Genomic DNA, 64127 nt, shown 5'->3' on the forward strand with positions numbered 1-64127 from the left:
ATCAACTAAAGCTTCCAAGGCATTTTATTTTTAATCAACTAAAGCTTCGGTTTTTATTGATAAAAGTTCTTTTTGAGAAAAATATGCTATTTTACATAAGGACATTTCAATCAAGAGCGTTGCCATTAATTTCTACTTCGGTTTGTACGTAGATTGAATACTTAAATTTTAAAATCTATACTCTATATAATAAAAGAAACCATTTTTTGGACACTTGTCATCATATCAGACCATCTCTTATAGATAATTATTATTTTAGTTTAATCTCTTATAGATATTTATTATTTTAGTTTAATATTATTTAGTTTTATATCTTATATTATAGATGTAATTATAATAATTTAATTTCATATAATAATTTATAATAAATATTAACATGTAAAACATGTGACGTCAACTTTAATCACTTTTTGAGAATCTTCATATACAATATAATTGTATCGTTTAACTACGTTATTTTTAGTAATTACAAAATATAAAAACCAATCAACGTAGTATGGTTTTTTTTTTTTTTTTTTTTTTTTGAAAGACTAATATCATTCCATCAAACACTAGCAAGATTCTAGCTAAACAACATACATGAAACGAAATTACAAGAATTCAAAATTGTTCCAAAGATCCTCCTTTAAATCTAAGCCTTTGGCTCTGTGTTTGATCCAGAGAAAGCCTAACACCTTCACCTCTTCTACAACACTCCGAGCGTTGGTTTTTTACCTCTAATATTATTTATCATTTATATATTTACGGAGTTTTAAATAAAGAGTTAAATTTATTGAGACTTCGTTAACAAATTTTGCAACAACAGAATAATCAATTTTTATCACGAAAACCAAACTTTGTATTAATATATTAAATATTTTTATTTTCACTATACAAAATTACATTTTCTCGACCCATGCATGGGGTTTTTTAAGATATAAGTTTTTATTATTTGATATATAAAATTAGATTTATTTAATTCGTACAATACACGGGGTTTTTTAAGGATGTATATTTTTTTATTATTTAGTACAGAAAATTACACTTATTCAAACCGTGTAATGCGCATATTTATAAAGATGCAATTTTTTATTATTTGGTAAACAATATTACATTTATTCAACCCGTGTAATACACGTGATTTTAAAGATATAACTTTTTTATTTGGTATATAGAACTACATTTATTCAACCCGTACAATATGGTTCTTATAGATATAACTTTTTATAATTTGATCTATACTATATAATAAAAGAAACCTGTTTTAGGACATTTGTCATTCTCTCATTTAATTGATTAAAATTATTAATAATACTAAAAATAATAATATTTAATCTAAATTAATGCAAATTCTTATTATTAATAATATTTAATCAAATCTAAAATATAAAAGCGTATCAAATGCACAAAAATAAAATAAAGATATTTTATATTTTTATCGCTTGTATAAAAGCATACATCGAGTCAGTTTTCAAAAAAAGATATTTTGCATTTTTTATTTTGTATTAATTCGTTTTTAAAATATTTGTACACAGAACATATTTTCCAAGGCATTTTATTTTTAATCAACTAAAGCTTCGGTTTTTATTGATAAAAGTTCTTCTTTTTGAGAAAAATATGCTATTTTACATAAGGACATTTCAATCAAGAGCGTTGCCATTAATTTCTACTTCGGTTTGTACGTAGATTGAATACTTAAATTTTAAAATCTATACTCTATATAATAAAAGAAACCATTTTTTAGACACTTGTAATCATATCAGGCCATCTCTTATAGATAATTATTATTTTAGTTTAATCTCTTATAGATATTTATTATTTTAGTTTAATATTATTTAGTTTTATATCTTATATTATAGATGTAATTGTAATAATTTAATTTCATATAATAATTTATAATAAATATTAACATGTAAAACATGTGACGTCAACTTTAATCACTTTTTGAGAATCTTCATATACAATATAATTGTATCGTTTAACTACGTTATTTTTAGTAATTCCAAAATATAAAAACCAATCAACGTAGTATGGTTTTTTTTTTCAAAGACTAATATCATTCCACCAAACACTAGCAAGATGCTAGCAGAACAACATACATGAAACGAAATTACAAGAATTCAAAATTGTTCCAAAGATCCTCCTTTAAATCTAAGCCTTTGGCTCTGTGTTTGATCCAGAGAAAGCCTAACACCTTCACCTCTTCTACAACACTCCGAGCGTTGGTTTTTTACCTCTAATATTATTTATCATTTATACATTTACGGAGTTTTAAATAAAGAGTTAAATTTATTGAGACTTCGTTAACAAATTTTGCAACAACAGAATAATCAATTTTTATCACGAAAACCAAACTTTGTATTAATATATTAAATATTTTTATTTTCACTATACAAAATTACATTTACTCGACCCATGTAATACATGGGGTTTTTAAGATATAAGTTTTTATTATTTGATATATAAAATTAGATTTATTTAATTCGTACAATACACGGGGTTTTTTAAGGATGTATATTTTTTTATTATTTAGTACAGAAAATTACACTTATTCAAACCGTGTAATGCGCGTATTTATAAAGATGTAATTTTTTATTATTTGGTAAACAATATTACATTTATTCAACCCGTGTAATACACGTGCTTTTAAAGATATAACTTTTTTATTTGGTATATAGAACTACATTTATTCAACCCGTACAATATGGTTCTTATAGATATAACTTTTTATAATTTGATATATAAAATTATATTTATTCAACCCGTGCAATAAATGAGGTTGTTAAAGATATATTATTTTATTATTTAGTATATAAAATTTATTTATTCAACCCGTGTAATACACGGGGTTATAACCTAGTTATTTAATATATAAAAATACATTTATTAAACCCGTGTAATACACGGGGTTCTAACCTAGTATAAAATAATACATAAAACTATTGTATATGTTTTGCAATTTATTTTTAACTTCGGTGTTGCAACTACGATATATCTTTTATGATAAACATGTAATCCAGCTGTCTTTTTTATTATTTTTTAACATTCCACCATCCATTTATTATTATACAATAATTGTAATTTGATTCACAAAAAATATATTTAATTGTTGATGATGCCATTCCTTAATATTGAAATTTAGAAAATGAAAATTCTTCCATTTTTGCAGTTATCAACGACTAACACGACATTCATTCATACGATACATGCCAAACGTTGTTCCAGAAGATCAAAACTCACAGGCGGCAAGTTAGACTTAATTGTCAAACATAGTGCGAGTCAATTATATCGAAAATTACCATTTTAGACATACTAGCCTGCATCCAAAAGCGGAGGACGAGCCGTCTTAGTCGTCCGTCTCAACCGACTCGTAAACAATTTCGGGTGTCCTATGTAACCTTTAATAGAAAATTTTCAAGGTACACTATTAGGCTAGAGGGTGTGGTCATGGGCGAAGGATAGTGGGGGCGGGAGGGGGCGGCCGACCCCCCGAACTTTTCGCTCAGTAGTGGAGAGTATGTAGTTTTCGTATAGAAATTTTTGGGTATATACGTTTTCGACCCCCCGTTTTATAGAAATTTTTTGGTATATACGTTTTCGACCCCTCGGTTGGAAATCTCAAGCTTCGCCACTGGGTGTGGTGTTCATCCTCCCTTGGAGGATGATCCGTCACGTAGGCGGCACATCATAGTCTGCCAAAGATGGTCCATCCAACAAAACTAAAAGGCATGGGAGGATGGTCCTAGATGATCCTACCCCACCACTTTACATTTTTTATTTTTTAATCTTCTACTTTTTTTTACATTTAACAAATAAATTAACTAAATATTTTCATTAATATTAAAAACACATTACATAAACTTAAAAAAGAAAACATAAACTTAAAAAATAAAAAAAGATAGACTTAAAAAAACATAAAGTTAATAAAAAAAACATAAACTTAAAAAAAACATAGACTTAAATAATTTGATGCTTCTTCATAATGTCGGTTTGTAGTTTTTTCAACATCGAACATTTCGGCTCGGGATAATCATCGACATCCATCGTTATTATTTCCCATTACTTGAGCCGAACCTTTTCATCAGACAATCAGATTTTTTCATTGGACAATCGGACCTTTTCGCGTAACTTTTCTTCCGCCACATGAGTGTTTTCTTCGATGGCCCGCTCTTTCGCCTTCACCTTTTGGGCCGAGACGTCCGTGTACGTTTTAAATTGTTCCATAAACTCGTCCATCTTCGGGTCCACCTTTTCCTTTTCTTTCCCCTTCGCCCGCTCCTTCTTTGATTTGTCCCGGCCCTGGTGGACGCTCAGCTTCATGTACGGCGTATTGTTCTTCGTCGAACTCGGCGTCATCGTTTAAGTTTATGTGACACCTCGCGTCCGATCCACCGGCGCTAAAACTACCCGATTCCGGTGTCCTTTGCCGCTTCGCCATCTCCACCTCGTTGGGAATCAGCGCCCATTTTTTTGTGCGTTCGCAAAACTTCCCACGCGCGAACGTGTGCGAAGTTGGTATTACCATTGTTCGCTTTGTACACCTCCAATTCCTTTTTAAACACATCTTCGTCGCTCATGCCGCTACGACGCCCACTTGAATATATTTTATTTTATTCATCGCAAAACTTATTGACGAACCTGTTCATTTTTCGCCACTTTGATGACACCGAGTCGATATCTCGATACGGGCCTTGGTCCATTAGCTCAAGGAACTTCGCCAAAACCAACTTCCAAAACCCGTCACCCGTTTGATTATTACCTATAAAATATGTTACAAAAAATAAAAAAAAACTAATTCTAAAAAATATAAACTTAAAAAAATTAGTTTTACCAACCTTTTGTCGGGTGTGTAGACGTGCCTATGTAAGCCTTAGCTAAGGCTTCTTCTTCGATTGGCGTCCACGGTTTCGCCTTTGGTTTGGACGGTTGCTCACCCACCACTTGCTTGCCTTTTTTCGTTTGCCTTTTTCTTTTTGCGGTTGGGTTTCGTGAACAACTTCCACATCGTCATCGGGTTCGGATTGTTGAACGGGTTGCGCCGGGATCAGTTGGGGTTGAACGGGTGGCGTCGGGTTCGGTTGGAGATTAAAAGCACCCCGCATCATCATTTGTTGAAGGGCTTGATTTTGAGAGAATTGAGAGAATTGGTTCGGTGAGTGTTGGAATGCGACAAAGGCGTTTGACGAATATTGAGAGAATTGGTTCGGTTCGATCGTTAGATAATATCCCGGAACCGAGAAAACATTCGGTTGGGTCGGGTTGTTGGGATTGTTCGGGTTGTTGGGGACGTTCGGGTTGTTGAAGATGTTTTATAAAAAATAAAGGGAGAGAGATGAGAAAAAAGGATTAAAATGGTGAATGGAGGTGAAAAAAGGTTGGAAATTTATATATTTGGGGTTTATGACCGTTGGTTTTGAATTTTAAAATGGTAAATTAATTTTTTTTATTTAACGGTCAGAATTGAGAGGGAGGGGCACACTTTTTGGAACGTCGCAAACGTCCAGAGCCGGACGGAGGGGACGGGGACGAGGGGCGGGATGGTGTTTGGGCGTCGCCGGTCCTCGACGGGGATGGGGACGGACCCCATACCCACCAGCCTTATATTTTTACAATTGACATCATTGGATTTTTAATATATATATATATATATATATATAGGTACGGGATCAGGATTTTTAATATATATATATATAGGTACGGGATCAGGAGAAAACGTCCTAAAGTTTGAGAACGGTGAGAACGGATCCTGACCGAACACGTGTCAAGCGATATAGTGAAGGGCGGAAGGGCTTTTTTATCCTTTTATATTCTTTTTTTCTATTCATCTCATAACACCGCTTCATTTTTTGGCGTTTAGTTAGATTCAACAAATACATGGCGTTTTTTATTGTTTTTTTAGATCACATGCATAGTAAATATTTTGGAGTTTATGGCATCCCCAATTTCAATAAAATCATTTAGTAATTATAACTTCTTTTCCTCCATGACGTTTCCCAAATTCATTAGGCGTTTTTGTAGATTTCAACAATTCGTATATGTTATCAAGGTAAATTTCTTAGCGTTTATGACGTTTTTAAATTCATTAATAATTTAAAAGAGTGCAGCTAAGATGAAATCAAACAAAAACTAATAGTCTTCTGTAAATGGTATTACATCAGAGATGTAACCATCGCTTTGTTTATCACTCCCCTCAGACTCATCATCATCATCATTATCTTGTTCATTGGCATATAACGTCATAATCTCGTCTCTTCTTTGTTGCATCCTATACTTGAATGTATTCACTGTCACACCCCAACCGATGGCGGAAATATCGGGGCGTGGCACTGAGCGAAACAAATTGTTCAAGAGAATCCATAACAACTATTAAGTGACAATATATTTAACGTTAATGTCCCATACCACTAACATATAAAGCATAAACAGTCATTACAGATAATAGTCTCAAAAACAAATAAATTGTTCCGACAACTCAGATTTCTTATTTGGTGAGTTTCTAGACTTCCTACTTGGTTCGTCACAGCAAACATAGCATCCTATCAACCTGTCACATACGTTTAAATAAAGTCAATGCACAAAGTGTAAAGGTGAGTACACAGGTTTGCATAGAGCATATAGTATAGCGAAAGCGTTTACGCATAACCAGCATGTAACACGTAGAAATGTGAATCAAGTAAGCTATCGACAATAACGTATGCAACCGACATGACTACGAGTTGTAGAACGCGCAACACATTATCACCACTGTGACCATGTGAAGTAAGGCCCTTAACAACCCCTGTCCATGACAAGTGCTGAGTCCAAACTATAGTACTATCGTTGCTAAGGTGTCGGGCAAACAATCACTGTGTAAACATAACATAAAAGCATTCATCGAGTCACGTATAACATGCGAAAGCGGTTAACATTAAAAGTGTTTGCGTTGTGTGCTTGATGTGATTTGATATAGAACGTATGTAACACCCAAAGTGCGTTAAAAGAAAAATGGGTTCGAGTGTACTCATAGTAGTCCGTCGTTGCTAAACACCTACTATATTGGATTGAAGGGAGCGCTGAGTTAGCCTGAGTATAGAACAGTAGCATAAGCGTTGAACAGAGTGTAAACAGTGCGTCGGAGGAGATAAGTGTCGAATGATGAGTCGAACGGATGGTCATCCAGACGGATGACCATTCGAACGGATAGCCATTCGAATGAGTGTGGGTGTTTGTAAGTGTTTGGAAACTTTTGAAGTTTTCGTTATAGCATTTAATCAATTCATCCGGTCGGATGGTCATCCAATCGGATGGCCATCCGATCGGATGGCCACTCGAGTAGGCAACCTGTTGCTTTAGATTCTTTTGTAAAATTTTCTAGGTTAATTAGTTTGGAGTTTAACGGAAACGGAGTGATGATGTGTTAAACACGGAAATCCACACCAAGTCCGACTCATTCGATCGGATGGGAATAACCCCATTCGATCAGAATAACCGTTCTTGATGGAACTTCATGTTTAACCCGTGAATCGGTCATCTCTCCGGTGGAAATCCATTTTCAGACCGGTTCTCACTAAAAAGTGAGTGGAGAGCCTGAATGAGTCTAGATTACATCGGTTTTGTGTAGAATATTGAAGAAAAGTTTGAAAATAGTTGGAAAAACGTTGAATCTTGTTGAGATTTGTGTTGTATAGTGTGGAAATCTTTTAGATCTGAACCATTCTTGATGAGATGACGTCACACAACCGGTTGCATAAGCAACTGAAGTGATGTCACCTTCAAGGGGTCCAAATCAGGTGATTTCATGGAGAAAATCAGTGATTTTGATGGAGAAGATGATGGGGAAGTCTGTAGTGATGATGGAAGTAAAAGATTTTGGGAGAAATACTTACGGAATAGCCTTGAATCGAGAGACAAATGCTTGAGAATGACTTGGGAGCGAGTTGGGTCGGATAGAGCTGTCACATCAGTGAACCGTGGAATGTACGGGTATTTATAGGGTGAGAGAGGAGATAAGGCGGTAGAGGAATGGGTCGGATGGGCGTCCGGTCGGATGGCCATCCAATCGGATGGTCATCCGACCAGTCGATTTGTGCGAGTTGGTTTTCCAACTTTTGTTCCGTGTGTTAAGCGTTGCGTTGCGTTTGAGCGAGTTGCGAGTAAGCGTTGCAATGAGATAACCACATAACATTAAACAAGTATTCACACATTAAACACACATAACACATAATTGCATAAAAGTAAATCTACGTTTCGAGTTGCGTTGCGATAGCGTTGTGGTAGCGTTTAATATAAACATGCGATGTAATATGCGATAAATTGCGTTTAAATAGTACGCATTGTAAACTGCGTTAAATGCGATAACTGCGTTTTTGAATAAGCGTTGTGAATGCGTTATAAAACATAGTTTAAAATAGTCAACCCATGGCGATAATCAAAATCTCGGGAGTACAAGTCAATTAAGCAATAAATGACAGATCTAAGTAAGAACCCGGAAAGTCGGGTTGTTACATTCACAACGCTGGATCTAGCATCATTCGAAGGTGCTAAATCACAGAGTTGTTCAAGAAGATGTAGTCTATCTATGTTCAAGATTTCTTCCATTGTCAATGAATAATCCCCCTGTGCTGATAGCTCACGTTCACTGTTCTTGATAGTTCATCCAAAATCCAACTGGTAACTTTTGGTGGATCAGTATCGTCAACATCATCATGATCATCATCATCTTCTGGAAATTTTCTCTTTAATCTTCTTATTACCGTTTGATTCCTCTCACAATCGTAGGCTACTGGAACCCCAAGGGCTAGAATATTCCTCTGAACGGATTCATCTATAATAAGTATGGCCTTGATTGTTTTGACTTTCACCCTTCTCCTGTTAGAGAACTTTAGGACGAAACGTCCCTCTGACCTCTCAAACCTCCATGCAATAACCTGCGCCAATTTTTTTTGAAATGTATGGCGTTTTATACAATGTGTGGCGTTTTTAGTGAATGTGTGGAGTGTGAAGCTTTTGTTTAGCTGTTGTACTTATATAATGAGCTTTTTTGCGCCAGTTATATATATGTTTTTGGCGGTAAAAAACATCAGTAATTTTTTTATGTGTATTTTTTTGTACCAATTGTTGTGCCATGTAGGATGCAGGCCTATAATGTTACAGGTAATTATGGTATTTTGGAAAGATAAATGAATTCAATTACGATGGCGTGGCTTTTAATATAATAAATGTTAGTAATAAAGTTTTCCGTCGTTTCAGTTACTGTTTGTAGTTACTGTTTCGTTCAGCTTCATTTGTTAAGGCTGCAACACTGCTCATCTTTTTAGGGTTTGGCGTTTTGTTTTTAATCGCGTTTAGATAAAGATGGCACGTTGTTTTATACATTGTTTTAATGGTGTTTAGTCAATTTTTGGTGTTTTTAATAATATATTGTTTTGGAATTTTTTTGGCGTTTTATATAGTAACAACGTGCTTTGCCACCATCCGTTTTCACAGTTTTCATACTATTAGGCGTTTGGTGTTTGTAGTTTTTAGCGTTTTACAAACATTTTTTTAAACAGATAGAATGTATTTTATTAGTAGAGAATTAGATAACAAACAACAAAAAATGATCCCCTAAAAAGATAGAAAATGAAAAAAAAATGCTAATCTAATTTCTCATCCAAATCTTCACTGTCATCAGCCTCTTCTTCTTGAATTTTATGTGCCTTGAGCCTTTGAATACCTTAGATAGATGCCAATTTTCCTACATAACGCCCGTCTTTCGACGAAGCTGATTAGTGACATCCTGTATTTTGGTGTGATCTATTGTTGTTTGGTGACATGTCATTGAAGATCAACTCCTGTTTGGATGCTATTATGATCATAGAGTCCAAAATAGCATTTACAATGGTATCTATCCCTTCATACCATCAATATATCCATTAAGAACAAAGCTCACATAATGACATATCACTGTCATCAGTCCCTTTTTCTTGAATATTTGTCCATCTCATTCAGCAAAAGCTTATAGAGATACCCACCTCAGAAAAGAATCCATTCAGTGAAACTTCATGCAGAACAATACTGAATATAGAAGAAACGAGGTTTGCCATTTGTGGTCTTTTTAACTATTTTTTTGGCGTTTTAAAGTGTGTGGTTTCTATGAAACATGGCGTTGTTTTTGGGTGTGATCAATTGATTGTGCAGAGACGTCTATCTTATAGGATGTTTTTGGCACGTAGTTTAGGCAGGATTTTATAAGGGAAGTGGGGGTGGTTCCATGATGGAACACCTTCACGAGTGATGCCATGCAACAATCCACCGCCACCAACCTTTTCCACGCGTGATAGCATGCACAAATTCAAATTCCGTGATTTTTTCACGCCGTGATGGTTTTATGTTGTGAGGGTAGTTGTTGGTTGGGGGAAAATTGTTGGGTGTGGTGGTGAGTGATGACCATTGCCACTAAAAAAGATTGTGAGTGATGGAAAAATAGTTGATGACATGGCGGAACTTGATTGGGTGTTGTGAGTGATGAGTGAGTGATGAGTAATGACCACCCCCACCCCCTAATAACAAAAGCTAGTAATAAAGTAATCGTCCTTTCAGTTACTGTGTGTATTTACTGTTTTGTTCAGCTTTATCAATTTAGGGTAATAGACGCCCCATCTTCCAAGTTTGGCGTTTTTATATTTAATGGCGTTTTGTAGACCAAGATGACAAAATACACTAACAGATAAAAAATTACACCGGAAAATATTTTTTATTATTTTTGGCGTTTTGTATGCAATTATCTTTTGTGATATTTTTTGGTGTTTTGAAATTAAGGGGAAAAATATAGTATTTTGTTATCTGAAAAAAAAATTACACAAAAGAAAACAAAAAAATTAAAACTCCTCGTCAGAAGGTACTTTGTCTGAGAAGTATCCATCACTTACTTCGTCTTCTTCTTCGGAGTCTTCTTCTAGTCTTTCATTCAGGTCATCAATTTCACTTTCATTGGCTTCTTGTTCTTGAAGATTTTGAAGCATCCATTTGAACATGTCCTGCATCAATGTCATTTTTATGTCCATGTCTGTGTTTAAACATGTGGCATTGTGTAACCCCTCCATGAACCCAACCCCCTACTTGGTCATGATGTCTTCAAGCATGTAGCATTCCTGCTCTCCGTTGTCACATATAACAGTCACCATGTCTGTTTCTTCATCAAAACGCCATGATGTTATGACTGGGTCCATTTTTCCATCTGCTTTGCTTGGTCCAAATTTTCTTGTTAATCTTCTCATAAGTTTTTGCGTTTCATCACATTCGTTATCCAGAGGGATGCCAAGCGATAGGATACCCCTCTGTAGCTCTTCTTTCATCTTCAAAATTGCTTTGATTGTCTTAACATACACCCTTCTTCTGTTGTCAAAACGTATGAAGAATCTTCTGATTCTCAGGGTTTATCTGCATGAAACGATGGTTGCGATTTTTGGCGTTTGGTTAAATTTGGCGTTTTGGTAAAAGATGTTTTTTAGAATGATAGATTGAAGTGATTATGGAAGCGATGTTTAACGTCGATTATATAATGATGTTTTTGGCGTGTAATTTAGTAGGGAATTTCTTCTAATAAATGTTAATAATTGAATTTCAATTACTATTTGTTTCTTCTACCTGTAAACTCCAATGTATTTTATCAGTAATCTTTGGCGTTTTGTATTAATGGCGTTTTATTTGTTTTGAATGGCGTGTTCTCATTTTAGTTGGCGTTTTGAATTTGAGCAGTAAAAAGACCTTTTTACCCTTAATGAAGCACGTCCACTTAATAAAATTGATGTTATTTACGAAAACGTCACCGTGCCAATCTAGTCTATAGATTATTTTGATCGGACGATCCATAAGCGTTCTCACTGTTTTCACACTTTTCACCGTTTTTCCTAAATCCTGACCCTATATATATATATATATATATATATATATATTGACCCCGTTGGCATAAGAAAACCATGTATGTATTACCATACTATAAGTTAGTAACACTTAATGCTTCATAGTGTTGTAATTCATGCATAGGGAATTTTTCAAAAAATAAATTTGATATTTCACTTCAAACCCAAAGGTTTTCATCTTTTTTATTTCAACCCCTTTGATTTTTTTTTTACTTTTGACCCAAAGTTTTTATTTTTTTGCAATTTAACCCCAACACTTTTTTTTATTTTCAACTTTGGTCACCATACTTTTTGTCTTTCGCAAGTTTTTCGTTTTACGTTTTCTTTTGAATTTTGTGAGTTAACATGCCACAATGTACGTGTGGGGTTCAACGTTTTTTTCATCTATTTTCCCGTTTAACAGGCTCGTCGCAACGCGTCAATTTTTCTTGTTATTTTAATAAAGAAAAAAGTTATCTAATCGTATAATATAAAAAAAGTTATAGATTAAAATTAAACCCAATTACTTAGGTTTAGTAGGGACTTTAAATCATTAAACGCTCATATTAAATTTTATTTATTTCAAATGACTTCGTAATTTTATTATAGCTTATTTTCAATGAATTGTACTACTGTTGTGATATTAACTTTTATCATACGATTTGACATAACCCGACTTGTAAATTTTAATAATAGGTTATTGTAAACCCAGGTATCAGAAAAAAATGGCACTACAGAAAAAGTTTATAGCTCCGCCACTATGCGTAGCCATCTCACTTGTTCAACCATCTAAGGGGCTGTTTGGTAGCCTCTGAATGGTCATTAAGAGACTACCTCTTAATGGAACCATTAAGAATTTTACCAATGAGAAGGTAGAAGAATGTGACATGTGATGATTTACCATTCAAAGGTTACCTCTTAACCATTCAGACTTGAGGTTACCTCTTATTCATTCAAAAGTTTTAAACCATTAAAAGATGGTATTTGAATGGTCATTAAGAGGCTACCAACCCGTAAATCTTCTCACAAAAAGTGCAAGTTAAATCCTAGTTATCTCAGTTGTTTTGTTAAAAGTGTAGGATAAATCTTATTTGTTTCAGAGCTGATGTACTTTGTAAACAAAAACTAAATTTTCATGTTTATATTGAAAAGCTTTGGGTCTTGTCTAATGTCTATTTTAGTAATTTTGGCAGTAATATATCGCACCTGTTGAAAAAAATTATATATTGCACACACCCTACCCTACCCTACACCTACCCCTCTTCATTTATAAACAACCAAATCGTCCACTTATTTCAAGTGTTCTGAACTCAGACCAACATGGAGGTTGCTATACCCATGAATCCTACTGATCATTTCGACTTCAATTCGCACGCAACATACGCTAACAACGCACCCTCCACTCCAAGATTCATGCAGGGAGACTACTTCAGTGCACCCAACAGCCCCACAAGAATCCCTGACTTTGATCAACTTCTTTTATCGGAACCACAGACCTATTCTCAAGCCACCGTCCCCTTCGCCTGGGAGGAAAAACCCGGTGTCCCTAAATCAACCGGTAACTTATTCGATGCAGATTTCGCCTTTGATGTTAGTGGTCGGGACTCTTCTGTCACAGCTGAAGATATGTTCCACCATGGTGTGATCAAACCGGTGGAACTTGATCAACAAGCAGTGGTTGTGGACGACAAGATACAAGAGAGAGAAAGAGGTAGAGAGAGAAGCAGTTCTGGTTTATCTTCATCAAGAAGTAGAAGAACAAGATCACTTCCTCCGTTTAGAGGCGTGGAACAACCAACAACAACGACGACGACGACAACGACGACAACAACTATGTCTTCAGCTATTACAACTCTTTCGGTTTTCGGGTCGAAAAAGTGGAGCTTTAAGGATCTTTTCTTGTTTAGAAGTGCTTCAGATGGTAGAGCTATGGATAAAGACCCTTTGAAGAAATACTCATCTATTTTTTGGAAACATGAAGATTTTAGAAACTCTACGTTACGAGATAGGTCCGGGTCAGGGTCCGGGTCGTCGAGGAGAAGAGGGCCGCGGGTGTCGGCTCACGAGTTGCATTACACGGTGAACCGGGCGGTTTCGAATGATATGAAGAAGCAGACTTTCTTGCCGTACAAGCAAGGGATTCTTGGTAGATTGGCGTTTAATCCAACTGTTCATGCACTTTCAAACGGATTTGGGAATTCTCATAGTAATTGAGAAATGGTTTGTATTGGGTTTCTTGCCATACAAGCAACGTATTGGCGTTTGATCAAATAGTTTCAGGAAATCTCATAATAATTGAGAAAGGGATTTTATATATAGGGTTTCTTGTTATACAAGGAGTATTAATTAGTAAATTTGTTTGTTGTTTTGGTTATTGTAAAGAGAACCGTTTGTTAATTCACAGATGTGTTAAACATCTTGTAATCATAAAACGAATGTTCATATGAAATTCTACTCAAAATTTATTAATTATTGATATTGTTATTTTGTTGTTACAAGTATTATGACTACCTTTTGCTTCTACTAATTACTATTATTATATCCAAATATCAATGAATAAGTTGAGATGGATTATCAAAGAAAATAAGTATCTAGAATTGTTGATGTCACCAAACGTGCTAAAATAAAAGAATAAAAATAAAACATGTTGCATCATCATACTCGTCAGGTTCGAAAAGAGAACAAGAAAGAATACTCGTTCGTGATAAGGATGAGATATTTATAATCAATACTATATAATAAAAGAAACCACTTTGAGGACACTTGTCATCATATTAGGCCATTCTTATAGATAATTATAATTTTAGTTTAATCTCTTCTAATTAATTATAGATAATCCTCATACCAAATATTATTTAGTTTAATTATTACTTTTATATTTATCTATTTAATTCAAATTCAAACTTAGTTATCTAACTTGATATTAGAGTAAATTACGATTTTGGCCCCTGTAGTTATATCACTTTTACCCTTTTAGCCCAAAAAGGAATTTTTTTAACATCTGATCCCTCAACGTCTTTTTTTCTAACCCCTTATGGACCCCAACGTCTTTTTTTCTAACCCTTTCGAGAATTTTTTTAACATCTGATCTCTCAACGTCTTTTTTTCTAACCAATTTTGGACCCCAACGTCTTTTTTTCTAACCATTTCGGCAGGGGCCAAAAGGGTTAGAAAAAAAAGACGTTATGGGCTCAGATGTTAAAAGATTCGTATTTTGCTAAAAAGGTAAAGTTACATCACCACAGGGGCCAAAATCGTAATTTACTCTTGATATTAACTATATATTTGAACGTTTCGTTTAGTTTGGTATCAAATAGATTTTACGAAACTTAAAATAAAATTAACTAATATTATTTATCATTTGTACATTTACAAGTTTTAAATAAATGGTTAAATTTATCGAGACTTCGTTACATTTACAAGTTTTAAATAAAGGGTTACATTTATTGAGACTTCGTTAACAAATTTTACTACAATATAATAATCTATTTATATCAATATAGATATATATTTATACTATACTATATAATAAAACATTAATGTGTGACACCTATTATTCATTGTAAGCATTTAGTTTATGATTTTCTCGCCTCACTTCCAAATTTATCTTATATTAATTAAATAAATAAATGAATAATGAGCTAATATTAAATTTCATCCTACTTTAAATTTTGAATACCATTCTTCTATTTTTCTAATAAAATATTATTCTAAAATTAAAATTGTTAATTTAAGATATTTTTAAATAAAACAAATTATTTATTATGAAAACCAAACTTTGTATTAATATATGAAATATTTTTATTTTCGTTACTAAAAAAATAATATATCAATTTTATTACATAATTTATAAATCAATTTGTCAGAATTGATACCAACATTTTATCATTCAAATAGATGTTGATTTGCTTCTTGAATAACATATCTTCTTTTCAAGAACCATCTTCACAATCACCATATCCATCGCGTATCGAGTGTTATCCATTAGTATATTGAAAGATATGACTTTTTATTATTGGTATATAAAATTAGATTTATTAAACCCGTGTAATACACATGGTTTTTTTATAAATATACCTTTTTATTATTTACTATACAAAATTACATTTATTCAATCCGTGTAATAGAGGAGGTTTTTTAAAATATAACTTTTTATTATTTGATATATAAAATTAGATTTATTCAATTCGTACAATACACGGGGTTTTATTAAGGATATATATTTTTAATTATTTAGTATAGGAAATTACATTTATTCCAACCGTGTAATACACATATTTTTAAAGATGTAACTTTTTTATTATTTGGCATATAAAATTACAGTTATTCAACCCATATAATAAATGAGGTTTCTTAAAGATGTATTATTTTAATTTATTTGGTATATAAAATTATATTTATTCAACCCGTATAATATGGTTCTTATAGATATAACTTTTTATTATTTAATATATAAAATTATATTTATTCAACCCGTGCAAAAAAAAAAAAGAAGTTTTTAAAGATATATTGTTTTATTATTTAGAATATAAAATTCATTTATTCGACCCGTGTAATACACGGGGTTATAACCTACTTAGTATATATAATACTTGGTCTATGACAAACCGTAGTATAATATAGATTAACTGATTAACAATTTAAGAAGAAACTAGATTAACTGATTAACAATATAAGAAGAAGCTAAGAGATGACATGTATCATGTGTCTTTTTTAAAGGTATAAGACTATAAGCAGATAATTAATTTGGATTAAAGATATATATTGTTTTATCAAATATAACCTTTTTAGATTGTTTTTTCAAAAGAGATGACATGTATCATGTGTCTTTTCTAAAGGTATAAGACTATAAGCAGTTAATTAATTTGTATCAAAGATATATATTGTTTTATCAAATATAACCTTTTTAGATTGTTTTTTTCCAAAAATTTAACATTTAAATATATATTGTTTTTATTTTATAATCGCATTTAACTTATTAGCTATTTATAAAAAATTAGAAATGTTTTAGCGCACAGATAAACCTGACCCGTTATCTAACTCATCAATGTTCTTATATCTCTTCTAATAAGAATAAGAAATATCAAATAAATATAAATAAAGCCGCCCCTAACTTGGCTTACGCCTCGTGGTGGTGATTTTGGTTTGAATAATCTTTAAATCGCTAAAAATCTTTGGGTCGTCACGATTGATTATTTGTCAAAATTAATTTGGATGTGGACCAAATATACATATTAAAGAAAACAAGGAAAAAGACATTAGGTGATGCTTGATGAACACAAATGTGGGGGGCCTTGCACTTGCACATAAGACAACCAATTGAATAAATAAAAATCATAGAAGTTTAGCAAGTGGCTTATATGAAAGGGCGTGGTTTAGTCAAATTAAATGTGCCATTGATTAGAGGTTCCTAGGGCTACTGTTAACGTAGCCAGTTGTAAACACGACTCATGCACTTAGCTAGGAAGCAACATTATAATAACCGGACAGGATGTTTCAACCAACGGGATACATGACTTGTTCGGTAGAGTTTTTTTTAAACCTTCTTCATTTGAACCGACTCTTTTAACGGGAAAACAGGACTGGGTGAATACACCGGATTAAAAAAAAAAAATATTTATTTGTTCTTTCAAATTAAACTCGTTAAATGATTCATTTACTATCTCAAAATTTATATTTTTTTTAGATTTAAAACTCAATATTTAATTAACATTGCAACGGATCTATGTAGAACATTAAGCATTATAATAACACCCAAAATTAAGCATTATAATAACACCCAAAACAAAACAAAACAAAACATCTCATTCTTTTTTCAACTTAAAAGTTTTTAAAATAAAAGTAAATTACATGGATGCAATATCTTTTAATTTTCTAAAACTCAACAAAATAAAGTATGAACAAATGTTGTTTATGTATGTAACCTATACAAAGTGCATGCCATATGTAAGTTTAAAGGTGAGCATTGGTAATCAACGGGAACTGACCCGAAACCAAAACCTTTTAATGATAAATGCTAGAATTGAAGCCGGAACCTCTTGTGTAATATTGGTTTGAGTCCTAAGGTAGTTTTATTTGTGCATGGACTCATTCGGTTTCTTAGAACCGTTTATACCTTGGCACTAGTAAGATAGCAAAGATAGTTCGTTTTTCCAGTAGGGTTCTTGTTTATCCTATGTACAACTAAACAAGGACCTAAATGGATTCAAAATAAAGCTCATGCCAAACAAATTACGTTTCTCGTACTCGCCTCGTAAAATAAAAGGTTTGTTATGTTGAATCAAAGCATCCTACGACTTTTCTTTCCTTTCCTCTTCATGATCATTACAATCATATCAAAAGAAGAAAACCCATTTTCCGTGTTGCTACTTTCGTGAATCTGTTACAACTCAAACAAGAGAACTCATCTCAACTACTAGCACTACTAGAAAAAAGGGATTTTGCTACCACATTTTCAGTCGCAACGGTGGCAAAAGCCCTTTTGCTACTGTTTTGCCATCAAAATTTCGGTAGAAAAAACACACTTAGCAATTGCTCTATTACCACCTATTTGCTACCGCTTTGTTTTTTGCTACCGTTTTTGTTACCGTTTGTTTGCCACCGTTTTGCTACCGTTTTTTTCACCATTTTGCTACCGCTCCCTTTTCACTACGCCAAAATAGGGATACAGCCACACAAAAAAAGTGTGACTATATGTCTTTCGCCTCACGTATTTTTTTCAGGTCAAGTGTGACCAAAGCTCGAGTCATCGTAGGTATCATACGGCCACACACGCTTTTTAGTGGCCGTAGAACTTAAAAGTGTGGCTAAAGGGTACCAACCTTTTTGGTTAAATCTAACATTTCCTCTATTAAGTGTGGCTAAAGGATAGCAACGACCACATGTAATTACTTTCAGCGTGACCGTTATTGCTATATAGTCACATAAATTGCCAAAAAAATTTGTTTTAGCCACATCATATAAAAAAAGGTGTGGTAAAAAGGTTGTTGTAATCGAGCATTTTGCCTATTAAGTGTGGCTAAAGGCTAGCAACGGCAACATGAATTATTTCAAGTGTGGTTGTTTCTATTATATAGTCACATGTACTTACTTTAAGTGTGGTTGTTTCTATTATACAGACACACAAACAATAAACAATGTGGCTAATGGTTATTTATAGTCATATGAATGAAATTTTGTAATTTTAAGTGTTACTATTGTCTAACCTTTGGTCACACATCTTTTTTTTCTTATGGCAATTTTTACCATTATGTCACACAAACAAGAAACAAAGTGACTATTGTCTAACCTTTGGTCACACATATTTTTTTTTTCCCATAATATTTGCTATAATTTCGTCACACAAACAAAAAAACAATGTGATGAATTGTGGTCGGTTCTATTATATAGTCATATTAATTTATTGTAAGTGTGGCTAAAAACGTTTACTAGACACACAACATTTTTGTAATGTTAAGCGTGGCTATTGTCTTGCCTTTGGTCACACATATTTGTTTTCCCATGACTTTTGCTATAATTTCGTCACACAAACAAAAAATAATGTGACAAAATGTGTCCGGTTCTATTATATAGTCACATTAATTTATTGTAAGTGTGGCTATTGTATTATCTTTGGTCACATATATTTGTTTACCTGTGACTTTTGCTATAATTTCGTCACACAAACAAAAAAACGTCACGAAAGTGTGGCTAACGGTTATGTATAGCCACATGAAATTTGTAACTTTAAGTGTACTTATTGTCTAACATTTAGTCACACGTAATTTTTTTTCCGTGACATTTGTTATGGTTCCGCCACATAAAAAGAAGAAATTGGCGAAAGTGTGACTAACAATTATGTATAGCCATATGAAATTTTATAAGTGTGGCTATTGTCTAACATTTGGTCACACATACTTATTATGGTTTTATGTGGTCATTTTCATAAAATTAGCCATTTTATTTTCAATTTTTTATAAAATTAAAACAATAGTAACCATGGAAAACCTAAAAACCAAATGATATTAACAATAATAAACCAAAATCCATACATAAGTTTTCAATTTAAATACAAATTAAAGACGTAAACTTCTAATCAAAACCTATCTACAAAAGTTGCAAAGGGAATGCCTCTACAAATAAACTAAGAACTAATTCCAGGTTGTTATCTTCAAATCCATATACTCACTGCTTTTGGACTTGAAAGTGTTGCATATTTATATCCAGTCGTTTTGCCTTTGTGGAATGCTCCAAATCTTGATTGCAAAATCAATGACCAACCTCCCGGCATCAATGAGATCCGAGCTTTCTGAACGGCTCCATCCCAATAAAAGCAAGTCCGAATACATGGTCCAATGCAAATATTAGATGGAAAAACGTGTATGAATAACTCACTGGTTTTGCTAACACTTCTTTCTTGCCTTGGCTTGATTCCAGCTCCTTCGATTCTAGAAATGGTGATTGCTCGCCTGTTGTGAAAGGTGAACTAAATTGTTAGTTTCATGAATCCAATTTGGAAACAAAATGCAATTTATTTGATCAAAGTACAAGTATTATCTGCTCTCTCGGAGAAGATGGAGGGGACATGAATGTTGTTGAAGAAGCAGCACATAGAGTGCTGAATATAAAACTAATAAATCAATTATAAGCATGCCAAGAATTAGTGTACCTGTGGTGATGGCTTTGGAACTGTTTAAACCATTGCATGCGTAACACCACTCCAAGGGCATTGTTGGGCGAAACTGTGTGCTTTCCCGTGCCCATTTAGCCAGGAGTCGAGGGAGACCAGGGACAATGTTCTTCAAATTTTTCCTTGGGTCTCAATTAAACCAGGAATCCCCCGAGGCTTGTTGGGGCACATTTTTCTCTTGCATGTGCTTCTGATTAACAATAAAATAGCCAAGCAGTTATGCAACTCTAATCTGACTTGGTTACACAGTTTATTAACAAAATTATTCGGATCACATTAGCCCTCTATAACAATGACTCATTTGGGTGCTTCTTTTTACAAAACTAATCCCAGAACTGTACAACAAGTTTGAGAAGTCTTTGATGAAAAACATCAAAAAATGTGAATCAAACAAAAGGTGTCTAAGGCGGCGTAAGTAGCTTGGTCTTGTGTAAGAGGAAGTAGAGACCAGTTGCTGCATCGAAGTTCCTGAAAAAAGAAAGAAAATCACTCATATTTAACCTAATTAACCTCCAAACAACCAAAACTGGTGTAAATAACCACAACCAAGGGCTCACTAACCTCCAATTCAAACTCACAATCCATATATGACCAGCAAATATCACAAATATCAAGTCCAATTAACATCTTAGGGCTTTAATCATGACAAAACCACGCATGTTTAACCTAATTTACATCAAACTGTAAAGTAAAACTACAATACTCCTTCTGAGTAAAAAAAATTACCATATGACTTTAGATCTCTCAGAGTCTCCACTGAAGATGTTTTCGAATTAGCCCGCCTACATCCGAAAGAGGAGGAAAGTGAAAATCGACCTGAGCAATCTCATTCTAGCTTGCTTCAAACTGAATCATACGCTTAATTTAGGCTGCAGAGGAGAGTAGATGAAAGGAGAGCGTTGATGATAAGTGGTAACTAAAACTGGTTAGGGTTTTGTGGAAGTTGGAATTGGCGGTGGTCGTGGCGAACACACGCCGGAGACATGGTGGAGATCTCTTGAACTTGGTGGGGTTTAATTTAGGTTTTGTGTAGGTAGGGAATTTTGGGGGGTTTTGAGGAAGAATTAGTCACAAGTAAATTTTCCTGTGTCCATTTACCAACTTTAGTCACACAAACATGTTTTATCATGAAATACCTAGTTGGTTATATTTTTAGTCTCACGAATTTGTAAGTGTCTATATGTATTATCTTTTAGTCTCAACATTAAAAATCAGTTGTGGCAGATAGTTACAGATGGTCACACTTTTCTAGTATGGCTAGTGATTGTCACAGTTTTTTATTAAACGTATGACTAAAGGTTTCGAAGATATGTGTTTTCGTCACATGAATCAAGAAATCAAACAAATAAAGTGATAATAGGTTATATTTGGCTACACTTTTCTAGTTGTGGCTAGTAAATGTCACGGTTTTTTTTTAAAGTGTGGCTAAAGGTTTTGATCTGTTATACAATAGTCACATTAATAATAAAATGTGTGGCTAAATGTTTTTAGCTGTTATACAATGGCCATGTTAATAATAAAATGTGTGGCTAAAAGTGTATTAAAATATTATAAATAACCTTTCATTTAATCAAAATTGTGGCAAGCCGGTTTTGGAAAAAGTGTGGCTAAAGCCCAGTTTTGACGTAGTGTTTGCCACCGTTTTGCTACCGCTTTTTGTCACCATTTTGCTACCATTTTTGCTTGTTTGCTACCATTTTGCTACCGTTTTTTTACACCATTTTGCTACCGTGTTTTTATCACCATGTCACCATTTTGCCATTTATTTATTATAGAGTAAACTTCCGTTTTGCTCCCTATGGTTTGGTCACTTTAATGGTTTTGCCCTAATCTTTTAAAAATAGCCAGTTTACTCCCTGATCTATGAAACCTTTCATGATTTCACTCCCCGCCTCTAACTCCATCCAAATTGTTTATTAACTGAAAGGGTATTTTGGTAAATTCAAATATAAAACTAAGGGTGTTTTAGTAAAACAACAAATAAAAGATTATATTATATATAATAATAATAAAAACTCTCAAAAAATAACAAAACCCTCATCTCTTCTCTCTCTCTACCCCTCTTTGCACTCTCTTCTCTCTCAACCAGTCAACCCTACCCAGCCACCACCAGCCCCATCATCACCGCCGGTGACCGCCCACCACCATCAGACACCACCTTAAAATCAGAACTACCACCTATCTTCTCTCTCTATACCCTCTCTCTACAACCCCAACAACCACCTGAATCGAAATCAGAAGCTCAAGTTTTAAAACCCTAACTTGTCAGAATCTTATCTTTTGGAACTCACCTCTCCCAACTCCCACCCTGAACTCTCCCTTGATTTAATTAAGGTCGTTTGATTTTCCTAGAACTTGACTTTGATTACATCATCGCTACTCGATTCGTTGTTTGGGGTCTTAATTTGCGGTTGGATTCATTATTGTTGGGGTATCGTATCGAGTTTGAGTTCCGATGAGAAAAACAATAAACTTCGCATCAGGGTTCGAGAAAAAAACCGATTGTGTCGATTCATTGGTTCAGTTGATGTTTTCTTAAATGAGTTTATATTGATATCTGTTTTTCAATTAATGCTTGAGGTTTTTAAAAAACTAAACCATGCTCCTTTGATAGTTGTATCGATATTCTTTTGGAATTTTCGTTTACTTTTGTTTATGGAAAAAAAAGTTGTTGTTCTGGTAATCATATGATTTGGTTTATGTAACTTGCAAGAACTTGGTGCTATCGTAATCATATGATTTGGTTTATGCAGTTTGGTTTAGAAAATGTAATTTAGAATTTGATTTTGATTTTCATTCTTGATTTTTTTTAATTTTGGTTGAAGTTCTGGAAATTTGATTTTTATTCTTGAATGTGGGTTGAAGTTCTGGAAATTTGATTTTTATTCTTGAAAAGGTAGAGAGAGGGTAGAGAGATGATCAGTTTATGATTTTTGTTATATTTTATTATTAAATATAATATAATCTTTATTTGTATTTTTATTAAAATAAATTTAGTTTTATATTTTAAATTACGAAAATACCCTTACAGTTAACATAAAATATGGATAGAGTTAAGGTCATGGAGCAAACTGGTGACAAAATCGAAACATCAGGGAGTAAAATGGCTATTTTTAAAGGATTGGGGCAAAACCGTTAAAACGACCAAACCACAGGGAGCAAAATAGAAGTTTACTCTTTATTATATTTGCTACTTTATATCTATTCATATGTACTAGAATTTAAAATGTAACCATTTATGGAGTTTGAAAATCATAACAAATATCCTATGTTGCTCATAATAAAACATCCAAATCAAAACATCAAATATGTTGGAACTGCACTTTTGTAGTGAATCACACAAGCCAAAACCAATCACTCCATATTTCTCCCCTGCCCTAGCAAGAATATCCAACGATGGAGGATCGATCCCTTTCTGATTTATAACCATAAAGTTGTTATCGATTCTATTGTAGACCTGTAGACCGTCACATGTAATGTATTTTAATAAGCAATACAAAGGAAAATGGAAAGTTCAAATATCAATTAATACCTTATTTTTTAGTTCGGTTCTTTTTTCACTCTTTCATCAACTGCACGCCTCTCTGCAGCAACTGTCGCTTCTCTTTGCTCCGCATTTGAATAGAAAACTCGAGCATTTATTTCGCTGAAAGAACAAACTTAGTGTTTTCAGGTGTCAAAATTAGTAGCTGAAAGAGATAAACAAACTCATACGACGTATCTTACCTTCTACACGGTCAAAATGTAGCAATTTTCTGCATGCCTCTTCATATCCGGATGCCTGGAAAGAATAGTAAACAAATAAATGAAAGTTAAGCTAATCCTCATTGTGAACTCGCAAAGAGAAGTTTAAAAGACATAAACTTACATCAGCCTTAAAAAGAATAGTAAAGTACATAGAAGGTTCCTATAGTTGACCAAATAGTTGCAGCCAAATAACAACTGCATGAGACAATGGAACCACAAGGCATTAGCATAGATTTCTTTTAAATATTTCATCAAAAAGAAGAAAAATTGCCTGTTACCAAGATTGGTAAGACCTGTATACTCAGGCCCGTAAACCAACTCAGAGTATAAAAGTCAGTTGTATACTCTATCGTCTTTTAAACCAACTTACTTTTAGAGACTAGCTCAAGCTCGTTTAAGCTCAGCTGGTTTTGAAATGAAAACAAAATCCTCTATCGTCTTTACTTTCAAAGCTTATAAACATTCTCAGAGTATAAAAGTCAGTTTGGTATGAAGTAAAAAACTAAAAGTTCCTTTTGATTTTCCCAGAAGCAAATCAAAGTTCACCAATAAACAATTAACATTTTTAATGATCACACACATGAGATTACACAATTGACCCGGAGAAAGTCAAAGAGTCTCAGATGCCACAAAAGAAGAGACAGAAGACACATAAGGGAACCAATAACGCCTTTTGCCATCTCTGTGGCCATCGTCAATCATTGCAAGACCCTCCTGTAGACACAAATAAACCACTAGTTAGGCACTAAAATTTAAAAAAAAATGAAAATAAGTGCTCACATCTAATAAAGTTTCAAGGGCATCATGGCACGCCTAGTGGACAACAACAGACGCCTCTCTACTTCTTCAACTGTCACAAAACCTTGAGAGCAAAGATTTTTCTTACTCATACATATGACTTAAAAGTCAAAAAGTAAACTACACAAAGAATATTGCTCGCATATAAAAGTTATAAAGATAACCTTTGATAACTCCAGAACTTCATTGAGATCTGTCTTCAATTCGGTTGGGACAGAATGAACAAGCTTTCTTTTTCCAACAGTAATCACCTCAAAACCGCTCCCTAACACCTGAACAATAATGTTCATGTTATTACAATATTTGAGAAAAATAAAGTTAACAAACACCATCTTGAAGACTTATATAGAACACAAACGCCACAGCTTTAGCTAACCAATTGCCCGGAAGCAATCATCATTTCCACGAATTCAGCATTTAAAATTAATCAAATAATGCAGCACAGGAATAACACCTTGTGACCGTCGAGGCGCATAGGAACAATGTAAACAATAAAAAAATAGCCAACTTCTGCAAAAACAACTCTGAATCGGTTTGGAACAACTAAAAACTGCCGGGAACCAACCTAAAGCAGACTAAACCATGTCTGAAAAGCTAAAAATGACATGTGTACATTGTGCACCTTGCTTGTCTTGGGCCCTCGCTTTTTAAGCCCCATGCGCTTAGGCAACATATGACTTTATGAGATATCTGGGTAAGCTAGTAATGCATGTATGTTTCAAAGCATAAGTAGTTACTAATGTGTGTTCCACATGTACTTCCAGTACACTCACATATTACATTCACATTCTACAATACAAGCAGAAAAAACTAGATCCTCCTAATTAAATGCATAATTGTGTTCCTATTAACATAATCAACTCATAATCTTACCAAACCAACCAATAACTACACTAAAACTACTCTTAACTATATCTTAATCATAACAGGCATTCATATCAACAGAAAGATTCTAGCATAATTGTAATCAAATTATCACACAATACAGATCTCACAAAATCAAACCACATAACCAAACCCTAACATCAATAGTGATGAGATCTTTTACACCAGGGGACACCGAATCGAGTCCATCCAAACCGAAGAAGCATACCTGAAGTAACAGAGATGAAACAAGTAATTACCTCTCCTTCAATTAAGATAAATCAACAACTAAAATAGAGAATTGATAAACAAATATACGATCAATAAAAAAACAGGTTACAATTTTACAAATCATAAGAAGCAAATATCCAAGTATACTTTACAAAGTCGCTCTACAACAGTAACAAACATCATAGGAAACACTTTAACCTTCGTTACAATATTGCATCTCATAATCCTAACTTCAATTTGGGGAAAATGATGATAATCAACTAACCAGGTTTAACCACATGACAATTGGTTAATATAATCCCATGATTTTTATCCACAACAAACCCCGTAGTGTAGCTCTCACCAGCCAATTCGGTATCAAATGCACGACACGCGGTGGTTCGAAGCACCACCGCCGCCGCCGTTAGCGCCTCCCGCCAGTCCTCAGCCGTAGCTAGATTTTCTCTAAACGAAGGATCGATCTCCCTACACTATTCATCCTTCGATCCTAATTTATCTGATGATGAAGTCACCTCTAGAAGTTTCGAGATGTTTAATTGTTGTTCAAGCGGTGGTTATTGAGCGGTGATTAGGGCTAGTGTGTGAGGCGATCTGTGTTGAAAAGTTATGTGCAGAAGTGGTGGTTATGAGGTGGAGTACGGTGGCCGGAGTTGGAATCTATGGTGAGAGAGGTTGGGAGTTGACAATGAGATAACCCTAGCGATGTGAGTGTATGTGCCGAAGTGTATCTTTACTCTTTTTGTTTGTGATGTTAACCCTAATTAGCGATGTGGAGGAGAAGCGCCCTATCTGACTTTCAAAGTATCAAAATTTTGCTACCATGTTTTTTGGTGGCAAATTTTGGTGGCTATTATCTATTATTCTAGTAGTGTAGTCTGACGGGTGAGGGAGCTTATTTGATCTACAAACTTCACATTTATTGCCCACACAACTGATGTGTGTAAAATGCAACATATAAATCACATCAATTAAGGCATAAAACTAACCCTTTTTAAGTACTAATGTTGGAAAAAGAGTGTTTTTGTCTTCCTTTTGTATTTTCAGGATGAAATGAGCTCAAATTCACAAAAGAAGCAAAAAGACAACTAATTCTAGCATAAATACAAGAAAAGGAATAAAAGTAGACTGCCCGGACCCTCAACGGCATCCTCCAAAGCAAAGAAGAGAAAACAGAAGCCTGAACACGCCCCGTGCTCAGCCAGCACGGGGCCGTGCCCAAGAAGCAGCATAAAAGACAAACTTGTAGAAGCTTCCATTGCCCACCACGGGGCCGTGTCCAGTGAGAACGGGGGCGTGGTGAAAGTACAGCAGGCGCATTAATTATAATTGCGAATTACAATTAATGAGGAGAGAGACTGTCAGACGGGCACGGGGGCGTGTCCAGCGGACACGGGGCCGTGCCCAGCCTTCTGTTCAGCCTATAAATAGGGGTGCTTGGTTTCATTCCATCTCATCCCTTCGCACACCACCTCTCTCACACTTCATCCACCACCCACCACCACCATAACACCATCATCCACCACCATCATCCATTGTCCATCGTAGAGTGTGTGAGTCGTCTCGGGATCCAAGATTGATCGTAAGAGTTCTTGACAATCAAGGCCATGTTTGCCTAAGTCTCTTACATCACTTGGTGAAGACAAGTGTTTAGTATAATACTTTTTATTTTTAATCTTTTGCACTTTTTATTTGGTTTTGTATTAATGACTTTAATAACTAGTTGCTTATGTTGAAGGTGATCTTTCCTTATCGTTTGTCCGTGGTGTCTTGGCATTATTTTACTGTCTATATAAAATAAAAGATTTTCACCATTCATATCTCCACGGTCTATATGGAGGTATGTTGGCTACCTGGTCGGGGGTTAAGGGAACGGTTTGGTAAGGGTCTTGCCCTTGTTCAGCGTTTAGAGGTCCTGCTTGGGACCTGGGTCAAATTTAGTAGGATCTCCTTCAATGCCCATAGGTATTGGATGGCGGGGATCCAAACTCTTTGACCCCCTCATAAGTTAACTACTATTAATACTATAACACGGCTATTTAGGACTGTATCCCTGCTGACTCAGACTACTTAGTCGAGGGTAACGTCACCGCCAAAAGCGGGGCCTACCATAATTTGCATTAATAACTTAATTCATTATCTTTCAATAATCCGACCCTTTAGGATTGTATCCTTGCTGACTCAAACTACTGCGTTGAGGGTAACGTCGCCTTCAAAAGAGGGGCCTACTACAATAACTAAGATAATCTCTTAAACAAGTGCAAAAGTGCGAAAATAATCAAAGGTTATACTAATACACGAGTCGGATCCAAGTGATTCATCTTGTCTATCTGTTTTTATTTTATTTTATTTTTCAGCATTTAGTTAGTTTTTATTTTCTTAGTTTAAAAACATTTTTCTCACTTTTTGATTTGATTAGACGTTGAGGATAAACCGGTATTAAAAGCTCTTGTGTCCTTGGACGACCTCGGTATCTTACCAACACTATACTACGTCCACGATGGGTGCACTTGCCCATATGTGTGTTTAGTGTTAGTGAATATCGTGTTTTATAAATTTAAAACTTGGCTAAAGGTGTAAAAAGGGCTTAATTATATATCTAAATTATATACACACCAACACACATCAAGTTTTTGGCGCCGTTGCCGGGGACACAAGGATTTTAAGAAAGTTAGGAATCAACGGCCTAATCATATTTTTATTTTTATTTTTAATTTTTAGGATTTTTCTTAGTTTTTCTGCTTCTGCAGAGCTCAGCACGGGTCGTGCCTGGTCGGACACGGGCCGTGCCCAGCGTCGTTACTGGCAGTTTTTAGTTTTCCAAGTTACAGAAGGCTGACCACGGGGCCGTGTCGGTGCAACACGGGGCCGTGTCGGTGCAACACGGGGCCGTGTCCAACTTCCAGTAACTGGGGTCTGGAAAATATTAACTAAAACTCCGACCACGGGCCGTGTTCGCTGAACACGGGGCCGTGGTGAACCGTCTGACCAGCATTCTTTTCTGTTTTTATTGCAGGACTTGGAACCCGACGTCAACCTTACGTAGTGTATGAGCTCCAGTTCCAATAAGGACATAAAAGAACCACTAGAAGAACCCGAACGCTTTCTCAGAAAAAGGTTAAAAGCTAAAAACCAAGAGAAGGTTTCGGGTGATCCACCTCCAATGGCGGACCAACGTACCCTTATGGATTATCTACGACCTACCGTAGGTTACCTAGGCGCCGCTATCAGTGCTCCGAATGTCGAAGCTAATAACTTCGAACTTCGGCCGCATTTGATACAAATGCTCCAAAACTCCGCAACCTTCCACGGGCTTGCGGACGAGGATCCCCATCTACATATCACCAATTTCTTAGAAATATGTGATACCTTTCGGATCAACGGAGCATCAAATGACGCCATCCGCCTCCGTATGTTTCCTTTCTCACTGAAAGACCGAGCAAAAGCTTGGCTCAACGCCCTCCCAGCTGGATCGGTAAACACCTGGGATAAACTAGCTCAAAAATTTCTATATAAGTATTTCCCTCCCGCTAAAACTGCTAAATTAATGACTGAAATTAATATATATTCACAAGAGGACGGGGAATCCTTATATGAAACTTGGGAAAGGTTCAAGGAGTTATTACGCAAGTGTCCGCATCACGGCCTTGCGATATGGCAACAAGTATCCACTTTCTATAATGGATTGTTGCCACACACAAGGCAGACACTTGATTCTAGCTCCGGGGGACTTTTAGGTAATCGACGCCCACACGAAATATATAATCAAATTGAGGAAATTGCTCGAACCAATTTTCAATGGCACACCCCCCGGGGGAATAAATCTATTGCCCCGGGCGCCCATAAGGTCGATGAAAGCACTTCTTTACAAGCCCAAATCGAGGCCCTTTCTTCAAAGATAAAAAATTGGAAATGACAAAAACAGTCTCGGTTATGGCTTGTGAAGGGTGTGGTGGGTCACATGAAAATTGGAGTTGTATGAAAGAAACGGACGATCAACAAGAAATGGTAAACTACATTGATATATAGACCTAGGCCGTCGGGTCCCCCAACGGGAACTTACAACCAAGGATGGCGAAACCACCCAAACCTTGGTTGGAGGGAACCCGGCAATAGTAGTAACCAACAAACCCAACGAACAAACTTTCAACAACCAAGAAATGAGTCACAAAATTTCACTCAACAAAGTGGACGAGAAAGGCTCGAAGATACTATATCTCGCCTCATCTCCGACACTGAAAAGAAAAACTCGGAAAGATTTCTACAATTAGAATCAAATTTTAGAAATCAGCAAGCTAGCATTCAAAACATAGAAAAACAATTAAATCAAATAGCTCAAAATTTTGCCGAGAGACCGCAAGGTGCCTTACCTAGCAATACCGAAACAAACCCAAAAGCGCAAGTTCACCTCATCACGCTACGAAACCGCACCGTAGGGCCTGCAGAAGCACCACCACCAACAGAAGAAACAGTACCCACACCTCTGCAGGAGAAAAACTCCCCTTCGTCACCAGAGCCTACCAAGGCTCCTCGAGTTCCATACCCCAGTAGGTTAATTTGTCAAAAGACCAATGAGCAATTCGCAAAGTTCGAAAGTCTGTTAAAACAATTGCATGTCAATATTCCTTTTATCGAGGTCCTAACCCAAATGCCCAAATACTCTAAATTCATGAGGGACTTCCTTACGCATAAAAAGAAAATTGAAAATTTGCAATTAGTCAATTTAGGCGAAGAATGCTCTGCACTCGTACTCAATAAACTTCCTCAAAAGAAAATCGATCCCGGAAGCTTCACAATTCCCTGTTCAATAGGGGAATCCCCCGTTCGTAATGCTCTAGCCGACCTTGGGGCTAGCATTAACCTCATGCCCTCATCTATGTTTAAAAGACTCGGCTTGGGAACCACGAGTCCCACAAAAATGAGCATACAACTCGCTGATCGCTCCGTCAAATTTCCACAGGGTGTCATCGAAAACGTTTTGGTAAAGGTAAGCAGATTCGTCTATCCAGCCGACTTTGTCATACTGGATATGGAAGAAGACACCGAGGTTCCCCTCATACTAGGAAGACCCTTTCTTGCCACAGCCCAAGCGGTGGTAGATATGAATGACGGAACACTCACTTTGAGATATGGGGATGATGAAGTAAAATTCGGAGTCGGGAAAAGAATAGAGGACGATAACCCGGTCAACTACATGAAGGTTATTGATTCGAGCTTGGATGCTGCTCTCCGACGGTGTAACATGGGACGCCAAGCATCCCACTCAGAAAACATATAACCTCGCATTGGGTCTAGCCAAGGACCCTTATAAACGTGGCGCTCCACGGAGGCATTCCGCGGAACTATCCTTAGTTTAGTTTAATCTTTTAGTTTTAATTTGTAGGAATAAAGCACACTTATGGTGGTAATGGATGAAAAAGGGAACGAGAAAAATGGCCCCATGCACAAAGAACAGAGCAACCCGACACAAATCTCCATCACAGAAGGCTCAACACGGGCCGTGCCCAACCAACACGGCCCCGTGCTGAGCCACCTGCAGAAAAACGCCCAGTTGAGGTAACTGGACACGGGCCGTGTTCACCGGACACGCCCCCGTGTCCAGGCTTCTGTCTCATTTCTTTAATTTCTATTACTGGCACCTGACCACGGGGCCATGCCCGGTCACCACGGGGCCGTGTCCAGACTGCCAGTAACATAAATATTTGCTTTTTAACACTACACTACACATCCAATCAACCTAAAAAATTATTTTTGGGACACATTGAGGACAATGTGTAATTTAAGTGTGGGGGGGAAGCTAACACTTTGAAATTTTGCAAGTCCTAACAACAAGCCTTACACAAAACTCTATTGGAACCGCTAAACACCCAAATTTTTTTTCAAAAATCCTTTCATTTTTACTTGTCTAAAGTTTAAGTTAGGAATCACAAGATCAATAAGGTTATATTTTTATAAAATTTACAACCGAAAGCGTCGTGATACAAGAACCAACATAAGAAAATTACGAAACGGCATAACAAGTCTAGTTAAAATTTAATTATATATACTTGATCACATTAAAAACCCATTCCCACAAAAGTGAGTTTTGAGCCTTTATTGAGCGTACAAATTTACATCTTTAGAAATGCTCATTTTTCGTTTCTTGTGTGAATAGCCGCTTGGTTCTTACAACTCTAGAACTTGCCACGACGATTCATTCCCGGTCCTTACCAACTTAAACCCAAGTAAGTAAATGATGGAGGCATTAGGACTAACCATTTTTCTTTCTACACCATTATTTTTCAATTTTTTTTACCACCTACCCAAAATCCTCCTAGTTAACCCATTTGAGCCTAAACCTTTCATTTCATTACCCTAAAACCCTTTTTACCCACCAAAAACCTTTTTATTTTTCACCCCTTATTTTAGTAACAAAGCTCGGTTTTTTCGCAAGCTCGTTCTTTTATGTGACTGATCAAAAAATAAATAAATAAAATGATGATGAAGTTAAAAACAAACAAAGCTATACAAACAAAAGCTTGTTTGGAGGAATACTTCAAAATAAAAAGTCACTAAATTTTTTTTTTCGAAAACCGACGCTTTTTACGCTTTTCGCCCTTTTACTGACCACTAACCCAACCACCCACCTTTAGCCCAAGCCTAACCCTTCACCCAAAAAGTCCTCTTGATATTTACAAAGGTAAAAAGTTAAAAAGGAGGAGGATTGATTGCTTGGCAAGCCTATGGAAGGTGTGAGTTCCATGCCGCTCTCGAGTGATTCACTAAAAATACACCTACGGCCGAGTGTTGAGTGATTTATCCCGTGAGGTATGTGAACTTGTATATAAATAGAATTTTAAAAAAGGCATGTTATGCCCAAATAAGTAATTTATCCTATGAGACGTTCTCAATAAATCATAACGAATAGGATTGTGAATAAATAAAAAAATAAAACCTAAAAAGATCTTTGGATTCCCGGCACTCTATGACAAACCAAAAACATTCTCTTCTACATATTCCATTTGGGAGTGTAAACCACATTTAAAGAGTTTTGCTTGAGGACAAGCAAAAGTTCAAGTGTGGGGGTATTTGATGTGTGTAAAATGCAACATATAAATCACATCAATTAAGGCATAAAACTAACCCTTTTTAAGTACTAATGTTGGAAAAAGAGTGTTTTTGTCTTCCTTTTATATTTTCAGGATGAAATGAGCTCAAATTCACAAAAGAAGCAAAAAGACAACTAATTCTAGCATAAATACAAGAAAAGGAATAAAAGTAGACTGCCCGGACCCTCAACGGCATCCTCCAAAGCAAAGAAAAGAAAATAGAAGCCTGAACACGCCCCGTGCTCAGCCAGCACGGGGTCGTGCCCAAGAAGCAGCATAAAAGACAAACTTGTAGAAGCTTCCATTGCCCACCACGGGGCCGTGTCCAATGAGCACGGGGGCGTGGTGAAAGTACAGCAGGCGCATTAATTGTAATTGCGAATTACAATTAATGAGGAGAGAGACTGTCAGACGGGCACGGGGGTGTGTCCAGCGGACACGGGGCCGTGCCCAGCCTTCTGTTCAACCTATAAATAGGGGTGCTTGGTTTCATTCCATCTCATCCCTTGGCACACCACCTCTCTCACACTTCATCCACCACCCACCACCACCATAACACCATCATCCACCACCATCATCCATTGTCCATCGTAGAGTGTGTGAGTCGTCTCGGGATCCAAGATTGATCGTAAGAGTTCTTGACAATCAAGGCCATGTTTGCCTAAGTCTCTTACATCACTTGGTGAAGACAAGTGTTTAGTATAATACTTTTTATTTTTAATCTTTTGCACTTTTTATTTAGTTTTGTATTAATGACTTTAATAACTAGTTGCTTATGTTGAAGGTGATCTTTCCTTATCGTTTGTTCGTGGTGTCTTGGCATTATTTTACTGTCTATATAAAATAAAAGATTTTCACCATTCATATCTCCACGGTCTATATGGAGGTATGTTGGCTACCTTGTCGGGGGTTAAGGGAACGGTTTGGTAAGGGTCTTGCCCTTGTTCAGCGTTTAGAGGTCCTGCTTGGGACCTGGGTCAAATTTAGTAGGATCTCCTTCAATGCCCATAGGTATTGGATGGCGGGGATCCAAACTCTTTGACCCCCTCATAAGTTAACTACTATTAATACTATAACCCGGCTATTTAGGACTGTATCCCTGCTGACTCAGACTACTTAGTCGAGGGTAACGTCACCGCCAAAAGCGGGGCCTACCCTAATTTGCATTAATAACTTAATTCATTATCTTTCAATAATCCGACCCTTTAGGATTGTATCCTTGCTGACTCAAACTACTGGGTTGAGGGTAACGTCGCCTTCAAAAGAGGGGCCTACTACAATAACTAAGATAATCTCTTAAACAAGTGCAAAAGTGCGAAAATAATCAAAGGTTATACTAATACACGAGTCGGATCCAAGTGATTCATCTTGTCTATCTGTTTTTATTTTATTTTATTTTTCAGCATTTAGTTAGTTTTTAGTTTCTTAGTTTAAAAACATTTTTCTCACTTTTTGATTTGATTAGACGTTGAGGATAAACCGGTATTAAAAGCTCTTGTGTCCTTGGACGACCTCGGTATCTTACCAACACTATACTACGTCCACGATGGGTGCATTTGCCCATATGTGTGTTTAGTGTTAGTGAATATCGTGTTTTATAAATTTAAAACTTGGCTAAAGGTGTAAAAAGGGCTTAATTATATATCTAAATTATATATACACCAACACACATCAACAACCGATGTGTCATCCCTGACAATGGTTTCAGTCTGTAGCATTTGACCCTCCTTAAGGGATAACATCCCGTTGATCACAACCACATTGGTCACACGACTGGTTCTTTCCAGGCTACCACTCAATGGACCACCAATTCGAGTTTGGCTCTAATACATGGCCGGCCCGGAGGGGGTATGGGGTGGGCGACGGCTCAGGGCTCAAACCCTCCAAGGGCCCAAAAAAATATTTTTTTTAGTAAAATTACGCTGTAAAAGTTAGAATATATAAGTAATTAATTGGAAAATAACATGTTGAGGTGCATGTCTGATGGTTCTCATGTCACTTTATTAGCAAGTAAACCTTAGGTTCTAATCCTAATAGCTTCCTTTTTAGTTGATTTTTTTCTTTATGTTTGTTACTTATGAATTAAATGCAAATGACATTAATCGACTAATTTATGTTACATTAAATCAAAATGGGAATCATAGTTACTTCTCAAATCTAGTTTAAAAATGATTATTTATCTCAATTTCTTAAAATATTATTCAATCTACAATTAGTTTTGTGTGTTCCTCTTTTTTTTATGAAAAAAATCTTATTTTTGTTTTTTTTTTCTCTTTCAACTCTGTGTATTTTCTAAATAAATTTGGATAGATTACGATGGTTTAACTTTTTTTTTAGTCAATAGTTTGTCATTGTTACTCTATCAAAAAACATGATGTCAAAAAACATGGTTTAACATGATTGTAAATAACGATTTTTAAAGTTACGACGTAACTATTCTGTATTATCTTAATTTACCCTTACAACGTGTTTTCTTTCTACGTTTCATTGTCCAAAGGCGCATGTGATGCGCTTTTTATCTACGTTTCCACGTAAAAAACAGCCCGACTCAACATGCAGGTGATTCCACAAATTTTTAATTCATTTTCATATATTTAAAACTTTTTTATGTATTCTTTTTAAAAAGTTTATATTTTAGGGGCCCTTATTTTATCTTCGCACATGGTCCACAATTTTTTGAAAATTTTTAAAGATGGCCCTGCTCTAATACTACTATTAGAATCCACATAGTCTTTTGGGTTGTTAAATAACTAAAAGGTTCTCGAGGGTTCCATAAAACAAATGAAAAATGGTTGTTTTTATATTTCTTAGTTTCATAATATGTACTTATGTATTTTGGTTACTTGTATATACTACTTATAACACGATTTGAAAAAATACATCGAGTCAACCAATTAAAACAAAACAATATCAATAGTCTTGCTAAAAAACCAAAACAATGGTAAGCCTGTAATTTTGAGTTGGTGGCAAAATAGTAATTTGTCAGGACCAATTATCAAATGCTAAACAATTGCTTGACACAAAAAAGTTACATTAAGTCAACCAAGTAAAACACTACTATAGTTTTGAAAAAAAAAACTAAAAAGATGGCAATGCCACAATTTTTAACTTGGGCCAAAATCGTAATTTTTGAACTGGGGCAAAATCATTATTTTAAACTAAAGGAAAATTCGTAATTTAATTTTGTTTTGAACTGGAGCAAAAGCATAATTTTATTTTGAACTTGGGGCAAAAACGTAATTTTGAACTTAGGACGAAATCGTAATTTTTGAAATGGGGGCAAAATCATATTTTTTTAACTGAGGGCAAATTCGTAATTTTTAACCAAGAGCAAAAACGTATTTTTATTTTGAACTGAGGGCAAAAACGTAATTTTAAAATGGAGGGGCGAAATCGTAACTTTAAACTTGGGATGAAATCATAAATTAAAAGGACTAATGGGGAAATATCAGACAGCTGCCTAGTACTATTCCCCCAACTTCCTTTTGTATGTCTAGTCTATACTATATAATAAAAGAAACCTGACTTTGGACACGTGTCATTCATTGAAGATGTCTACATTTGTAATTTCCTACCTTTTCATACTTAATATTTTTATTTACCAAATTGACACTTTTTTATTTAGTTTACCCTTATCTCATATTTTATGAAAAAAAAAAATCGATTATTCTCTCTTATTTTCATATTGCATTTTTTTTTTAAATTTAGTTTGTACTTATCTTTCCCGTTCAAATGGGACAGAAGTAAAATTATTGGGTTTCACAAGAAACCTGATTTTGGACACGTGTCATTCATTGAAGATGTCTACATTTGTAATTTCCTACCTTTTTATACTTAATATTTTTATTTACCAAATTTTTTTATTTAGTTTACCTTTATCTCATATTTTATGAAAAAAAAAATCGATTATTCTATCTCTTATTTTCATATTGCATTTTTTTTTAAATTTAGTTTGTACTTATGTTTTCCGTTCAAATGCGACATAAGTAATATTATTGGGTTTCACATTTGTAATTAGTTATTTTGTTTATTAAGATGTTATCGTTCTATTTGCTCATGTTGAAAATGATCAGAAAAAAAAAAAAAAAAAAAAACTCAGTTATTTTTGTTTCTAGGAAATCATAATCCGTTTATTTGATTCAATCATTCTAGAAGTTTTAAAACTAAAATATAATCTATCATAATCAAATTCACATTTCAAAACCCTCAAAATTCAGCCATTCAATAATCACAATTACTCACACGTATAAGCCCATATATAATCTAACCTACTTTTTGTAAAGGATTTCAATTAATTCTACGTGAAATTTATAAATACTTTTTGTTATACACTTAATTTCATATATAATCTAATCTAACTTTTAATAAGGTATATATGTGTGGACGTTCGGAGGGCAAAAGTGAAATTGCGCTAATTTTAACGTTATTTCACTAAATTTGTGAAAATAACGTTAAAAGCAGCGGACGGTTAATCATGCATCATCATCATGTGGTGGCGTTGATAGTAGAAAGACAAAAGGGAACATGCACTAATCGGTCTTTGTCCCGATTGCTAAGTGTTATGTGCCTTATGTCCAAAGCTTGATGCAAAACTACTATCGAGTCGGGGGTCTTACCGAAAGCAGCCTCTACATCTTACTCTCCTCAGACCCTACCTTAGCTTTGCTATTTGTGGGATTTACTGAGTATGATGATGATGATGATGATGATGATGATGATGATGATGATGATGATGATGATTTAGTATATATAATTAGATTTATTCAACCCGTATAATACACGGGGTTTATAAAGATATTTTTTTTATTATTAATTTATAAAATTACATTTATCCAACACATGTAATATACAAGGTTACAAAATTACATTTATTTAACCCGTGTAATACACAATGTTTTTAAAGATATAACTTTTTTTATTATTTAGTATCTATAATTAGATTTATTCAACCCGTACAATACACGGGTTTTTATTATTTGGTATATAAAATTACATTTATTCAGTACAATACATGAGTTTCTTAGAGATATAATCTTTTTATTATTTAATATATAAAATTACATTTGTTCAACCCGTGTAAAAAACGAGATTTTTAAAGAATAATTGTTTTAATTTAGTAAATAAAATTACATTTATTCAACACGTGTAATACACGGGGTTCTAACCTAGTAAATAAATATAAGCAATTTACATGCAAAAAGTTAAAATAATAATAATAATAATAATAATAATAATAATAATAATAATAATAATAATAATAATAATAACTAACATGATGCAGGTTTGCTTAGTGTGTTATATTAGACCCCTTTGATGATCGTCATCAAGTCATGAAAAACCTAACTAATCGAAATAACTAACGTAAGTATGCTATCATATTCACTTGTATTATATGGTTGATAATATATGCTTTACTTGTTCATGAAAACTAAAACCCAAAAAGGTCAATCGATCTGAATTTTTTTTTTTTTTTTTAACTAAGGTGCATTCAAATTAAGAAACATGAATGCAAAGAACACATGATAAAAGACATGCAATCACTTCCAAATTAAGGTTTAGTCAATTAATATATTATAAAACTTACAATTCCACTTGAAGGTGTGACGGATTACCTAGATATAAATTGTAAGTGCTTCATATTAAATTGTCATGAATCATTTTTTATTAATATTGGTATATTTAGCAAACAAAATAATATGCACTTGTATATAAAGTATATCGATTACTCATTGTGTCTGTATGAAATTTACTAGGAATTCATCAGATTTTTAAAGTCGGTCCGATCAGTAACCTTAAAAACAACTTGTTCAATAACCGAGCCGGAACCATAAGGTAGCGTTTGGTATGAAGTAATGTAAGGTGGAATGGAATGGATCATTCTGATGGAATGAAAAGAAACATGTTTGGTTATCATGTGGTAATGGAATGGAACGTTCTAAAGGAATGTAACTCCTTCCAAATATAATAATTTCCATTCCTTGATACGCAGGTGTTTTTTTTCCATTCCTTCAAGGAATGGAAAGAAATATGTTCTTATTTATTAATATTCATACTAACATTAATACATATCAAAATCTATTATTAATTTTTTTATCATTAATATATTATTATTATTATTATTATTATTATTATTATTATTATTATTATTATTGAGGCAATTATATTTTTGTTGTTTTTTAATACAGTTGTGTTTCGTTACTTCATCTTTTTTTTGTTTATCAAATTGTACAAAGTAATGATTCATTCTATTCACATATGAGTAACCAAACATCACAATGGAATGGAATGATCCATTTCATTCCGTTGTCCATTCTATTACCTCGTCCATTTCATTCTCTCATCTATTCCATTACCTCACACCAAACAGACCCTTAATGTGTTACCTAAGGGTGTTAAGTGTTAATGAGCTGAGCTACTCGCGAGGTATTCGAGATTGGCTAATAAAAACTCAAAACGAGTCGAGCTTAAACGAGCCCGAGTCTAGAAATAAACTTATTGAGTTTGAGCGTTTCATGAGCCTAAACAAGCCTATTATTTATGTAATAATAATATTTTTTTATAAAATCACGATAAAATAACTAAATAATATGTGTGTGGTGTGTATGTATGTATGTTATGTTACACGCAAGTTTAAAAAAATAACAAGTATAAAATACAAATTAACTAATAAATAGTTAACAAGTCTAACCCAAGTAAAGCTTGTGCTTTAGAAACAAAGCTTAAACCGAGTCGTGTTGAGCCCGAGCTTTAGAAACAAAACTCAAACCGAGCCTAAGCTTAAACTTGACTAAGCTCGAAGTCGAGCTTTCATAAGTTAAAAAAGCTTAAACTTATGCTTGTGTTGGCTTATTTGCATCGCTAGTGTTACCTCAACAAACGTGAAGCATGTGCCTTCTGCTTCATATATGATATAATTATATTGTTTCAGTATTCATTTCATATTAAAAAAGAAGAAAAGTATTTAGCAAGATGAGTAAAGAAATTTTCTTGAACCCAATCGATCTTATCGAAAACCCACCATAAAGAAAATGGTGGATGTTGGTGGGTTGGACACACAAGGCCTTATGTTCATTCCTCAAGTAAGCCCAAAAGTTTGAAACCACTTAATAATAGAGGATTCACAAATAAACGTTGCTCATCACTCAAGTAAGCCCAAAAGTTTGAAACCACTCAACAAGAGAGAATTCACATTTAAACGTTGCTCTGTTGATCAGTTCTAGGGATAATGGAAAAACATGAATAACATACCTGATTGCAATAGTATAGGTCAGCACAGAATCCAGATGGAGACGCAGCAATAGTGTTTGACATGAATATCAGATTGGTCTGGTTCCTCCTTAGGGTGCAATCTAATGATGGTGATAAGAGAACCGATAAAGTGTAACCGGCTATGGAGAGGAGGCGATTTGATGTTATGATAATTAGGTTATGTGTCTAACCTTAAAACCTCTACATAAGTCTCCTTATATATGCACCCAAGAGGAAACCCTAATTAGTTAATAAGGGTAATAAGGCCCATCAACAATTACCAACTAATTATTTAATAGGTTGTTATATAATATGAGATCCCTAAAAAAAAGGCATGGCTGGTCGGTAAGCCCCTATTCCGGCTACGGCTTTCATTACAAATCTCCCAGATAAGTGCAGTGGCATTGATCTTTCGGATTTCATTCGGTCCTATGGAGATATTTATGATCTCTACATCGCTCGTAAGAGGGATAAAGCAGGGAATTGTTTCGGTTTTGTTTCGTTTCTAGATGTTAAAGATAGCAAGGAATTGATCTGAAAGATATGTAATACTCGTATTGGTGATTGTTGGTTAAGGGCTAATATTGCTCGTTTCACTCTTGAAGAAGGAGAAAATCGGACTGAACCGGATATCTCAACGAAGAAGACCAACAACGAGAATGTTTTTCAGAGAGAAGGCAGGCCTACTGTTCAGGCTTCATCTTCTTTTATTAACGAGAACAGATCGTTTACGGATACTCTTTTGGGCAGACAAGGAACCTTGAACATCCGGAAAATGGTAGTTGTCAACAGTCATTTAAACGCTTTCCAAGGTCTGCATGGGAGGGCGTTGGTGGCTAGAATGATCGATTTGGAAGCCTTGAAGAACATTTACCTGATCTTGGACGACTTGTGTCCAGGGTCGGGTAAGGTGCAATACCTTGGAGGTTTATCTATTCTTATTTCGTTTGAATATAATTATTTGGCTACGGAGGTTCTTGAGGCTGCTAGGAAGGTGACTGGGAGCTTTGCTTCAGTTGATCTGTGGGAAGGTCAGGTGTTTGGTTACGAACGATTGGCTTGGCTTAAACTTATGGGTATTCCTCTTCATCTCCTTTCCGGTAAAGTTATAGAAGCTGTGGGGAATGTTTTCGGGAAGGTGATTCACAGGGCATCCAGGTCTGATGAGGATAGCGATCTCTCGTATGATTACATCGGAGTACTTGTTGGAGAGGGTAAGAGGATCGGTGAAGAAGTAATGTTATCATGGAATGATCGGAAGTTTCTTATTTGGGTTTCCGAAGAATCTGGTGAATGGGTTCCAGAATTTTATAAAGTGTCTAAACCCATGCCGGAAAATGGTTCATCTCCTGAGGATGTGGAAATTAATAATGGAGAAATAGACAACTTGGACGACGAAGAGATTACCAGCGACGGTGAGGAGGTTCTGGTAGTGCCTGAAGATGATAGGGATGACGTGCCAACGGAAAACGTGGTAACCGACATGGAAACAGTTGTCAACATTGATGAAGGAATTATTCCTCCAATTAATGTGGAGGAATTCACGGAAATTGGGGGGGATTTTATTCCTGGCAATTTATTTAATTTTGAAAAAGGTGGTCAAGAAAATGTGGAGGTTGAAGTAACTGGGCTTGTTAACAAACGTAAGAAAAAATCTATGTTGGGCTCAGTGGGCCGGCCCAATCCGGCCTACTCTAGCAGTTTGGAGAAGACTAAAATCGAAAAGAAGCCCAAATGCAATGAAGATCCTTTCGGGCTTGATCCTTTGCTTGGAATTGAGCCTGAAGGTTATGAGGAAGACCATATAACTGACGATTCTCTATCCGATTTGGACCTGAATTCCCATCCCATCTCGGGTAACGGCGACTTGTTGGTGAAGGATGGAACAGTGTTTGAACCGGCGGATTTTGTCACTTCATCTCATGTGGGTGAAGTCGAAGTGACCATAGCCTTGGGTGGTAAGTTGGGTGCTAATCTATTCAACTCTCCTGATTTGATTTTGGATTCGATAGCTAATGAAGGTTTACATGGAGGTAAGTTATGAATTGCTTGTCGGTAAATATTCGTGGGGTTGGGGTTGATGGTAAACCGGGTTGGATTAGAAAACTGAAAAAAGATTTTGGTATTTCGTTTATCGGGATGCAAGAGACTATGGCGAATGATGTTCAATTGGGTTTGGTATTTTCTTTTTGGGGTGGGACTGATTACGATTTTGATTTTGTGCGTGCGAACGGTAATTCGGGTGGTATTTTGAGCATTTGGGATCCCAAAGTGTTCTTAAAAGATTCGGTAACTAAAGATTGCAATTTTCTTCATGTGGCGGGGACGATTTTGGCTAACTCAGTTCGGTTAAATATGTTAAATGTTTATGCCCCGCAATCTAATATTGAGAAACGTCTTCTTTGGAGTAAGATTGAAAGCCTTATTAGTTCCAATCAAGGGTGGTGGATTCTTTGTGGTGATTTCAACGCTGTTAGAGATCGTGGGGAAAGAAAGAACTCGAAGTTTGATCAGGTTTGTGCACGGGATTTCAATGATTTTATCGATGTTAATGGCCTTCGGGAGTTCAATTTGAAAGGGTTGAGGTTTACATACATGTCTAATAGAAGGGGTATTTGTACTTGGAGCAGAATTGACAGATTCTTGGTATGTGAAAATGTCTTTAACAAGTGGCCTAACGCTTGTGTTCGGGCTTTGAATAGAAATCTTTCGGATCATTCTCCTTTGGTTTTTTCGGTTCTTGACACTAACTTTGGTCCAAAGCCGTTTAGAATGTTCGATTCGTGACTTGATCGCCCGGGTTGCATTGACACGATTAACTCGGTGCTTGAAAATTGGGTTAACAGGGGGCCGGCCGATACTAATTTGTTGAATAAGTTAAAGAAGCTCCGTGGTAGCTTGAGGAATTGGTACGATTCTTACAGGGTTAAGGAAAAGGAAGACGAGACCCGGCTACGAAAAGAAAAGGAGGACTTAGAGATTCAAATGGAACTTAAAGATTTGGATGAGACGGATTTGTGGATTTGGTCGGAATGCTTGAAAGAAATTGAAGATATAGAGAGACATAAGACGCGAGATATTAGACAGAAATCTCGTGTTAAATGGGCTGCATTGGTTGATGAGAATTCCAGTTTTTTTCCACAATATCGTTAACGGTAGAAAGCCGCGTAATTCCATCCCGGGTATTTTAATTAATGGGGATTGGGTGACTAAACCGGCTCTAGTTAAGAAAGAGGTGTTAAGATTTTTTAGAAGCCACTTTAAAGAACAAGTTCCGGTTCGGCCGACTCTTGTCTGCGACGGCTTGAAGAAAATAAAGGAACAAGATGGGATTGAACTGGTCGCTACTTTTTCTAAGCAAGAAATAAAAGATGCTGTCTTCGGGTGCGGGTCGAACAAGGCGCCAGGTCCCGATGGTTTTAATTTTCGGTTCGTCAAACGTTTTTGGAATTTTTTTCGAGGAGGATTTTTATAACATCTTGGGAGAGTTTCACGAAACAGGCATTATTAATATTGGTTGCGGGTCTTCTTTCATCACTTTAATCCCAAAGGTGAAAACGCCTTTGGGGCTTAGAGATTATAGGCCGATTACCCTTATTGGGATGATTAGTAAAGTGATCACTAAAATCCTTGCTAATCGTGTCAAAAAGGTGTTGGGGCAGGTTATTTCGGAAGCTCAATCGGCCTTTTTATCTGATCGTTTTATCCTAGACGGCCCTCTCATGGTGAACGAAATTCTGGATTTGTTAAAGAAAAGAAGTAGGAAGGCTTTTATGCTTAAAATCGATTTTGAAAAAGCATACGACAACGTTAACTGGAATTTTTTGATCTCTATTCTTACTCAAATGGGGTTTCCCCCTAGGTGGTGCGATTGGATCAAAGGCGTTTGTCATTCTTCCAGAGCCGCAGTCCTAGTCAATGGTTCGCCTACATTCGATTTTAGATGTGAAAAGGGCCTTCGGCAAGGTGACCCCCTCTCCCTATTTTTATTCTTGATTGTGATGGAAGCCTTGTCTTGGTTACTTGACAAAGCTAAACAGATTGGCGTTTTTAAAGGTATTTGTTTGTCGGGTGATGTGGCGGATTTATCTCATTTATTTTATGCTGACGATGCTCTTATTTTGGGAGAATGGTCTCGGGATAACATTCTTAGTATTGCCAGGATTCTCCGTATATTCTATCTTTGCACGGGGCTTCGGATTAATATCCACAAGTCCAACATTTTTGGGATAGGTACGGAGGATTCGGAAGTTGATGGTATGATGGATTTCTTGGGATGTAAACGTGATGACTTTCCTTTCACCTATCTTGGCATACGAGTGGGGTCACAAATGACTCGCATTCGTAGCTGGGACCCTGTTATCGAAGTGGTTCGTAAGCGCCTTGTTTCATGGAAAGCGAAGTGTCTCTCGATCGGTGGTCGTCTAGTGCTTATCAAGTCGGTGCTAGAAAACTTACCGGCTTATTACCTATCGCTTTATAAAGCGCCCAAAGCGGTGATTAATTCTATTGAAGCTATTATGAGACGCTTTCTTTGGGCGGGTTCTAGTGACGAGAAGAAGATTCCTTGGGTTGCTTGGGATATTGTCACGGCTTCGAAAAAGAAAGGAGGATTGGGCATTTCAAGGCTTCAAGATGTCAACGATGCACTCTTATTAAAATGGACGTGGAGGTTCTTAAAAGAAAAAAATAGCTTGTGGAAGAAGATTATTATGGGGTGCCATGGATTTAGTAGACCGTGGGCTTTGGTTCCTTGTGCCAAGTCTTCTCATGGGTGTTGGAATCATATAGTCAAAGTTGGTGAAGGTACGCTCCAAACGGCTCGAAGCTCAATTCTTTTTTCATTGGGGTGATAGGTGACGGCTTCTCTATAAATTTCTGGGGGGATATTTGGTTGAGAGATGAACCTCTTTGAGATAGATATCCTAACTTATTTAGACTCGAGAAAGATAACTAGGTTAAGGTATCTAATCAGATCCTCTATTATAACAACTCCAAGTCTATGGCATGGGGTTGGCAGTCTAATCCATCTACTCCAGAAGAAGTTACCGAATTATTTAGGTTGTTAAATGATATTCATGATTTTGTTTGGCGTGGCGGTGAAGATGATTGGAAATGGAAATTCGACAAAGACGGCTTGTTCTCTGTATCTTCGGTTAAAAAGCTTCTGTCCAGCAACAATATGGGAGATCCAAACTCGAGTTTTAAGTGGAAAGGATGGGTGCCTCTCAAGTGTAAAATTATGTATGGAGGGCCGCTCGTAACCGTCTGCCGACTATTGCGGAGCTGATAAAACGAGGAGTCTCAATCCAGCATTGCTGCTGCAGTTTTTGTGATGAAGTTATGGAGACAACTCTTCATCTTTTCACCGGTTGTATGTTCTCCCAAGAAGTTTGGTTCCGTATCGAAGCTTGGTGTCGTATTCAGCATGGTTGTATTTTTGATATCCCAGATCTCCTTCAACTTCTGGAGAGTAATGCTAGCTCTAAAGAATCGAGGCACACTTTAAGAGGGATCGTGTATGCTACTTTTTGGGTGTTATGGAATGAGCACAATGATCGGATTTTCAACAAGAAGAGGCGTAAACCTTGCGAGGTTGTAGAGATTGTCAAAGCTAAGACTTACTTCTGGATTCGCAATAGGTCTAGGATTAAGCTTGTCGATTGGAAACAATGGTGTACTTTCCGTGGGTTTGATGTTTGTTGTTAGTTGTTTGGCTCGTTGGTCCTTGCTTTGAGGGCTTGCGTTGCCTTTGTTTAATGAAATTCTCTGTTAAAAAAAAAGATTAAATATAATATAAAAATATATTTAATCTTACATTCTCCCACTTAGCCGAGTAATCATTTACTATGAGTATTAGATAAGCCTGATCAGGAGTTAACGCTCATTTTAGCCTTAAACAAGAACTATAGCAGAGAAATACAGCCGTTGAATCATCATGCGACTCAGTACCCCCATTAGTCATACTATAGCCTTAATTTAAAACCTAATCGTTATGATCAAAATACGCATAAGCCCTTTGTTTGATTTTGTTAGGATCGGAGGCTCTCATGATTGTGTTTGTTTGTATAAATTGAACAGTCAGAATATAAGAAATGATATAAAGTGCAGCGGAACTGGATACAAACTTTGTAAACACAATCAAAGAGGAAAATAGTTTGATAAACAAATGCTTTTCATTAAGTTGAATGATTGAAATACAAAGCAAATGATTACAGCATGTTTACAGAACTAAGCTCCCCCTCAGCCTGATACCCCAAGGTTGGTTGCACAAGATGAAAGGATTGGACTGAAGAAGAAGAAGAAGAATCCACTCAGTCAATCAGATGTAACAGTACAGGGTACTGCTCCATTTATAGGCAAACCAAACCACTGAAGCATCTCACCTGACGTCACCATGAAAGTGACATCTAACAAACTAACAACCTATATACACTGTTCTAAACAAACTACTGATATGCAACATCTGATTATTATTACAATACAAACCAAGAGATAACAACTGCTTCACGTTCCACTGTTGTAGCCTGAGCACTGATGTTGAACTTCAGTGCTTTCTTCAAAGGTGATCAGTCTTTAAGTGGGCAGTGCTTGTGTCTTTCAGCAGTACTTAGGAAACAGCAGTAGATAGAGCAACAGTGTTTGTCTTCAGCAGTTCTTTAGAGTTTCATCAGTGTTTGGTTCATCAGTTGTTGTAGTGAGCAGTACATAAGATCCATCAGCTGTTAGAATACCACTGGTAAGGGGAAAGCAAAGTGTAGGCTGCTGCTTATTGTTAGTCCACTGATGTGATCCGGTTTTGGCTTTACATTATCTGTTCCTCTGGTAGGGTTCAATCCCAACAATCTCCCCCTGGAACAGATAATGCCAAAACCCTTCATTATTCAGGACCTTTATTTCTCACCAAAAGTTCCTTAGCTTGTCTTTTAAATTCAACTTCAAATTCTTTGGAACTTAGATCATCTTCATCCCTACACAGTGTAAGTTCAAGGAGATCCTGCAAATCTTCAACACTAAGGCCTAGTGCTTCTTTCCTTGATATGTACTTCACTTCACCATTGGTTCTGACCAGAGTCAATACGTGGGTCTTTTGATCAGATATCCACTTTAGTATTTTTAAACCAAATGGGTTTCTTGGGAGAGATTTATTCTTTGATGAGTTAGGATATAATGGCCTTGTGAACACTTGCAGACTTTCAGACATTCTTTTGAAGGCTTCTTCAAAGACTTTGTTTGCTGCAGCTATGTCTTCTGCAGTTTCTTTCTCAATTTGCTCTTGCCTTTCAATTTCTGACATGTCTGGTGCAGTGTTTGGTGATGCAGGTTTGTTTAATACCTTCTTAACAAGGTTTCGAAGCTTTGTTGAGCTGTCTTCTTTTAGACCCATTTTCATGATGGTGTCCTTGAAGTACTCTGCTTCCTTTTCTTTGACCTCTTCTTCAGTCAGCTGTTTACCTTCTTCTTGGTTTGACACAAAAATAGGTTTGTCTGTTGATTTGAACAATGTTATGAGGTTCTCAATCTGCTGTTCAAGCTTCATCATTTGTTCACGTTTCTTTGAAGCACTTGAAACAGTTATCTTTCTTTTCTTTAGCCTTTCATAGGCTTCATCAGTCTGCTGTTTTGACCATTTTGATATGGCTTCAGCAGTATCCATTTTTGCATCCACCAGCTCCTTTTTCTTTCTTTTGTACTCAGCAGTGAGGTCAGTAATGAGCTTTTTGAATTTGCTCCAGTTTGGAGCATTCTTCTTCTTTGTAGGATCATTCTTGATTCTGTCAATCCTATCAGCCTCATGCTTTAGAGCGATTAGTGGCCATTCTTCAAACTGTTTTTCTTCAGCAAGATAGAATTTTTCTTTCATGATGTAGGCTAGGTATTGTTTTCTTAACTTTCTTCGTTGTTCAGCCTTTTCTTTATTCAGTTCTTGTGCAAACTCTTCTATCTGCTTTACTTTAGTGAGGAATAAATCCAGTCTTTTAGCAATGCCTTCTTCGCTTAGACCTTCACTTTCACTCTCAACTTTAGCTCTTAGTTTAGCTTGCCTTGCCTTGATCTTGAGGTAATCATCCATATCCTCTGGTGGCATGTAGCCTATGAATGAGGAGAATCTTCTTTTTGAAGGATCTTCTTCTGTATAGAATTGTCTCATCTCATTTTTGATAGCTTCAAGTTCCAGTGGATATTGTGCAGCATTAGGATCGTGTATACCCTCATTGGCAGAGATTGGCTTTCTTTTTCTACTGAAGAGCTTTGGTTGTGATGTAGGAAAGGTGAGAGCAGTGGTGGATGGTTGACTAACAGCTGTTGAAACAACTGGTGCTTCAACCGCTATTGTCATTACAACTACTGATGTATCAGCAGATGTCTTCTGCTTTTGAGCAGGGGTTATGATGGTAGTTGTTGGAGTGGTGATAAGTGGCTGACTAATAGTAGTTGAAACAACTGGTGTTTCAACCACTGTTGCCATTACAACAGATGTAACATCTGTTGTCTTCTGCTTTTTGGCAGGGGGTGATGATGGTTTGGTTGTTTTTGATGGTGATGGTGGTTTTTGTGCTGTAGACACAGATGGTGGTGGAACAGTAGTTGTGGTGTGTGGTGATGTGGTGTGTGTTGATACTGTAGTTTTGGTTTGGCTACTTTCTGGCTCAACATATATACCATCATCAATTCCCTTTTTTTTCCACTTGATCTTCTCCCCCGTTTTGGCATTATCTGAGAAGGGTTCGTTCATGAAGAGAACAATGGAGGGAACCTTTCCAGAGGCACTTTGAATGTGAGCCTTTATAGCTTTTATATCCGCCTGAGTATCCTTGAATCTTGATTCCACCATATTTGTCAGCTTTTGAACATGTATGGCATGCTGCTGATCTGCCATCTGCTTTTGTCTTTCCAGCAGTGGTTGGAATAGGTTCCATAACTCATTTGCAGCAGGTGCTTGTTGAGCAGATGCTTGAGCAGGAGGAGCAGTTGATTGGGCTTTCTGAGCTTTTAACAGCTGCTGCACCATATCTTTTATTTCAGCAACTGAGGTTTCAAGGTTTTCGACCCTGCCCGTCAATTCCTGATATCTTGAATCATCACCTGAGTTAACAGGATCATTTGAATCCCCACCAGCAGTGGTTTTACCAATGAATGACTTAGGAACAGAGTCCCAAAAGTCAGCCATTGATGCCCCTTGTTCTTGGTACTGGGGACTTCTTTCTTTAGCACTTGATAACCTTTTGATGTTGCCAGTAGTCAAAACAAACTCACTGGTGGTTTTCAGTGGTGCTATAGAAGAAATTGCCTTCAAGGGAGTCTTACTAATGAAACCACTGTCCAAGTGTAAACCTGTAGATTCAACACTTGTAGTGGCTGCTCCACTTGAACTACAGACAGGAATTACTTGTAATTCCTGTAGTGTAACCTCCTCAATTGTTGCTGGGATAGCAGAAATGTCAACATCAGACCCAGTCACCTGTTGAAGTATACTCTCAGTGATAGGTGGTTGAGAGAAACTGGTTTGTATCTGAGTAACATCAGCTGCATGTAACGAGGTTATGGAGGATGGTGGTTGATGCGTGTGTAGTGTAATATAATTTAGATATATAATTAAGCCCTTTTTACACCTTTAGCCAAGTTTTAAATTTATAAAACACGATATTCACTAACACTAAACACACATATGGGCAAGTGCACCCATCGTGGACGTAGTATAGTGTTGGTAAGATATCGAGGTCGTCCAAGGACACAAGAGCTTTTAGTACCGGTTTATCCTCAACGTCTAATCAAATCAAAAAGTTAGAAAAATGTTTTTAAACTAAGAAAATAAAACTAAGTAAATGCTGAAAAATAAAAATAAAATAAAAACAGATAGACAAGATGAATCACTTGGTTCCGACTCGTGTATTAGTATAACCTTTGATTATTCTCGCACTTTTGCACTTGTTTAAGAGATTATCTTAGTTATTGTAGTAGGCCCTTCTTTTGAAGGCGACGTTACCCTCAACCCAGTAGTTTGAGTCAGCAAGGATAAAATCCTAAAGGGTTGGATTATTGGAAGATAATGAATTAAGTTATTACTGCAAATTATGATAGGCCCCGCTTTTGGCGGTGACGTTACCCTCGGCTAAGTAGTCTGAGTCAGCAGGGATACAGTCCTAAATAGCCGGGTTATAGTATTAATAGTAGTTAACTTATGAGGGGGTCAAAGAGTTTGGATCCCCGCCATCCAATACCTATGGGCATTGAAGGAGATCCTACTAAATTTGACCCAGGTCCCTTGCAGGACCTCTAAACGCTGAACAAGGGCAAGACCCTTACCAAACCGTTCCCTTAACCCCCGACCAGGTAGCCAACATACCTCCATATAGACCGTGGAGATATGAATGGTGAAAATCTTTTATTTTATATAGACAGTAAAATAATGCCAAGACACCACGGACAAACGATAAGGAAAGATCACCTTCAACATAAGCAACTAGTTATTAAAGTCATTAATACAAAACCAAATAAAAAGTGCAAAAGATTAAAAATAAAAAGTATTATACTAAACACTTGTCTTCACCAAGTGATGTAAGAGACTTAGGCAAACATGGCCTTGATTGTCAAGAACTCTTACTATCAATCTTGGATCCCGAGACGACTCACACACTCTACGATGGACAATGGATGATGGTGGTGGATGATGGTGTTATGGTGGTGGTGGGTGGTGGATGAAGTGTGAGAGAGGTGGTGTGCCAAGCGATGGATTGGAATGAAACCAAGCACTCCTATTTATAGGCTGAACAGAAGGCTGGGCACGGCCCCATGTCCGCTGGACACGCCCCGTGCCCGTCTGACACTATCTCTCTTCATTAATTGTAATTCGCAATTACAATTAATGCGCCTGCTGTACTTTTGCCACGCCCCCGTGCTCACTGGACACGGCCCCGTGGTGGCTGAGCACGGGGCGTGTTCAGGCTTCTGTTTTCTCTTCTTTGCTTGGGGAGATGCCGTTGAGGGTTCGGGCAGTCTACTTTTATTCCTTTTCTTGTATTTATGTTAGAATTAGCTGTCTTTTTGCTTCTTTTGTGAATTTGAGCTCATTTCATCCTGAAAATACAAAAGGAAGACAAAAACACTCTTTTTCCAACATTAGTACTTAAAAGGGTTAGTTTTATGCCTTAATTGATGTAATTTATATGTTGCATTTTACACACATCAAATACCCCCACACTTGAACTTTTGCTTGTCCTCAAGCAAAACTCTTTAAATGTGGCTTACACTCCCAAATGGAATAGGTAGAAGAGAAGGTTTTTGGCTTGTCATAGAGTGTCGGGAATCCAAGATCTTTTTGGGTTTTATTTTTATTTATTTACAATCCTATTCGTTATGATTTATTTAGAACGTTTCATAGGATAAATTACTTATTTGGGCATAACATGCCTTTTTAAAATTTCATTTATATACAAGTTCACATACCTCACGGGAGAAATCACTCAACACTCGGCCGAAGGTGTATTTTTTTAGTGAATCACTCGAGAGCGGCATGGAACTTACGCCTTCCATAGGCTTGCCAAGCAATCAATCCTCCTCCTTTTTAACTTTATACCTTTGTAAATATCAAGAGGACTTTTTGGGTGAAGGGTTAGGCTTGGGCTAAAGGTGGGTGGTTGGGTTAGTGGTTAGTAAAAGGGCGAAAAGCGTAAAAAGCGTCGGTTTTCGTAACACATTTTTTTAGTGACTTTTTATTTTGAAGTATTTCTCCAAACAAGCTTTTGTTTGTATATCTTTGTTTGTTTTTAACTTCATCATCATTATTTTATTTTTATTTTTTTTATTTTTTTATTTTTTTTTTGATCAGTCATATAAAAGAACGAGCTTGCGAAAAACCGAGCTTGTTACTAAAATAAAGGGTGAAAAATAAAAAGGGTTTTTGGTGGGTAAAAAGGGTTTAGGGTAAAGAAACGAAAGGTTTAGGCTCAAAGAGGTTAACTAGGGGGATTTTGGGTAGGTGGTAAAAAAAATGAAAAATAATGGTGTAGAAAGAAAAATGGTTAGTCCTAATGCCTCCATCATTTACTTACTTGGGTTTAAGTTGGTAAGGACCGGGAATGAATCGTCGTGGCAAGTTCTAGAGTTGTAAGAACCAAGCGGCTATTCACACAAGAAACGAAAAATGAGCATTTAGTCTAAAGATGTAAATTTGTATGCTCAATAAAGGCTCAAAACTCACTTTTGTGGGAATGGGTTTTTTAATGTGATCAAGTATATATAATCAAATTTTTACTAGACTTGTTATGCCGTTTCATAATTTTCTTATGTTGGTTCTTGTTATCACGACGCTCTCGGTTGTAAATTTTATAAAAATATAACCTTATTAATCTTGTGATTCCTAACTTAAACTTTAGACAAGTAAAAAAAATGAAAAATTTTTTGTAAAAAATTTGGGGTGTTTAGCGGTTCCAATAGAGTTTTGTGTAAGGCTTGTTGTTAGGACTTGCAAAATTTCAAAGTGTTAGTTTCCCCCCCCACACTTAAATTACACATTGTCCTCAATGTGTCCCAAAAATAAATTTTTAGGTTGATTGGATGTGTAATGTGGTGTTAAAAAGCGAAGATTTATGTTACTGGCAGTCTGGACACGGTCCCGTGGGGACCGGACACGGCCCCGTGTTCAGGTGCCAGTAACAGAAATTAAAGAAATGAGACAGAAGCCTGGACACGGGGGCGTGTCTGGTGAACACGGCCCGTGTCCAGTTACCTGAACTGGGCGTTTTTCTGCAGGTGGCTCAGCACGGGGCCGTGTTGGTTGAGCACGGCCCGTGTTGAGCCTTCTGTAATGGAGATTTGTGTCGGGCCGCTTCGTTCTTTGTGCATGGGGTCATTTTTCTCGTTCCCTTTTTCATCCATTACCACCACGAGTGTGTTTTATTTGTTATAAACCATCAAACCTTTAGAAACCATCATTTCATTGCAAACATAGAGAGATACATATAGTTTCAAAATAAACTAAAAACCTAACTAAATAACTAGGGGGTTACACGAGGCTATCATAAAGGGTTCTACTTATTTAAGAAAATTTCGGAAATAGTTTCCCGATGTAGTAGGACCTTTAGCCGATTGTTCCTCGGATATTGTTCAAAGCCACTCCTCTATCTCCCTTGGAAGGAAGAAAGCGGCTTCATTTTCCTCAGTGGCTGGAGGAGGAACATTCACCGGGACTCCTTGCACCACCCTCTGCGGAGGTTCTCGGTGCATGGCATACCATTCGGCCAGAATGACGACCTCGGGTACTACATTCCATGCTCTTTGGGTTATTATGGGAACCAAAGGCGGGGAAGCGAGAAGGTTTAACCTCTGGTGCAAGAGGTTCACTTCTCGAAGACAGCTCTCCAACCCCACCGTTAGATGGTTAATACGGTCCACTAACGCTTCTTCTACTCCCGTCATTTCGTCTATGGCCTCCCTTAAGGCGTAAACGTAGTTTACTAGGGAGTCTTCTGCTGTCGATGACCTTCTCCCATTTCGGTTACCCCTTGAAGATGATCCACTTGTTCTGCTGGCCATTTTCTGTGAAAGAAACCGAAGATAGCTAAATTTTTGCGAAACAGTACCTCGAACACGGCCCCGTGCTCGCTGAGCACGGCCCCGTGTTCAGTTGTCTGCAGGATTTTTGGCTAAGGATTCTTGGGGTTTTAAATTATTTTCATAGTTTTTAACTGTGGTTTAAGCTTAGATAATTTAAAACAAAGTTATACAACTAAATTCAAACAAGAATCCGTAGCAAATAATCTTACAAACTCCACATAGAAGGTTGGAATCATGGAGTTTCCAAGCTTCCATGGAGGAGATGTTGAAAAATTTTTGAAAGAAGGGGAAATGAACAAAAGTGGAAGGGACAAGATGGTCCTTGGGAACCTTCTTTTAGCACTTACCTAGGATGGTATATGTGAAGATCCCAGGAATCTCTGTCTAGTGAAGTGGTAAAAAATGAGCAGGAATCAGGCTGCATTTAAAGAAAACGACAGCACGCTGGACACGGCCCCGTGTCCACTGGACACGGCCCCGTGTGCAGAGAAAATCCTGACACAATTTTGTCCGTATTCTGACAAAATCATCAGAGAATCTTCTGGGGGTGAGCACGGGGGCGTGTTGACCGGACACGGCCCCGTGTCTGGAGACTGTCTTATGGAGTTTTGTTGTCCCTAAGGATTTTATTCATATCGGGTGGCTCTTGATTGGTAGGAACAACCCCAAAGTGCCTAAGATGGAATTTTTAGGCTGAACGGACGTATATGGGTTCCGATTTATGGAGGACTACGAGATGTTGTTCTCCAGGAAGCCCATAGTTCCAAATACTCAGTCCATCCTGGTGCTGACAAAATGTACCAAGACTTAAAGGCAAATTATTGGTGGATAGGCTTGAAAAAGTCTGTAGCCGCCCACGTAGCAAAGTGTTTGACTTGTGCTCAAGTCAAGGCCGAGCACCAAAAGCCGTCTGGCTTGCTACAACAGCCTGAACTTCCCGAGTGGAAGTGGGAATGCGTAACTATGGACTTCATAACCAAGTTACCCAAAACCAGGAAAGGAAACGATACAATATGGGTCATAGTCGATAGGCTGACTAAATCAGCTCATTTTCTACCCATCAAGGAGACATATAGCTCCGATATGTTAGCCCAACTTTATGTTGATAAGATTGTAGCCTTACACGGCATACCTGTGTCTATTATCTCCGACAGGGATACTAGATACACATCTCACTTCTGGAAAAGTTTCCAGCAATCTTTGGGCACGCGTTTAAATTTTAGTACGGCTTACCATCCACAGACGGACGGCCAAAGTGAGCGTACTATCCAAACGCTAGAAGACATGCTTCGTGCATGTGCGATCGATTTAGGTGGTAACTGGGATAAAAACCTACCCCTGATCGAATTCTCCTACAATAATAGCTACCACACCAGCATAAAGGCTGCGCCTTTTGAGGCATTATATGGTAGGAAATGCAGATCGCCTGTTTGTTGGGCGGAAGTAGGAGAGGTCCAATTATCGGGACCAGAGATTGTTTTCCAGACAACGGACAAGATTGTCCAGATCCGGGAACGTCTCAAGGCTGCCCGCGATAGGCAGAAGAGCTACGCTGATCCAAAGCGTAAGGATTTTCACTTCGAAGTGGGTGAAAAGGTATTACTTAAGGTGTCACCCTGGAAGGGAGTGATGCGTTTCGGCAAGAAGGGCAAACTGAGTCCGAGATACATAGGACCTTTTGAGGTCATTGAACGAGTCGGATCAGTTGCCTATAAACTAAACTTGCCTGAAGAGCTCAATGGAATTCACAATGTGTTCCACATCTGCAATCTCAAAAAGTGCTTCGCCGACGAGTCGTTGGTGATTCCACACACAGATGTGCATATAGATGAGAGCTTAAAGTTCATAGAAAAACCTTTGTCGATTGAAGATCGACAGGTGAAGAAGCTTCGCAGAAAGCACGTACCGATTGTAAAAGTCAAATGGGATGCTCGTAGAGGTCCTGAATATACGTGGGAAGTCGAAGCTACAATGAAAGAAAAATACCCCTATTTATTTGAGTAAATCTCGGGTCGAGATTTATTTTAAGGGGGTGAGGATGTAACACCTCGAATTTTTGTGTCCAATGATGTGTTAACACGTGTCATTTGTTTACACGTGGCATCTATAATAAATAAAGGACTAATTTTGACAAACCTTGAAAGTATATAAATTCGAGGGTTATAAATGTCAACAAGGGTAAATATACTGTATAGTATCCCTAAATAATGCTTAAACCTTCAAACGAATAAATTATAGATCGTACAAAAACAAAACGCGGAAGAAAGTGAGAGATTACAAACTACAGGGGTTAACTGTGTCAACATGTTTAATAATACCTCTGAGTGACCCTTTAACGTTCCAAAGACTTTGTAACGGTATTATACCCTCACTAAAATAATATATATGAATTTCGCGAAGTTTCGATATGAAACGAGAAAGTTACGATCGAATTCGTAGAAGAAGGGTTAAAAGCGTCAATAATGAAAGTTAAGGCTTTCTGAACAATTAAATAAATAAACCGGGGACTTAATAAAGCGGGTAAATAACACGAGGCCCCTATCGGTAAATAACTGAGGGCCAAACCGCAAAGTTACCCCTTCAAAACCGAAAGGTCAGGTAAATTGTTACGAAAGATTTCGTTATTAATGGCCAGATTCTGTAATCATGACAAAAGATTTAAAAATTCTGAAATCTTAACCCTACGCGGCCCGCATTGCATAATGGGTTAAGTTGAGGCGGGCCGCGAGCCTCCTCAACTATACGTCTGATCTTTTATTTCCAGGCGGCCCGCATTGTAAACGCATGGAACCTCCATGCGGGCCGCATTGGACGCCCAGATGCAGAAAATTGGTGTTTTCTTGACTTTTGAGCATTGTGAACGATCAACCTCCAATAAATGAGGCATGGGTGCCCCCTACTCGACCCATACACCTCTGGGACACCTACCCATCACCTCTGGACTCTTGTGGTAGTCGTAATGATCATAGAGGCATGACATTTGCTATAAATAGCACTAGTATGCAACATAACATTCACAACATCAAAACACACACCTCTGATCATTTCAAGAGCTCTCAAGTCCTTTTCTCTGCTCCATAAGCAAGAACACAACTTCTGTAAGTGATCCAACCCTTTGTGGTTTCACATTTGCTTAGTAAATGGCTAAGAACCAAACCGTCGTAACTACGGTTTGACTTTACAATAACTCAGTGATGGTTCAGTCTTATGACGAATCAAAAGTAGTTATAAGTTGGTATCAATGGAGGTAATAAACCCCTAAAAGGGTTCCCTCTGATCACCACTCTAACTATGTCAAATATCGAGTCAAACGTGCGGTTAAAAAGTCAACAGAAAGCTATTTTAGCGATTTATGCATAATCTGTAATGTATATGTTATGGAACCTGTTTTGATAATCATAAAACATGATAATAAGTATATAAACTTGTTTGCGCTCGTTTGAATCGATCATTTGCTATATTGAACCGGTTCGGAGCCGAAAGTCGCAAAAGTTTGACTTTTGCTTTGACTTCAGTTCTGACCCGTTTTAGTGAGGTATAAATATACCTTAGGACTCTCTTAGGACCAGGTCACATGTTGGTATAAACCTCTGTGGTCGGTTCATGAGTTATCCGAGTCTTTTACGTATTTCCGTCATTCGCCTAAAAGTTGACCGTAACGGCCTTTTAAAATTAAAACGAGTATTTCGGACACGTGAATGGACCAAAACCTTGCTTATTAAATTATAAGCATGTCCCTAAAGTTTCACGTCAATCCGAGGTCTAGAATGAGAGTTATGCTAAAAGGCGCACTTTTAAGAAAGTTTTGTAATTAACGGCGCAATTAGCATAACGCCCATCTAACCCAAGTTTTCGTCACCAAAACTTTTACCCACTGTGGTAAAATAATATTTCGGGAATTTTAAAGATTTTTAATAATTTTTACCTTGCTCATAACCTGCGGTTATGGCTACGGTTCGGTAAATACCGAATATGCCCTTTTTGGCCAAAACGGGAGTTCTACAAGGTCTTTTGACCCGATTCCAGTTGCCACTGGTTTTAAATAATAAATAAAGTATTTTAAGCTTTATAAGCTGTTCGGGAAACTCAGATTTCCTGTAGAACTCGAAAGGCCCTTTTAAAGTCTTTAAAATGACCGAAAAGCCCCTACGGGGCATAATATTAACTTAAACTCGTTACGGGCATCACGGAAGGTATCCTACTGATACCACAATACTTTTAAGGCATATTGACTTAGGGAATAAGCGTAGGACACTTATGGTTAACCGTATCGCCTATTTGCGCACACGGTACGGCTCATGAAACTAGTTTTCGTGCAATAGCCGATATGGGTCAAATTATATTATTTGAACCCCAAAATCCAGAGTATGAACTATAAACCCATATAAAACAAGTCTCTGAACTTGTTGGGTCCAAATCATACTCCATTCTCAGTTTTCGCCTTTTCGTGCGAATTAACCATATCTATATATCGGAATCAACCGGTTTAAGCTACGGCTAATACAAGGACCGTTAGGATTCTAAGAGGTTAATTAAAACCTTCGTTCCAGATTAGGAGCCCCAGTAAAAGATATCGGTGACTTGATCTAAATTAAGGATTTATACTTGCAAAGGTAAATACTTTAACTTATTTCCCCTATATGGGCTTGGGTTACGGTATATTAATACCGCTTGATTGAGCATTATATAATTCCATCGCTTAGGTGGTTAATTGATTAAATATGATCGGCTCATTTAAACAGTTTTGTTGCTTATAAGCCTTTGGGGGGTTTAATGACCGTTGTCCCGGATATCCTTGGCATCATTTTACGAAATGGCCACGACCATCGACATCCCGGTGTAGGCGTACACCCGGTATAAAGTGTCGACATTAAAATTAATAGACGTAGCCGTTGGTTTTTATACTACGGTTTTACGCAAACGTGGTGTGTCTATAAATCTTTAACCCGGCACGACCCGGGCTACTGAACGCATAAAAGAACATGTAAAACGTTCACAAGATCATTATGAATTTTCCCAAGTTATAAAAGAGTTTGTGCCTTGTGCATTCAAATCAATTTTTAATAAACATTTTTAAATGTGTCAGTTGAATGTATTTACCAGTGTAAACTGACGTATTTTCCCCAAAAAGATTAAGTGCAGGTACCTAAACGTAATTGGCTGGTATTAGCTCCCTAGCGTCGGGATAAGTCTCGCAAGCTTGATTGCAGTATCTGATGGAACAATACTTTATATCTATTTACGATCCACTGTGGATATATTCAACCCCTGTAATACATTTTGATATTACGATCAGAGGTTGAAATTTATATATTTATCTTATGCTTCCGCTGTGCATTATATAATTGTGTGGTTTGACTATATTGTTGCCAACATCGTCACGGTAATCCCCCACCGGGCCCACCGGTGAGACACGTGGAAATTGGGGTGTGACAGGTTGGTATCAGAGCCAACGTTGAGTGAATTAAACACTACCCTATTGTGTTTAATCTCAATGACACAATTGCACATACTTGAGTCTAGACAAGAACTTAGGACAAATTCGGATTAATACTCCTTTTTGTCTTTATTTTCGATTTGATTTTTAATAAGTTTTGGAGCAGGAAAATGCCACCTGTTATATTCCGAGGAAGAGGAAGGGGACGTAGAGGCCGAGGAGAAATCGTGACACATCACGATCAAGAAGCTGGACCATCTGGTACAAGACATCCTTCGATGACAAGGAGCGAAGAGCCACAACGACGAAAGATCTTTACGAACCAGCGAGGCATTCCACTTCGCACAGCTCGACGCCATCCTACCGGCACTCCTTTGGGCCAGATTCAGAAAATAATCCCAACAACCCACAACCTTCCTTCATACCTCTACAACGTTCGGTATCGCACCGAAATTACGACGACCCTACTCCATACTACATAGGTCAGTTTAATCCGGCTGACTACATACAGGAACCTTCAGGTTTTGTTCCACTAGGGCCACAAGACCACTTTTCGGAAGATCCCATGGAGGAGGATGAGGATCCAACTGAACCAGCTCGTGGTACGCCCACGCATCCGATAGAAGTTTCTGATGGGTCATCCTTCCATGGAACGCCCTATCAAGGACCTGACAGTTTCCAAGCGATGTTTGACCGACATGAATGGTACTACACGCCATCTCGACAGACATCTCAACAACCGAGACATCCACAGGATCCCTCTGAGGATTCACGCTTTGAGGCAGTTACGCCACCACCTCCGCCACCGGCACAACCAGTAATACCTGATCCGCCGAGGCGTAGGAGGACAAATGCTCGTATGTCTACACGAGGAGGAGGGGGTATCCACTTCAGCACTCCTCGACATTCTAGTAGTAGCCACTATCCGCCGCTACAAGAAGAAGGACCTTCAAGTCCTATACAGGAGGCGAACTCCGCACCAGCTGCACGAAATTCGCCACCATTTGGGTATGACCAACCCATACCAGCTTACACAGGTCCAACGACTTACAACCCGTTTGAACCGTCACAAGCACAATACAACTACGGCTATGAGCGTGACCCATATGTGGTGTCGGCTAGATATAATGCGCGCTACCCTGACGGAGCACATGGAAACATGGGACCACCGGACTACTCAGCTCATGGGTATCCAATACCTCCCAGACCTCCAGTTCCGCATCAAGCGCCGCAACCACGTTTTTCTCCTCCTGAACAGGAAGAAATACTCCATCGACTAGATCGAGTGGAGAGAGAGTTCGAGGAAGAAAAGAAAAGCCACCGAGGATTTCTCAAGGGCTTAGCGAACCTACTAAAGGGCAAAAAGAAGAAACGTGACCATTAGCCCTTAATAGTTGTACTAATGTAACTTCTACTTTGAAATAAGTCCCTGCGTGGACAACTTATCGTATTTCAGTCCCTACGTGGACTTATCTTTAGTCCTTGCATGGACGCCTATCTTGTATTAGTCCTTGCGTGGACTTGTCACTTATTTTAAAACCTCTATGGAGGTATGTATTATTTGAAAGACCCGTTTAGGGCAATATGTAATTGTATTTGAGATTTTGGAATGTATGTTATGAGTTTTGTTTTAATATATATAAAAATAAATCAAAACCATTCCTTTTATATTGATCTGCCTAAATAAAGAATCTTAAAAGGTGAAACCTAGCTTGGGGTCTGTTAAGATCTAGTCAAGATGGTACGACCTAACTGAAAAGATTCTGATTCCCTGTTAACCTCTGTACGCATGTTAACATTCATGGCAGATGTGATTCGTTAAAATCACGCACGTCATTCCTATACAATAATCCTTTAAGGATTTCAAAACCCAACTAATGATATATAAATCGTGGGTTAAATCACCAATGAAGGTGATCAATATTATAAAGACATCCATTAGTGATGCAATGCCTACGGGCCAGTATTATAAAGACATCCATTAGCGATGCAATGCCTACGGGGCCTTAGAATTAGTGAGCAATGCCTACGGGCCAGTATTATTAAAACATCCATTAGTGATGCAGTGCCTACGGGCCAGAATTATTAAAACATCCATTAGTGATGTAATGCCTACGGGCCAGTATTATTAAAACATCCATTAGAGATGTAGTGCCTACGGGTCAATATTATTAAAACATCCATTAGTGATGTAGTGCCTACGGGCCAACCATATTAAGACACCCATTAGAGGTGTAGTGCCTATGGGCCATAATAATTGTCTTATAAAGACAAAAGGCAGTGGTAGTCTATGACTCTCTGTCAGAAAGAGATAAAAGAACTACGGTTCAACTCTCTATGCCTTTGATTCTCTGAAATCTCGGCTAACATTATAAAACATCATCATGATTAGGCTTTATGCCGCCAATACTATTTATATAGTTAAAATAGGATATATTCAAATCCTAATATTTAATGAAATAAAAAGTTAACCAAATATGGTCTCTGTACCATGGTTGACAAATTGTCATAAAAGACAATCATATAATAACCTCCTAAATTAAAATTTTGTTATCTTCTGTAACAGATTCAAGTTACAATGGCGGATCCCAATGGAGAGAACAGCCACACAAACGAAGATGACTATGACAATGCGTCAGTGCATTTGACAGGCGCACAACTGAAGGCTCTGATTGACAATGCTGTCCAGGCAGCTATTGATCGTCAAAATACTGAGTCTCAAGGCAGGACCGTGTCTAAACCACCCTCTAAACCAAAGACACACTCCAAACCACCCTCTGAACCCAAGAAAGATGACGACAAGCACTCGTCTACTGAGCACAGCGTTCATCGCGATAGAGAATATACTGATGCGTCAAGTGCTAAGGGTTGCACCTACAAATACTTTGTATCATGTAAGCCCCGTGAATTTACAGGGGAGAAAGGTGCGGTTGACTGTATCACCTGGCTAGACGATATGGACACGATAGTGGACATCAGCGGGTGCGCTGAGAGGGACGTGGTTAAGTTTGTGTCCCAGTCATTCAAGGGCGAGGCCCTGGCGTGGTGGAGAGCTCTGGTGCAGGCTTCAGGTAAGTCTGCCTTATACAAGATGTCATGGGGGAGTTTATTACCCTCATAAAAGAAAACTACTGCCCTCAGCACGAGGTTGAGAAGATTGAGGCGGATTTTGTCTCACTGGTGATGACAAACCTGGATTGTCAAGCATATCTGACAAGTTTTAACACTATGTCACGCCTGGTGCCATATCTTGTGACACCAGAACCTCGAAGGATTGCCCGATTCATTGGGGCTTAGAGCCGGCAATCAAGGCTAGCGTAAAGGCCTCTAGGCCGACGACCTTCAGGTCAGTTACTGACCTCTCCTTGTCTCTTACACTTGATGCTGTCCGTCTGAGGGCACAAAGGAGCAAGGAGGCTGAAAAGCGAAAGCGTGAGGATGATACCTCACGAAAGTCTGGGAAAAAGCACCGTGGAAACGGTGAGGGCAAGAGAGGGTCGGAGGCAAAGAAGGAGGGGCAAGCTGATGGAAGGCCTCACTGCAAGGTCTGCAAGAAACCTCACTCCGGGAAGTGTAGGTTTGCATCTGGTTTACAGTCGCAACAAAAGACTCCATCCTGTGGGCTATGCAAGTCCAAGGATTATAAGACAGTGGAGTGCAAAAAGATAAAGGATGCAACCTGCTTTAATTGTAACGAAAAGGGGCACATAAAGAGTAATTGCCCAAAGTATGCCAAGAAGGCGGAAGAGACGAAGAAGTCGAATGCGAGAGTTTTTCGCTTGGATGCAAAGGAAGCGGTTAAGGACGACAATGTGCTTACAGGTACTTTTCTCGTAAATAATATATTTGCAAGAGTACTGTTCGATTCTGGCGCTGATAAGTCCTTTGTAGACCAGAAATTTTGCCAACTACTAAATATGCCAATCAAAACCCTTGACGTGAAATACGAAGTAGAGTTAGCAGACGGCACGATAGAAACCGTCTCTACTGTTCTAGAAGGATGTGAAATGTCCATTAGGAACCATTCTTTTCCTTTATCTCTACTTCCTTTCAAACTTGCGGGTTTTGACATCGTGCTAGGCATGGACTGGTTATCCCATAACCAGGCCCAAATCATTTGCGGCAAGAGGCAAATAGTCTTAAAGACTCCGAGTGATGAATCTCTTACCATTCGAGGGGATACGCACTACGGATTGCCCGAAGACGTATCTATGCTGAAAGCTTCAAGGTGTTTGAACAGAGGCTGTGTAATTTACATGGCTCAGGTGATAATAGAAGAACCAAAGCTGAAGATCGAGGATCTTCCCGTCATTTCTGAATACCCCGAGGTTTTTCCTGAAGAACTACCTGGTTTGCCACCAGATAGACAAGTGGAGTTCAGAATTGACATCATTCCTGGAGCAGCTCCGATAGCAAGAGCACCTTACAGGCTAGCTCCAACGGAAATGAAAGAACTGAGGACCCAGTTGGATGAACTGCTGGCGAAGGGTTTTATCAGACCTAGTTCATCCCCCTGGGGAGCTCCTGTCCTATTTGTAAAGAAGAAGGACGGATCGATGCGGTTGTGCATCGACTATAGAGAACTGAATAAAGTTACCATAAAGAATAGATATCCTTTACCAAGGATCGATGATCTATTCGATCAGCTGCAA

At 37.1% G+C, this 64127-nt stretch overlaps 1 protein-coding gene, 1 non-coding gene and 1 pseudogene across 2 annotated transcripts; 1 reads left to right on the top strand and 2 right to left on the bottom strand.

Moving 5' to 3' along the window:
* Positions 1-13160: 13160 nt before the first annotated feature.
* On the top strand, positions 13161-14054 carry LOC110876706. The gene has a single exon (XM_022124868.1). It carries the CDS (start codon positions 13161-13163, stop codon positions 14052-14054), a length of 894 nt encoding a protein of 297 aa, XP_021980560.1.
* Positions 14055-24864: 10810 nt separating this feature from the next.
* LOC110876707 lies at positions 24865-25453 on the bottom strand (annotated as a pseudogene).
* A 4233-nt stretch (positions 25454-29686) lies between these two features.
* Positions 29687-29793, bottom strand: LOC118482343. Its single transcript, XR_004868386.1, has one exon. It is a non-coding gene; the product is annotated as a small nucleolar RNA R71 (small nucleolar RNA).
* Between the last annotated feature and the right edge of the window lie 34334 nt (positions 29794-64127).

Source organism: Helianthus annuus, chromosome 9 (assembly GCF_002127325.2).
Source record: "Helianthus annuus cultivar XRQ/B chromosome 9, HanXRQr2.0-SUNRISE, whole genome shotgun sequence".
In the NCBI taxonomy this organism is placed as follows: Eukaryota; Viridiplantae; Streptophyta; class Magnoliopsida; order Asterales; family Asteraceae; genus Helianthus; species Helianthus annuus.

Coding starts and splice junctions, on each gene's coding strand:
- LOC110876706 (XM_022124868.1), top strand. CDS start 13,161: ATGGAGGTTGCTATACCCATGAATCCTACTGATCATTTCGACTTCAAT.